Below are 72,089 nucleotides of genomic sequence, written 5' to 3' on the forward strand. Positions count from 1 at the left end.
TCAATGTTTTTAAAAATATTTTTCCACATATACATTGCAACTATTTGTTTAGAATTTTCTATAAGTATGTTATATTTGTTGCTTTTGCAAAGAGAGACTTTAAAGAAGCAAAAAAGTACTTCCTAATTGGTAGTCTTTTGAATATAAGAATGCTATTAAATGTTTATATTGACTCAATTCATGTAAATGTGGGGATTATATTATTAATTCTAAGAAATTTTCAATAAATAATGTCATATTTTTCAGGAATAGTGATGGTTTTGTTTCTTGGCTTCCAAATATTTTTACTTTTGGTTTTATTGTCTTGGAAGTCTTGTGCAAAGATGAATTTTTTAAAAAATATTATTTTATCTAAAGATAATACTTTAATATTTCTGTATAAGAAAGCTACAGATTTTCTCATTTTAAGTGTTATTCATCTGTTCATATTTTCCTGATAGGCTTTTATTAGATACATGCTCTTAGATTAAGGGATTGTTTTTCTCTGTGTTTTTCTTTTTTATTATGAACAAATTCTGAATACTATTGAATGTCTTCCAAACTTCTTAAAATATCACAATTTTCCCTTTAATCTCTTATTTTGAGGAATGCTATCATAACTATTTTTATTATTAAACTATAGCCGTGTTCCCAGAATAAATACTAGCTGGTTAAAAAATATTAGTAATGTTTCATATATGGCTGGAATTGCTTTGCTAACATGTTATTTAGAATGTTTACATCAATGTTCCTGAAAAATCAGCCTGTACTTTTCTAATTGCTCCTACTTCTCTAGTTTCATATCAGTTTTGTACTAGATCTGTAAAAGAATTGGAGCTTACTTCTTTTTTCATTTTATGGAAGCATTTATGTAAAATTGAGTTTATCAATTTCTTAAACTTTTGTAAGACATTTGTCTAAAATCACTTGGGTCTGTTAATTATTTTTGCAGTAGATATGACAAAAATAATTAATTTAATGTTTATTGATCCATTTGGCTTTTCATTTCTTTATATATTAATCTTGTTAATTCACTTTTTCTAGAATTCATCTATGTTATGTATTATATTCTCTTATGTTTTTTTAAAATTTATGTTTATCTCTATTTATTATACCTTTTTATCTCTAATATTGTCTTCGTGCTAATTCTATTTTTTCATACTCAATCTTGCTGAACGTCTGCTATCTGACCAGTCTTTTTTAAAGGACCAGCTTTTTTTTTAAGTGATCTGTTCAATTTTTTCTTTTGTTACCATCTCATTAAGTTTTTTCTTTTTAATCTTTATTATTTGCTCTCTTCTATTTTCTAAGTGGTTCAGTATTTTTCTGACTTCTCAAGTTGAATGCTTAGTTTGTACTTTTTTCCTTTCTTTTTATATATATTTCATAAATTATGTTTGTATATGTATATACTATCTCTGTGTGTTTTTATTTCCAACTCTGTGGAAATGTGTGGCAGTCTTTATGTTATTAGGTTTCTAATATTATCACGCAGTAGTCAGAGAATGAAGTCTCTCCCTGTATATTTTTGAACCTTTGTGATGTGTCTCATGTCTCCACATGGACAAGTGAAGTCCAGAAACGTAAACATCATGAATGTTTGTAGTGTTAGTTAACCTTACGATTCAAACTTCAGTTAAATTTAAGTTTGAATTACAATTCAAACCCATACAATTTAAGTCTCTCCTTGCTTCGGAGATGTAAGGTGGTACAGTGGTTAATAATTCAGATTCCAGAGCAAGACAGATTGCCTTCAAATCCTGGTGCAGCCACCTACTAACTGTGTGACTTTGGGTACATCAGTTAAGCTCTATTTTCTTTTGTTTCCTTACCTGTGAAATGGGGATATTGATAGTGATTACTTTATAGGGCTGTTATGAGGGTTAAAATAACTACTTATAGATACAAAATCCCTCATAACAATCAAAATCCTTAAAATAAACCTGACATACAATAATAAATATTATCTATTATGGTTGTATTTGACATCTAGAGAATCCTTTTATTTTTTTAATGCAGTTCATCATGTACTAAAATATTTATTCAGCATTCTGTGTGTATGTAATGGAAGTGGTACATCTCCTTACTTAGTAGCTCAGAGGACCATGTTGTCAAAATTCTTCTACCAAGATTCACCCTTCCAGAAATTTTAACATTCTCCTCTTCCATTGCTGACACCCCTCGCTGTTTGCTGTTCTATATCTAATAATATTTGTCTTTCCATACAAACATACTCGGTTACACATTCTTGAATCAAAAGCCCAATTTATTTTAGACAATAACCAAATGTTTACTAAATAATAAAATTTTCCTGAATCTTGGAAATATGCAGAAATCTGAAAAGAAAATTATCAACAAGAAAGCAAATTAACTTATAGATGGGAAGAAAGATACATAGGTGTAATTTGCTAAAATCATAACTTAGTGAGAAAAAAATGAACTCAAGCTATGATGTTGGTTAAATAATATATTAGGAAACTTCTTCTGCACAATTCTAGGCCTGGGGTTTGATGAGTGTATAAAGGAGGAGCTGACCAATTTACATCCCTTGTCTCCAGATGCGCACCATCTCCTTTCACCCTATTGCTGAGAGCAAGTCATGACCAGTTCCCTTCACTCAATGAAGTGCAGATATTATATTCAATAAAACTAGAAAACCCAGTTTGCTTCTTTCACTTCATTTCCATCCATCCACCATTTTAACTGAAATTCTATTCTCTATTAGAAGACCCCCCCAAAAAACAGTTCATTTGTTTTCATTTTCACTGAAAGCCAAAAGGTTAAACATGTGTTCTGTACTGGTAAAAGTGCTTCTTGAAGTTGAAACAGCTGAACTTCCTGTGATTTTCTGAAGAAGAGAAAAAGAAGAGAAGGTTAAGATAGTAATCACTGGAAGCCTTCAATCCAACCCCTACTGTGATTCTTCTTTGATTTTCTTCCATACGCTTTTGCCATTTTCCTTGGCTTCTATCTGTGACCTTTGTAGTATATTCATCGAGAAGTACTCAGAGTGATCTTTGCAAAATCTAAGTTGGATTATATCATTTCTCTGTTCAAAACTCTTGAAGGGTTTCCTATCTCACTTAGTATAAAAGATTTTAAGCATTTACCATGTGATCATCAAGGCCCATGTGATCAAACTTCTCACCATTTTTCTGAATTTTACTCTGCAATTTTTCCCACTCTTATTCTCTAGCCAGCTGCCTTCTTGCAGTACTTTACACATCTTAAGAACACATCTGCCTCAGGGCATCCATACTTCCTATTTCTGGTATTGGGATGCATTTCCCACTAGAACCATAAGGTTCACTCCCTTACTCTATCCATTCTTTGTTCTGATTTCAAATCATTTAATTACTTCAAAGCAGTCTTTTCTGAGTAATCTATTTATAACAGTACAGTATCCATCTTTTTGTGTCTCTTTAGCCCTTTTTATTTTTTCTTCTTAGCTCTTATCACTCTCAAACATATATTTACTTGCTTGTGTATTTAGACTCTGTCTCCACTCACTAGAGAATTAGCTTTCTGAGAACAAGGACTCCATTTATTTTGTTCACTGGTACATTCCAAGCATCTAGAACAGAACTTGGAACAGAGTAAGTGCTTGATAAATATTAGTCAAATAAATAATTTAATCCACAAATATGGTTCTATTGGACTAATTAGGCAATAAAAGCTATTCTGTTGAAGTATCTATGCATTTATGTAACCAGAGTGTCAGAAACCAGGGGTAGAAGATGGTGGGCAAATATTTCAAGAATTGCGATAAAACTTCCTGTAAAATATAATCTTAATTATGTTTCTGAGAGGGAGATTAATAATATGTTTATAATATAGTGTGATATAAAGCTATTATGAGTGAGTAAATATTTGTTGGGTCTAAACTCAATAAACCCATTCTAAAATAATTTGACCAAAATATTTTTGTTTAAGTGTTAATATGGGTGATTGAAGGGGTTTCTGAGCAGTAATTAAGAATCTGAGAACTGACTCTGAATGTTCTGTGATCTACATTGTGAGAACAGTCAGCGAAGCAGAGTCTTCATTGACACAAACTTTTCCAGGGTGCATTTTATACTGTATGGTAATGGTAGTTCAGTATCAGTAATATGACATCTGCACACAGAGGACCACAGTCCTGCTTTCTCTACGGTCAACTCTTTCTTCTGTTTTCTTTTTCTTTTTTTTTTTTTTAATCTGAGGCAATATTTGGTAACTAATAATGTGTGTGTGTGTGTGTGTGTGTGTGTGTGTGTGTGTCAGAGAGAGAGAGACAGAGAGAGAGAAAGAAAGAGAGAGAGAGAGATGAATATAAGTAATAATGGAAGCATGAGTACATGTCTATGCTAATAATTGTTACCCTGTATCCTTCACTGTTTATTACTTTCTGTCTTGATTTGGCTTACCTTCTTGGTTGATTGATTTATTGATTGATGATTGTAGAGATGGAGGGGTAGATCCAGATGTATATAAATAAAGTAAAATTAGCAACTAATCAACAAACTACATCAACAAGGAATACTAATTTACTAATTTGACCACTAAAGCAACAGGCTGCCATTGGTCATTGGACCTCACTACTAATATCACTGTCCCACTTATTTTGCCTGCCAGCAAAATCTCTTGATACTTACTACTTTCAATTTCCAGGAAAGAGGTAGAAATATCTTGTCATGGAGAGTCGTTCAATGGTGGGCATCTGGGCTTTAACACTTGGTTTTTCAAATGATTTTTGTACCTAAAAACAAAAAGAGTTTCTGGCTGATACATACCTCTTATGCATTCTCAAAAAATGTTTTGCACAATGAGCCAAAAAATTCTTGGAATGAAGGGTGCTCCTATGATTGATGGAACAAAGCCCTTGGACATTCTAATTCCCTGTCACTGCTACCCTACCTCTTAGAAATGACATTTAATGTCAGAATATGCTCTTTATCTCAAACTACACACCTCATACCTAATTCAAGTCTTTACAAACTGCATTTTTTTTTCTAGTTTCCACTTCTGATCTACAGATCTGATGATTAATTATCCCTTGGTGTTCAGTCATGAGAAGTGGGCCTCAGAGATCCTCTATCTTCAAACTCTAACAAGGTTAACTCCTCAATTCAATAAGGTTAAAATCCCAGGATTTTGTCCTTAAAGCTGAATGATGAGCAATATTCACATTCACCATCAAGATGAGCTCTGAAGTCTTTTTCTGTAGACTGATCAATGAGATCTTACTGACCTAGATCCACTATTTCTAAACTCTTCTGAGGAATTCCCTTGAAAGTATAATGTCTAAATCCTATTCATCCAATAGGACTTAACTTCCTAAGTTCCTATTCACAGAGACTGTGACTCAGGTTACAATGCAATCTTCTCCAATTCACTAAAGGTATATCCTTCTTTTCCCATGGGAGTGCTACTGTTCTCTATGGTTTATTTGAAAAATAACCACACTTTCCCATGTTCTTAATACCAATACTTTTCTCCCTAAAAAGGGAGGGGCATTTATTCACTCATTCATACTTTTATTTATTCAATGAATATTAATTCCTCCCTTCCACCATGTTGAGTGTTGAACAAATCCTTGTCTTCATGAGCTTGCATTCAAGTGAGTAAATACAGATAATAAACAAACAAAATATATATAGGATGGGTGGTAGTAAGAGCTATTGGAGGAAAATAAATTAGGAAGGAAGGGGCAAATAAGGAATGTCCTGATTTCGGGAAGAAGTATCAAGTCTTCCCTTCTGGGCCACTCTATTCAAAGAATTTTTCTCCTACATTCTCTTTCCTGTGTCCTAGGATTTTCTCTTTTGGATCCTATCACAACCTGTATCACACATTTTTTATTGTTGTTGTTGGACTACTTATTCAGTACCCATCTCTCACACAAGAATGTTAGTCCTATGTCACATATGTCTCATTTACCCCTGTGTCATGAAGATATAACCCATTACCAAATAGACCACCCAATATATATTTATTTAATAACTGAAGCAGTGAAAATTAATCCAAAATACTTTCCATTCTTTAATTTTAAGACCTTATAGCCCATAACAAACAAGCTCACATATTATAATATTTTGTTCTATTTTGATCTTCTGCTGTGGTGCATTAACATAGTCTTTTTGTAAATCAGATTTTAAACACATGGATTACAGAAACCAGTACCACTCTACTTTTGTTTGCCTGACAAAATCTGTCATTGTCACTTGAAAGGCAAATAATAGTAAAGATTTCCTGAACAAATACATGATAAGAAAAGGAGAGAGGAGCTTACCTTCCTAAATACTTCCTCTAGATGACAGCGCCAAGAATATTTTTGGAAGCATGTGATGAGTTGAGTAATGAAGAGAGAACCTTTTGTGATGTCTCTCCAGGACACATTATCTATGACAATAAGGAGTGGTAAGCCTTGGGCTGTGGCCTTCACCATTTTTTTTTTTTTCTTTACATTTTTTGTCTTTTAAAACATAGCTTGCAATTATCTTGACATGTTTAGGGGAAGAACTTACAACCTTTCATTAACTCATTTTCCATAAAGAAGTTGAACTAAAGAAGCAGCTCATCAAAACTGCAGGTCATTGAATAGTGATTACCTTGTATTTTGGGGATTGACTTTCTACTATGTGACTTATGCTTATTCATTTGGCTTTTAAAGGAGGCTTGAGAGATAATTGTAATTATCCCATTTTACAGAGGAAAAATAGAAGCTCAGAAGGATTAAAGAATTTCCCCATGTTCACATAGGTGATTGTTTACAGATTATATACCATGATGTCTTTCATAATATAGTGAGCAAAATAAATGAAAAGATCTAATGAAACTTTTGGAGGGAAGGGAAATGTTTTTGGTATTGATAGTGGTAATAATTTCACAGGTATATACTTATCTCCAAACTCATTAAACTGTATACATTAAACATGTGCAGCTTTTTGTATGGTAATTATACCTCCATAAAGTGGTAAAGTGCTTAAAATATGTAAATTAGAAACCCTCAGATATAAGGCTTCTCAAGATGATTACCTAGAGTTCAAGGACTAGATACTGTTCCCCTAATAGTAGGCCTAATAAGTCCTATTGTATCATTTTCTTCTTCCTTTAAAAGGGCATCCACCTTCTTGCTGGGATACCACTCTAATTAGTACCAGATGGGAAATATGGAGAAAATGGCTTGGAGTTGATAGTTTTTGAGAAATGGTCATCAGTCCCTAGATCCATAAATCTCTACTCAAAATGCTAAATGTATTTAACAGAAAACTGAATCAATCATTTGTTTTTAACTAGTGTGATGGTAAAGGGATTTTCTTGTATTAGGTTGTTTTAATGGTTACTATACTTTTGTCTGTAATTGCAACATATAATAAAAGTCAATTTTTAAAAGTGAAGAATAAGTAAAATATATTGGGAACATTCAAAATTTGCATCAAATCATTGCTGCTCAGAGCTTATCTTGATTTTTTAGAATCATTCAGAGGTAGCCTCAGACCCACAAATCCATGTCTGCAACTGAAAGACACATACGTGGGGTTGAGGAGCAGAAAGCAATGAAGTCCTTCTCCACATGGGTCTTGTAAATGGCATCCTCCTCCAGGTTCTCAGGTGACTGTGAAGAGCTGTCTGCCAAGGCTGCTGGAGAATCACTGACCCACAATTCCCCACGATTTGCTGTAGAGACATCAATTTCCTGCACACTGTGTGTCTCCCTCAGTATGACTATTACAATTGCCCACCTCATTCTTTTACAATGTTTACTCTAACCAATTTCACACAGACATGTGCACAGACACATACACACATACAGGTGCATCTCCACCCCACATACAACAGTTTGCCTCTTTCTTGTGCTGTTGGGCAACATGCCAATTAATAGTGACAACATGGTAGAACTGGAAGAACCCGCTTGCTGAGAATAACAAAGAAGTTAAAGCCTTATCTGCATAATTTCAGAGCATAGTTATCATTTTATAGCTAAATTATTTTGGCTTTTCATCTTCAAACACTGTTCCAAAAAACTAAAAGGGAACTGGGAGTCAGGAAAAAAAAGCAAAGAAAAATGTCACTGCAATCCCAGTTTCCCTCATCTCCTTATTCATTTCCCTTTCAATAATGCATGAGAAAAAGAAAGATGCTGCTATTACATAATAGCCTGACTTTCAAATGAAATTATTCTCAAGCCAGAGAATGTCAAAATGTCTGTAAAACATTTACAAGTAAAGTTGTTAGTAAAATGATTTCATTCCAAGGTTGGAATATTTTTGTTTAACTTTTATTTGAGAATTCTGGTGATCTCCTTCACCACTTACCTTGAATCAAATTGAACAGAAATTTTTCAGCTAACAAAACAAAGTCTCATGATACCAGCCCCCTAAATGGAATTTCCTAATAATTCAATTTAGTTTATTTGCACTGGATGGGGTTTAAGATTGTTTCCCCTAGAAACAAAACATACTACAATCCTCTGCAAACACCTTTATGACTTTTGGATTTTTCATCTCAGAACTCACCACCTCTGCAGGCCTGGACAATGATGACCTTAGGTTTGTCCTTTAGACTGAGGCAATTGCGGTTGTTGAATATCCTGAAGATGGTGTCATAAGGTAGCACATCTGGTTTTTCATCACTATGCATAGTCCCACAGATCCCATCCAGGATGCCATGAGACATAAACACCAAGAATGTGCTGTCTGAAGATTTGTGCTCTTCACGGGCAGCAAATCCGCACAGCACTGATTCCATATCCTGAAAAAGACTGCAAAGTATTACTTTAACAGGACAAGCATTAAAATTAAACTGACATCCTATTTATCATGATCAATATAAGAAACATCTCTAACGTTCCAGTCAAGGTGGCTTTGCATAGTGGTTGCATGATGATAGTTTTATTTTTATTTCTGTAATGGATCAATGGGTTCAACTTTCTGTTCCTCCTGACATTATATACCCTACCCTGTCCTTTTAATACATTTTACATTTGCTTATGTCTCTATATACTTTCATTTGTATCCCTGTATTTTCTCTCATTACTTAATAAAAACCTTGAATAATAAATGTATCATACCACTTCCCTTCTAAGGCACTCCCCACCATACTTAGAATAAAATAAAACTTCTGACATAAGTATACTTCTCCCTTCTGACATTCTTCCTCCTCCTCTAGGCTCTAGTCACACTGGTCTTTCTGTACTTTTCAAGTCCCAATTTCATATTAAGTTCAGACTTTTCACTTGTAGTCATGTCTTCTTGGAATATATTTCATTCACATCTTTCCAGAGTTATCTTGTCTCTGATAGTCATGTGTCAGATCCCATATTACCTCCTCAAAATGTCTCTCTTGGCCATCCCATCAAACATTATTACTCCCCACTCACCAATTTGTTCTTATGTTTCCTTTTTACTTTTCATTTCCTTTTCACTTCTTTTCAATCTTAGAGACACACAGATACATCAAATCTCTGAAATTTTCTGTTTTGCTTACAGTTTCATCACCCCCCACCAAGTGAACCTAGATCAATATGAGCTGGGAACCTTCTGTCTCATTTACAGACCCATCCCCAATGCCAAAATAGCCCCTGGGACAGTCAGGATTCAGTATTTATATGTTGAACACTCTCCTGCTAACATTCATTACTCCAGAATTTTCTGGGAAATATTGGGGCTGAATCTCAATCATCCCACTTCAGAATTAAGAATTGTGTGGGTACATATGCCAATCACTTTTTGTACAGTTTTATGGAACTGGGGATATTTGAAGCTCTAAAGAGACATAGATTTCACCTGTCTTAATATTTTTATTTTATAACACACATTCACACACTTAGCTACACACACACACACACACAACACACATATATGAGACCTATGGTTGTTAAAGTTATTTGCTTAATATTATAAAGTTCACCTGTTAGTAGGAAGATATGTGCTGAATATGTATGTGTTTGGGGCGGGTGAGGAGTCTTTACCCTGGCTGTGAGTTTCTCTTCCACATCCACACTGTAGCCAAGGCCCTCAAGCAGCCCCTTCATTCCCATGATGTCATGGGCAGCCCCATTCCTGAGAGGGAGATGATCAAACTCTGTATTGCATATGATGAGAGCCAGACGAGTGCGGGCCTTTATCTCCTTTATTGGATAGATCTGCAGGAAATTGATATGCAGTGAGTTTGATTTACCTAAATCTCTCTTAAACCCTCATACACCAATCACTGTTGCTTTTAAGGGCTTGCATAGCTGTCCTCTCTCTTATCCTGTACCAGAAGACACTGTCCTCCTCTCTTTTAGTAATGGATTGAATTGACAATAGAAAGAAGTACAAATTGGAAGGGACAGGTGTTAATAATTTTTAACTGGAATGCAAACAATTACTACTCAGCCATGTTATCTTATAAATATTTTGATTCTATGACTACAGTTAAAATTCTAATAAATCCCAAGAGTATAGGACAACAAATAAATGAAAAAAGTGAGAGACTTGTATTTTATCATAGGGTTGAAAGAGAATTGGAATCTGTGTGAAGCCAGGTGATTTCCTCCTGTTCAAAGCATCTAGGAAAAAGGAATCCACTGTCTCCACCCTGCCACTCTGTAACTAATGCTTTAAGAAATTGTGTAATTAGTGAAAGCAAACTGTTTTTCTCTCTATCTGTCTTCCATGTACAGAGCACAGTACCTCTTCAGCCCTTTCTTTATACAGTTTAAGAAATTCTTCAGGAGGGCAAAGCTTGAGGGTATCTGTAGTTTCTCCTGGCTCATCTGGTCCAGTCACAATTTCCTCAGGAGCTGCAGGATACATCGCATAATATAAATTGTGATATCTGACTCTGTGACCCAGTTATCACTTAAGAAAACTGTCAGAAAAGGAAAAAGATATTAAACATGTTGGGTTATACTTGTATCTAAACTGTGTGTGAGGAGACAGATGTATTATGACTGGGAAAGAAGGGAGAAATCCTTTGTAGTAAAAGCAGATCCACTCAAAAATGCAATAATAGATTTTGATATTATGAAGAAGACACCTTAATGATTTAGGGTCAAAGTTACCCTTCCCTTACTCATGAAAACTGTTTGATTTTTCCAGTGGTTTTACTCTAGGGTATTACTAATCTGTGTGGAGTTTCTATTGTATCTGAGCAAGAGTACATTTAGTAAATATTTATCAGAGTGCTATCTACTAGAAATAGAATCGAGTCACACTCACATTGAGTCACTTTTTTTTTTTTTTTTTGAGAGTATGCAGCACTTATTACAAAGCCAGGAGATACAAATGTCCCAGAGCAGGAGGAGGATACATCCACAGCACCTCAGACACAGGACAAGGTACAAACACAGACAAACCTGTTGGGGGACACCTGACCCCAAACACATAGGTTGTGATAGAGTCTTGCCTCCTTCCTTTATCCCGATCTGATCTATGCATATTGGAGAAAAAAATTGGTGGGCGGGGGTCTGTTGGGGTCTGTCCCTCAGAGGGTGGAACACTTGACTTCTTGGGAATATAGCTGAGGTCAGATCTCACAGGTTCTGCCTTCTTGTGCTTTTAGATGTCTGTTACTCTTTCCTGACTTGGCCTCAGCTGCGGGTGGGGAGGGCACTGTAATTTAAAATTTTCTAATGTCCGCATTAAATAAAAATAGACAGAATCAATTAATTTAATAATATATTTTGTTTAACATAATATATCCAATATAGTATCATTTTAACCTGTTACTAGCCACAATTTATGCACTTAAAATCCACGTGTGCCCAGTAGCAATCATATTGGGTAATGTTACATCCCATGTCCACTCCTAATTCACACAGCAAACACAGACACATACACACTCAAACACTTAATAGAATCCTAAATCCTGTACCATACAGGTATTATTTGTTCAGCAACCTCAAAGTGAATTCTTAACCTTTCCAGAGGAGATAGGCTTCAATGATTCACCAAGTTGTGAAGTCAGCTGTTTAAAGGAGAAATGCTATGCATTAATCATAGTATTGCATCCAGGGTCAAAGGGACAATTTTTTTTGTCAGAGATTCAACATTATTCTGAATGTCCTTGCCTCCAAAGTGCTGAATAACCAGCTCTAAATTTTCAACCCATGTTTTAAAATGTGGGGAAATAACTTCTCCTTATTGGAAATGAGAAATGTAATATTTTCTGAAACAGTTTGGCCTCATTTGACTAAGATTGTGCAAGAGACTGGGAAAGTCCAGAGTCCTCCCTTGGAGAGGGAAGGAAGAGATTACTCATAAACAAAAATCAGAAGAGGTTTATCAAGACCTAACATAACAAGGTTTTTGTCTATGAAAGGAATAAATCTTTATTTTCATTTACATGAATGAATCAAGACAGTCTCTTATTTTATTTTAATTAGAAAGGCAATATTATCTTCTGTATTTTTTTCAGTTTTTAAAACATAAATTTTTCCATTTCATTTATTTGTTTCCATTAGTTTTTAAACAATATGTTTTTTATAAATGTCTTTCTAAAAGACATCTAAAAATTATGCTAAAAATGTAAGCTCTGGAGATGCAGCAAATGGTATGTCTTTAAGGCTACCAAACTGTCTTAACATTTATTTCTGTAGATAAAGTACTGACACATACTCTCCTTTCCTACTCCAGAAGATTCTGCCAATGTGAAGAAGTCCAGGGTCTTGGGATAGTCCCTGGTCAGAGGGTATGTTTTATCATTGAAAGTCTCCTGTTTCCAGGTCATTTACAGGTTTGGTGTACTCTTGAATTTAATAAATGTCATCTCCTAATGACCATTATATGTCTATATATAGATACAATATTTACAGATAAAACTGAAAATTAGACTATCTTATGTCTAATAGTAAAATTAGCATGAAAATGAATCATTTCATTGCAATGTAATAAATATAGTGTAGCCTGCTGTTCAAAAGGGGTACCCATGGGCCTGACAGCACAGCAAAAAGAAATAAGAAAATTAGCAGTTTAGATAAAAACTTTAATATCTGAATTTTATCCATTACCTAATGAAATGCTCAAGAAATCCCTTAAACTGAAACAAAATGAAAGATACTGATATTAGATAAGACAAGTCCTTCTCCCTTGGCAAGTAGGAATTTGAGTAATTATCTTTCTGACTAAATAACTGTGCTTGGCACATAGTATGTACATATACTGCTAAATAATTGAAACAAATAGCTTAGATTCTTCCTATCCCCCACTCCATTTCCTCAGTATCTCATTAAGAACCCTCTGAATTATATCCATGCCCAAGAGCCCTGGCTAGGGCTTTTACATATTCTAATAGCCCCACTCACCAAGCTTCCTGGTCTCCTGGGCCAGTATACTCTAGGTGTCCTGAGATTCCTCTGGAGGTTCCATGTACAGTAGAACTCAGGGGGCTACTGGATACTTCATGAAATGGTCTATACCTGCCTCCTGCCTGCCACAGACTCTGCTGATGGGATAGGTTATTTCTGTTTAAGGTTCATTCTGGTTCCTGGGGTTGCTAAAATCATTTTGAAGTTCCCCTTATTTCAATTCTGATTCCCATTTGTTGAATTATCTCTGATCTTGTTTTAATTTATTCTGTTCTATTCTATTCTATTCTATTCTATTCTATTCTATTCTATTCTATTCTATTCTATTCTATTCTATTCTTTTATGGCTTATTTTAGGATATTGAATATAGTTCCCTGTGCTATACCATAGGACTTTGTTGTGTATCCATTATGTATGTAATAGTTTGCATCTGCTAACCCCAAACTCCCAAACTATCCCTCCCCCACACCCCTCCTCCTTGGCAACCACAAATTTGTTCTCTGATTTTGTTTTTAAATCCAAATTGTTTTTATCCCATCCCAGGTTTAAGAGAAAATAATAAACCTGCACAAGGACCAACTTAAATGTTAATGATAACATAGCCTAGGCTGCAATCTTGTACATCTATTAGACTAATGTGTACTTCCTGCTGGAGGAAGTGTCCCTTCTCCATAGAGAAGGGATTATTGAAAAAGCTTATTTGCTATAGTGAGCTCTCTACAGTTATGTTGCATTTTGTTTATTATTGCTTATTATTATTAATAAACTTTAGTATTCAGGCAGGAATTTTAGGTTAAACTCTATACCAAATTGAGTCCATCACTGGTGAACTTGGATCTGAGGATATTTAGACTCTAGTAATATTCATAATTCAATTAAAGTGAAGTTTTGAAAGATGTTAATATATTGGACAGTTTATATTGAATAAGTATTCTCCTGATCATATTTTGTAACTCACAGAAATGAGTAAGCACAGTAAACATTTAAATATTATAAGCTAAAGAATAATTCTGATAACTAATATTTATCACATGCATGTTCTTCATTTGCCCATTCATCCTATATTCATTACATGCCTGCTATGTCTCTGGCACTCTGCTAAGAGCTATTATTCATTGGTGAAGAAAACAGTTGTGATCTGAATTAAGAAACTCAGTGGATTATAGTCCTGTCTAATGAGATAGACAGGAGATAGAAGTGTAATAGATTTGATGCAGAGAATAAAGTGTTTCATTTTATATATCTAAGCTTTGTGAAGCCAGTGGAACATTCAAGTGGAAATGTTGAATATGCAGCTAGAGCTAAATATATCTGGAGTTCAGGGGAGAGTTCCAGATGGGAGCTAAAATATTAGGAATTGTCAGTCTGTGCCTGCCATTATGTTCCTAGCCTGTGATGAAGTGATTGAAATTGTCCCCATTTCACAGATGCTCATACTGATGCCTAGGGAGGTTAAGAAACTTGAATGAAGTCACATAGTATCCAAAGTGACAGAAACATGAGTTCAGATCCAGGTATCCCTTACTACAAAGTCTCTGCAATTAGATATCTCTATGATCAACCTAAACACAAGGACTCAACTTCTAAGCTAATTGGAAATTAGATGCCCTCCCACAAATGACAAGGTGACCTCTAAAAGGACAATGATAGGTTTAGTGAAAATTATACTTTAGTAATAGGAGGATGGGGGACTTAGAGGACAGTGGAGCAGCCTTGGAGCCAAGTAGTTCTGAAAAATTTAAGATATCCCTTGAAAAGAATTCCAGTCTTACCTTTTATACTGGTGGAATTTTTGTCTATGTTTAGGAAGGTTTGAACAAAGATTTGACCTGCCTCATGGCGTTTCTGTCGCATAGAGTCCACCAAGACCCACGCCTTGTCTTCAAGCTTGGCATCATAAATTTTTTTCTTCTCCTCTTCCTCCAACTTCAGGACATTTTTTCCCACCAAGTCATCCAAAATGCCAGTAATGAGTTCTTTGCCCACAGATTCCAAAATCTTAAGTGGTTTTTTGTTGCGTGTGTCTTCTGTCAGAAATACAAAGCTTCCTTTGACTTGATCTTGTCTCAATAAAAAATTCAGAATTGAAAATAATCTGATGACTCATCTTTCAATATGGTAGATCAATGACACCAGGTTAATATATTACTGTCTGGGATAATTAAAATTTTTGTGGGTGATTAAGGAAGTCAAATTAATATGTATTTTATTGTAATACCATAGGTATTATTTGAATGGATAGTGCATGGAAAGGCAGGGTATCTCATCAATACTTAATTAAATCTACAAAGACAGTTATAAAGTTCATCTAGATATAAAGATAGTCTTGACACCAAATGACATATTCTAAAAAAAATGCACCAAGACATTGAACAAGAATTTTGCCCCAGAAGCACCAACCTCATTGTTCATGTTATCGTGAAGTATTCTTTCAATAAATGTTTACTGGGCAAATATTATGAGAAAGAAACAAGGACATTACAAAGCATGAATAAAGTTACCCAATATCAGTTCATTTAATAACAGCTAACAACTATTGTGCATTTAGGATTAAAAAAAAATACATTTAAAGCAATATACAATATTATTATTATTTACAAGTCTCTGTACTACATACTTTATAAATATTAATATGATGGACCCTCACAATAATCCAATGAGATGGTTAATATTTTCCCTATTTTACAGATCATTTCAATAAAATGCCCAGATCACACAAATTAGGATTCAAATTCTGTTCTTACACCATATTCTATAAAGTTAAATATAGCACAGCTTCAGTAATAATAGTTGATATTTATTGAGGTCTCATTGGTCTCAAGTGCTTCATATGAATCTTATAAGTTAAAGTTAATAAAAATTCCATGTAACATATATATTAATATTTCTATTATATAGTAAAGGAAACAGACACAGAGAAGTTAGTTAAATATTTGATCCAAGTTTTGTGAATAGTACACCATGTTTAGTAAGAGGGTAGGAAGGGATTCAGACTCAGGGGCTCAGAATTGAGTCCCCACTCAAATCATCAAACTACTTTACATGATACTTGGTAAAGAGTTACTTAAGAGAATAGAAAGTGATTCAGGGACTCAGAAAAGACGGGGTAAATTTCTGCAGATGAGGTCACAAAATGCTTCTTCTTAGAAAAAGTGGCAGAAACACTGGTCTTACACTAGAGTATACACATGTCAGAACAGAGAGATTGAAGAATGATGAACAACATGCAGGTTAATCTGAGAAATATTTACTCTGGCTGAATTCTGGATTTCTATTTTATTTATTTCTGCCTTCAGCAAAGTTGAGTGTTTACTGAATTAGTGGTACTGGGAGAAATATGGTAACAATAAAACCAAAGAGTTTTTACTTTACATCCTCTTATTATCTATACATTCTCATGGCTTCAATTATTAGCTTTAAGTAATAAATAAATTATCCCTGAATTTATAGATTCAGCCCAAAGGTGGATCCCCAAATTGAGGTTCATATATTCATCTCTTCTCTGTATCCCACTAACTCATTACACTCAACTTTTAAAAGCTGAACTGCTCATTTTTCATCACCTGCTTCATTCCCTATATGTACTAGTTAATGATATCTTGCAGTCAAGTGCACCAAATCAGTAAAAGCTGGTGATACTGAACCTCTTCTGCTTTCTTTATATCTTATTTTCCATCTCACTTCAAACTGTATTGATTTTATCTGCTAAATATTTGCAGAATCTGACTACTTCTCCCTTTCTAACTGTTTGATACTCTAGTTCAGACCAACATCCTTACTTGTTTAATTCCTCTGAGAGTGATAAAATCTACTTTTGTCCCCTTCTAATCTGTTCTTCTCAATGAAGCAAGGTCAGTGTTTTGAAAATCTAGGTCTCATTCAGCCTCATCCTCTGCTACTATACCCATCTTGCTCGTTACACTTTAAACACTTTGCCTTTCTTTCAGGTTCTACAAAGCCTTTACTTAGGGATCCTTATGTGTACAGTTTCTCACAACCAACATTCCTATCTATTTCTCAACTTCTTCCTGTTTATCTTCAGGTCTCAGATGACATGTCATTTTTTTTTAGGAAATTCTTCCTGATGCTTAAGACTAGACTGTCAGAGCAATAAGCTCCCAGAGAAACCTGTTTCTCACTAAGCTAGCATTTTTTTCCTTATAGTTGTTAATTAGTTAACAATGTCAACCAAACTCATTAGTTTATGTTTATTGAGTCACTTTACTTGTTTTGTCTACTGCTTTTCAGTTTATCGTATCTATTATCTAATGATGTCCTGATTCCAATTCAATAACAAGTAAGGTCATCCTGCCTAGATAAAGAGTCAGCCATGAGTGTAAATTTAACAACTACTACTCCCCAGTCAAATGCTGTATGAGCATCAAGAAGAAGATAAGAAAACAGTCAGTCCTTACATTTTAGGAGCTTAAATTAAATGTGTGAGATAAGACAGAAACCCTGGAAAGAATTACACTACAGGGAAAATGAAAGAAATAAATACAATAGCAAGAAAGTATGAGTGGGGGGAAGACAAGTAAATGTTTGTTAATGAAGCTGAAATCATGCTTTAAAGAGATTAATGGTAAAGTGAATAAATATATTTTGAAAGGTAGGAAAACCTGTCTGACAAGTTCAGAAACTTTTTAAAAGGCAATACAGAGTCAATGTATGTTCCTGAGTAAGAAATTGCATTTGTAAATACCTAGAAGGTAGGAACTGAAAGATAAGGATCTGATCATCTTTCCTAACAATGCTAATCTGCAGACAAACCTAGTCCAGCTACATAAGAATCATTTGTAGATCTTTAAAAGATTATAAATGCTTATGGTCTATCCATGGTTGAGTAATTTGGGGTTATGAAGGGGGAAGTAATCTAAATTTGTTAATGTCTACAGATTATTTAGATTTGTTGTAAGGTTTAGAAACCACTGATCCAGTTGAACCTCTTCCTTTTCAAATGAGGAAAATGAAGCCAGAGAAGTGATATATATACTAATATGTATAAAATGAATAATTAATAAGAACCTACTATATTAAAAAATAAATTAAATAAAATTCTAAATTCAAAAAGAATTGATATGATATACCTGAATACTAGCTGCATAAATAGCCAATGATTCCAGCTCTTATGCTTTCCAGTTTCCGTGTGTAAGATATGTGACCTGAAAGCAGTATGCAGTATGGATAGGAGGGTTAAATCCTGGAGAGACGGAAACCAGTTAAAAACTGTGATAGCAATCCAAGAAATACTGTGCTAGTGTAGTTAGCACCACAGCTAGAAAGGGGGAAAATGTAGTTACTTTATAAAGACAAAGAGCATAATTCAATATAGGATATAGTAAGGTGGGGGTGGGAATTCAAAGACTCACTTATCTGATTATGGGGATAATTTTATGGAATCAAGAGGAAGCTGAGAAGATTTCAGAGTGCATTTAGGAATTTTCAGAGTTTTCTCACACATAAATAGCTTATTCTGTCTTTATCCACCCTTTACTTTGATTACCAGGAGCTGCAAAAAAGGAAATAACTTCTTCCTGGTTCTGAGAAAATCTGGACACCATACTCTCCTTCAGCGTCTCTGAGGCAGTGTCCCCCATTTCAAGTTACACAGAGCTAATAAGGAGAATTTAGCTTGTACAGGAATGGCTCACTTCTCTTTTGTATATTTCTTCCTGTCACAAAACAATTAATAAGTGTTTTCTAAGACCCAAGTTCCTAACCCTCAGCTAGGAAAGGACCCTTACTCACCAGCCATATGTAACAACCGTAGTCCCTTCCTGATGCCTTGAGAAGAGCACAGGCTTGAAAATGAAAGTTACTGGACACTTCCTCCATTCAGGGGGCGGGGACTCCTAATCATAAATTGGGAAACTGCTGCTCAGAACTTCTGCGTTCACTGTCAGGAAGTCCCCTGTAGTCAACAAATGGATTTCCTAATCCTTTGGGAATAATTATTTCTTCCTTTTGGAAGAAAAAAATTGAATTGACAAAATATTTTCCAACCTATGTTGGAAACTCTGTTTTTTCCCTCCTTTTCTTTTTCTTTCCTCATTGTTCCACACCTCGTTCTCTCTGTTCTTCTGCTTCTGATCTCTCAGTATTTCTCCTTTGCTCAGCTACAAGTGCATATCATGAAGAAGTTAAAACTAACAGGTTCCCTTTCCTTTCCAGGTAAGGATTACCCAAATTACTTTACTTTCCTGTTTTAACTGTGCTGATCATGGCGGTATTATCCCCTCTCCATCTCCCTATCTTCTTACATTTTTATTGGAAATAAGTTCTGAACCCTTGTCTCCATTCCTTTCATGATTTTCTTTAACTGCCTAAGCTTCCCTTAACATTTAATTTTTACTGAGGGTGACTATTCACCTTCCCTTTTTGTTATATTCTGAACAAAGACTGACCATAGAAGCAGTCTCAGGCAGTAGTAGAATGATTGTGTGATAGTACAAAAGATATATATCCAGAAGAACTGTTAGTGAAAGAAAAAAAAAAAAAAAGACTATGAAATGCTCAACTTGAAGGTTTGAAAAGGTCAGAAATTCTAGGTCCATCCGTGTTGCTGCAAATCATACTAAGTGAAGTAAGTCAGACAAGAAAGAAATATCATATGGTATCACTTATATGTGAAATTGAAAAAAATGGTACAAATAAACTTATTTACAAAACAGAAAGAGTCACAGAAGTAGTAAACAAACTTATGGTTACCAAAGGTGAAGGGGGGTGGGAGGGATAAATTAGGAGATTGAGATTAACATATACACACTACTATATATAAAATAGATAACTAATAAGGACCTACTGTATAGCACAAGGAAATCTAGTCAATATTCTGTAATAACCTATATGGGAAATAAATCTAAAAAAGAGTGGATATATGTATATGTACACCGGATTCACTTTGCTGTACACCTGACACTAACACAACATCGTAAATCAACTATGGTCCTATATATATATATATATATATATATATATATATATATATATATATATTCTCCAATTAAAAAAAATATATATATAGGTGTATTTTTGACAAGTCCAAAAAAATAAAAAAAAAGGACGGAAATTCACCTTCACTTTTAATGGTTAAGATTAGAAAAGCCTCATATTTACAAGTAAAAGAGTAGTTTTTTCCAGTTCTTCCTAAGTCTAACCTTGCTAAGTGAAAATTTCACCCCAAACTCATTATCTGTGCACCACACAGGGACATTGTTTTGCATACAAGTCACCCTAGCTTTTATTCATAGGGTTTCATGTACTGTCTGCTGATTGTTTTATGTTTGTTGACTGTCCCATCAATGAGACTGTAAACTACTATGTACCTAGAGTTGAATCAAATTACTATGTATATTGAAGAATCCTTGTATCCCTGGGATAAATCTCACTTGATCATGGTGTATGATCCTTTTCATGTGTTGTTAGATTCTGTTTGCTAGTATTTTGTTAAGGACTTTTGCATCTATGTTCATCAGTGATATTGTCCTGTAATTTTCTTTTTAGTGTGATATCTTTGTCTGGTTTTGGTATCAGGGTGATGGTGGCCTTGTAGAATGAGTTTGGGAGTATTCCTTCTTCTGCAAATTTTTGGAAGAGTTTGAGAAGGATGGGTGTTAGCTCTTCTTCAAATGTTTGATAGAATTCACCTGTGAATCCATCTGGTCCTGGACTTTTGTTTCTTGGAAGGTTTTTTTTTTTTTTTTTTTTTTTTTTTTTTTTTTTTTTTTTCAGTATGCGGTCCTCTCACTGTTGTGGCCTCTCCCATTTTGGTGCACAGCCTCCGGACGCACAGGCTCAGCGGCCATGGCTCACAGGCCTAGCTGCTCCGCGGCATGTGGGATCTTCCCAGACCGGGGCATGAACCCGTGTCCCCTGCATCGGTAGGTGGACTCTCAACCACTGTGCCACCAGGGAAGCCCTCTTGGAAGGTTTTTAATTGCAGTTTCAATTTCATTACTTGTAATCAGTCTCTTTATATTTTCTGTTTCTTCCTGGTTTAGCCTCAAAAGGTTGTACCTTTCTAAGAATTTGTCCATTTCTTCCAGGTTGTCCATTTTATTGGCTTATGGTTGCTTGTAGTGGTCTCTTATGATCCATTGTATTTCTGATGTGTCAGTTGTAATTTCTCCTCTTTCATTTCTAATTTTATTGATTTGAACGCTATCCTTTTTTTTTTCTTGATGAGTCTAGCTAAAGGTTTATCAATTTTTTTTCTTTTCAAAGAACGAGCTTTTAGTTTCATTGATATTTTCTATTGTGTTCTTCATTTCTATCTTATTTATTTCTGCTCTGATCTTTATGATTTCTTTCCTTCTACTAACTTTGGGTTTTATTTGTTCTTCTTCTAGTTGCTTCAGATGTAAAGTTAGGTTGTTTATTTGTGATTTTTCTTGTTCTCTGAGGTAAGATTGTATTGCTATAAACTTCCCTGTTAGAAATGCTTTTGCCACACCCAATAGGTTTTGGGTGGGTGTGCTTTCATTTTCATTTGTCTCTAGGTATTTTTTTATTTGATTTCCTCGTTGATTTCTTCAGTGATCCTTTGGTTGCTTAATAGCATATTGTTTACCCTCCCTGTATTTTGTTTCTTAGTTTTTTTCTTGTACTGGAGTCCTAAGTTCCTTGTGTTTTGGTCATAAAATATGCTTGCTACATTTTTAATTTTCTTAAATATACTGAGGCTCACTTTGCGGCCCAGCATGTGATGAGTCCTGGAGAATGTTCCATGTGCATTTCAGAAGAATGTGTATTCTGTTGTTTTTGGATGGAATGTCTTATAAATATCAATTATGCCTATCTGCTCTACTGTATCATTTAAAGTTTTTGTTTCCTTATTTATTTTCTGTCTGCCTGATCTATCCATTGGTGTAAGTCAGGTGTTAGAGACCCCCACTAGTATTGTGTTACTGTAGATATCTCCTTTTATGGTTCTTAGCATTTGCCTTATGTATTGAGGTGCTCCTATTTTGGGTGCATAAATATTTTTAATTGTTATGTCTTCTTCTTTGATTGATACTTTGATCATTGTGTAGTGTCCTTCCTTGTCTCTTACAACAGTCTTTATTTTAAAGTCTAGTTTATCTGATATGAGTATTGCTACTCCAGGTTTATTTTCATTTCGATATTCATGGAATATCTTTTTCCATCCCCTCAGTTTCAGACTGTATGTGTCTCTGGGTCCAAAGTGGGATTCTTGTACACAGCATGTATATGGGTCTTATTTTGGTATCCATTCATCCACTCTGTGTCTTTTGGTTGGAGCATTAATCCATTTACATTTCAGGAATTATGGATATGTATGTTCTTATTACCATTTGTTTTTTTATTTGGGGTTTTTGTTTTCGTAGGTTTTCTTCTTCTCATGTGTTTCCACCCTGGAGAAGTTTCTTTAGCATTTGTTTTAAAGCTGGTTTGGGGGTGCTGAATTTTCTTAGCTTTTGGTTGTCTTTAAAGCTTTTGATTTCTCTGTCAAATCTGAGTGACAGTCTTGCTGGGTAGAGTATTCATGGTTGTAGGTTTTTCTCTTTCATCACTTTAAGTATATCCTGCCACTTCCTTCTGTACTGCAGAGTTTCTGCTAAAAAATCAGCTGATAACCTTATGGGATTCCTTTACATGTTATTTTTTGTTTTTCCCTTGTTACATTTAATATTTTTTTCTTTGAATTTTTTTAACATCTTTTTTGGAGTATAATTTCTTTACAATGATGTGTTAATTTCCGCTTTACAACAAAGTGAATCAGTTATACATATACATATGTTCCCATATCTCTTCCCTCATGTCTCCCTCCCTCGCACCCTCCTTATCCCACCCCTCTAGGTGGTCACAAACCACCTAGCTGATCTCCCTGTGCCATGCGGCTATTTCCCACTAGCTATCCACCCTATGTTTGGTAGTGTATATATGTCCATGCCACTCTCTCACTTTGTCACAGCTTACCCTTCCCCCTCCCCATATCCTCAAGTCCATGCTTTATTAGGTCTGTGTTTTATTCCCATACTATCCCTAGTCTCTTCATGACATTTTTTTCTTAGATTCCATATATATGTGCTAGCATATGGTATTTGTTTTTCTCCTTCTGACTTACTTCACTTTGTATGACAGACTCCATGTCCATCCACCTCACTACAAATAACTCATTTTCATTTCCTTTTATGGCTGAGTAATATTTCATTGTATATATGTGCCACATCTTCTTTATCCATTCATCTGTTGATGGACACTTAGGTTGCTTCCATGTCCTGGCTATTGTAAATAGAGCTGCAATGAACATTTTGGTACATGACTCTTTGAATTATGGTTTTCTCAGGGTATATGCCCAGTAGTGGGATTGCTGGTTCGTATGGTAGTTATATTAGTAGTTTTTTAAGGAACTTCCATACTGTTCTCCATAGTGGCTGTATCAATTTACATTCCCACCAGCAGTGCAAGAGTGTTCCTTTTTCTCCACATCTAGACTTTTTGATAATGGCCATTCTGACCGGTGTGAGATGATATCTCATTGTAGTTTTGATTTGCATTTCTCTAATGATTAATGATGTTGAGCATTCTTTCATGTGTTTGTTGGCAATCTGTATATCTTCTTTGGAGAAATGTCTATTTAGTTCTTCTGCCCATTTTTGGATTGGGTTTTTTCCTTTTATGATATTGAGCTAAATGAGCTGCTTATAAATTTTGGAGATTAATCCTTTGTCAGTTGCTTCATTTGCAAATATTTTCTCCCATTCTGAGGGTTGTCTTTTGGTATTGTTTATGGTATCCTTTGCTGTCCAAAAGCTTTTAAGTTTCATTAGGTCCCATTTGTAAATTTTTGTTTTTATTTCCATTTCTCTAGGAGGTGGGTCAAAGAGGATCTTGCTGTGATTTATGTCATAGAGTGTTCTGCCTATGTTTTCATCTAAGAGTTTGATAGTGTCTGACTTTACATTTGGGTCTTTAACCCATTTTCAATTTATTTTTGTGTATGGTGTTAGGGAGTATTCTAATTTCATACTTTTACATGTACCTGTCCAGTTTTCCCAGCACCACTTATTGAAGAGGGTGTCTTTTCTTGTATATTTTTGCCATCTTTATCAAAGATAAGATGACCATATGTGTGTGGGATTATCTCTGGGCTTTCTATCCTGTTTAATTAATCTATATTTCTGTTTTTGTGCCAGTACCATACTGCCGTGACTACAGTAGCTTTGTACTATAGTCTGAAGTCAGGGAGCCTGGTTCCTCCATTTTTCACTCTCAAGATTGCTTTGGCTATTCGGGGTCTTCTGTGTTTCCATACAAATTGTGAATTGTTTTGTTCTAGTTCTGTAAAAAATGCCAGTGGTAGTTTGATAGGGATTGCATTGAATCTGTAGATTGCTTTGGGTAGTAGAGTTATTTTCACAATGCTAATTCTTCCGATCCAAGAACATGGTATATCTCTCCATTTGTATCATCTTTAATTTCTTTCAATAGAGTTTTATAATTTTCTGCATACAGGTCTTTTGTCTCCTTATGTAGGTTTATACCAAGATATTTTATTCTTTTTGTTGCAATAGTAAATGGGAGTGTTTTCTTAAATTCACTCTCAGATTTTTCATCATTAGTGTATAAGAATGCCAGAGATTTCTGTGCATTTATTTTGTATCCTTCTACTTTACCAAATTCATTGATTAGGTGTAGTAGTTTTCTAGTAGCATCTTTAGGATTCTCTATGTGCAGTATCATGTCATCTGCAAACAGTAACAGCTTTACTTCTTCTTTTCCTATTTGGATTCCTTTTATTTCTTTTTCTTCTCTGATTGCTTTGGCTAGAACTTCCAAAACTATGTTGAATAAGAGTGGTGAGAGTGGGCAACCTTGTCTTGTTCCTGATCTTAGTGGAAATGGTTTCAGTTTTTCAGCATTGAGGATGATGTCAGCTGTGGGTTTGTCATATATGGCCTTTATTATGTTCAGGAAAGTTCCCTCTATGCCTACTTTCTGCAGGGTTTTTATCATAAATGAGTGTTGAATTTTGTCAAAAGCTTTCTCTGCCTCTATTGAGATGATCATATGGTTTTTCTCCTTCAGTTTGTTGATATGGTGTATCACGTTGATTGATTTGTGTATATTGAAGAATCCTTGCATTCCTGGAATAAATCCCATGTAATCACGCTGTTGGATTCTGTTTGCTAGTATTTTGTTGAAGATTTTTGCATCTATGTTCATCAGTGATATTCGCCTTTATTTTTCTTTCTTTTTGACGTCTTTGTCTTGTTTTGGTGTCAGGGGTATGCTGGAATCATAGAATGAATTTGGAAGTGTTCCTATCTCTGCTATCTTTTGGAAGAGTTTGAGAAGGATAGGTGTTAGCTCTTCTCTAAATGGTTGATAGAATTCACCTGTGAACTCATCTGTTCCTGGGCTTTTGTTTGTTGGAAGATTTTTAATCACAGTTTCAATTTCAGTGCTTGTGATTGGTCTGTTCATATTTTCTATTTCTTCCTGGTTCAGTCTCGGCAGCTTGTGCATTTCTAAGAATTTGTCCATTTCTTCTAGGTTGTCCATTTTATTGGCATACAGATGCTTGCAGTAATCTCTAATAATCTTTTGTATTTCTGCAGTGCCTGTTGTTACTTCCCCTTTTTCACTGCTAATTCTATTGATTTGAGTCTTTTCCCTTTTTTTCTTGATGAGTCTGGCTAATGGTTTATCAATTTTGTTTATCTTCTCAAAGAATCAGCTTTTAGTTTGATTGATCTTTGCTATTGTTTCCTTCATTTCTTTTTCATTTATTTCTGATCTGATCTTTATGATTTCTTTCCTTCTGCTAAATTTTGTTGTTGTTGTTGTTCTTCTTCTTTCTCTAATTGCTTTAGGTGCAAGTTTAGGTTGTTTATTCGAGATGTTTCCTGTTTGTTTCTTAAGGTAGGATTGTATCTCTATAAACTTCCCTCTTAGAACTGCTTTTGTTGCATCCCATACATTTTTTGTCATCGTGTCTCTATTGTCATTTTTTTCTAGGTAATTTTTGATTTCCTCTTTGATTTCCTCAGTGATCACTTCATTATTAAGTAGTGTATTGTTTAGCCTCTGTGTGTTTGTATTTTTTACTGGTCTTTTCCTGTAATTGATATCTACTCTCATAGCATTGTGGTTGGAAAAGACACTTGATATGATTTCTATTTTCTTAAATTTACCAAGGCTAGATTTGTGACTCAAGATATGATCTATCCTGGAGAATGTTCCATGAGCATTTGAGAAAAATGTGTATTCTGTTGTTTTTGGATGCAATGTCCTATAAATAACAATTAAGTCCATCTTGTGTAATGTATCATTTAAAGCTTGTGTTTCCTTATTTATTTTCATTTTGGAGGATCTGTCCATTGGTGAAAGTGGGGTGTTAAAGTCCCCTACTATGATTGTGTTACTGTTGATTTCCCCTTTTATGGCTGTTAGTATTTGCCTTATGTATTGAGGTGCTCCTATGTTGGGGGCATAAATATTTACAATTGTTATATCTTCTTCATGGATCAATCCTTTGATCATTATGTACTGTTCTTCTTTGTCTCTTGTAATAGTTTTTATTTTAAAGTCTATTTTGTCTGATATGAGAATTGCTACTCCAGCTTTCTTCTGATTTCCATTTGCATGGAGTATCTTTTTCCATCCCCTCACTTTCAGTCTGTAAGTGTCCCTAGGTCTCAAGTGGGTCTCTTGTAGACAGCATATATATGGGTCTTGTTTTTGTATCCATTCAGCCAGTCTGTGTCTTTTGGTGAGAGCACTTAATCCATTTACATTTCAGGTAATTATTGATATGTATGTTCCTATTACCATTTACTTAATTGTTTTGAGTTTGTTCTTGTACATCTTTTCCTTCTCTTGTGTTTCTTGCCTAAAGAAGTTCCTTTAGCATTTGTTGTAGAGCTGGTTTGGTGGTGCTGAACTCTCTCAGCTTTTGCTTTTTTGTAAAGGTTTTAATTTCTCCATCAAATCTGAATGAGATCCTTGCTTTGTAGAGTAACCTTGGTTGTAGGTTTTTCCCTTTCATCCTTTAAATATGTCCTACCACTCCCTTCCGGCTTGCAGTTTCTGCTGAAATATTATATGTTAACCTTATTGGGTTTCCCTTGTGTGTTATTTGTAGTTTTTCCCTTCTTGCTTTTATTATCTTTTCTTTGTATTTAATTTTTGACAGTTTGTTTAATATGTGTATTAGCATGTTTCTTCTTGGATTTATCCTGTATGTGACTCTCTTTGCTTCCTGGACTTGATTAACTATTTCCTTTCCCATATTAAGGAGTTTTTCAACTATAATCTCTTCAAATGTTTTCTCAGTCCCTTTCTTTTTCTCTTTTCTTCTGAGACCCCTATAATTCGAATGTGGGTGCATTTAGTGTTGTCCCAGAGGTCTCTGAGACTGTCCTCTGTTCTTTTCTTTCTTTTCTCTTTATTCTGCTCTACAGTAGTTATTTCCACTATTTTATCTTCCAGGTCACTTATCCGTTCTTCTGCCTCAGTTATTCTTCTATTGATCCCGTCTACAGTATTTTTAATTTCATTTATTGTGTTGCTTGCTTCCTCTTTATTTCTTCTAGGTCCTTGTTAAATGTTTCTTGAATTTGGTCTATTCTATTTCCAAGACTTTGGATCATCTTTACTATCATTACTCTGAATTCTTTTTCAGGTAGACTGCCTATTTCCTCTTCATTTGTTAGGTCTTGTGGGTTTTTACCTTGTTCCTTCATTTTTCTGTCTTTTCATTTTGCTTATCTTACTGTGTTTGGGTTCTCCTTTTTGCAAGCTGCAGATTTGTTGTTCATGTTGTTTTTGGTGTCTGTCTCCAGTGGCTAAGGTAGGTTCAGTGGTTTTTGTAGGTTTCCTGGTGGAGGGAACTAGTGCCTGTGTTCTGGTGGATGAGGCTGGATCTTTTCTTTCTGGTGGGTAGGTCCACGTCTGGTGGTGTGTTTTGGGGTGTCTGTAGCCTTATTATGATTTTAGTCAGCCTCTCTACTAATGGATGGGCCTGTAGTCCTGTCTTGCTTGTTGGGCATAAGGTGTCCAACACTGTAGCTTGCTGGTAGTTGTGTGAAGGTCTTTCTTGGTGTTAAGATGGAGATCTCTGGGAGATTTTCACGGTTTTATATTATGTGGAGCTGGGAGGTCTCTCGTGGACCAATGCCCTGAAGTTGGTTCTCCCACCTCAGAGACACAGCCCTGAGGGCTGGCTGGAGCACCAAAAGCCTTTAGTCCACAAGACTCAGAATAAAAGGGAGAAAAAATAGAAAGGAAGGAAGGAAGGAAAGAAGGAAGGAAGAAAGGAAGAAATGTAGAAAGGAAAGAAGGAAGGAAGGTAGAAAGGAAGGAAAGAAGGAAGAAAGGAAGGTAGGAAGGAAGGTGGGAGGAAGAAAGGAAGGAAGATAGAAAGGAAGAAAGAAGGAATGAAAGAAAGAAAGATAAAATAAAGAAGGATAAAATAAAGTTATTAAAATAGAAAATAATTATTAAGAAGCAAAATTTTAAAAAGTAAAAAAAGAAAAAAAAAAAAAAAAAACTCAGACAGTCAGACCCCTAGGAGAAATTGTGAAAGCAATGCTGTACAGTCAAAAGCTCACAAAGTAACACACACATATACACTCACAAAAAGAAAAAGGGGAAATTAATAATATAACTTCCTCCTCAAATCCACCTCCTCAACTTGGGATGATTCGCTGTCTATTCAGGTATTCTACAGATGTAGGGTCCTTCAAGTTGATTGTGGAGATTTAATCTGCTGCTTCTGAGGCTGCTGGGAGAGACCTCCCCCTCTCCTCTTTGTTTGCACAGTACCTGAGGTTCAGCTTTGGACTTGGCCCCACCTCTGAGCGTAGGTCACCTGAGGGCATCTGCTTTTTGCTCAGACAGGACAGTGTTAAAGGAGCAGCTGATTTGGGGGCTCTGGTTCACTCAGGCCGGGGGGAGGGAGGGGTACAGATGTGGGGCGTGCCTGCGGCTGCAGAGGCCAGCATGACTGTGGCGCGCATTGCTCTCTGAGGAATGCGCCATTAAGACCCTCATAAGCCTCAGGGCTCGATTGTACTCTCCTTGGTATGCATCCTGGACTTTATGGTATGAATGTAAAAAAGGAGATGGCCTTTGGCCAGATCGCTCCAGAGACCTGCTCAGTTACTGGGAGTCCCTGGTTGTTCCCTACAGCTAGGAAAAGCAACCCTGGAGGGGAAGTCTGTGCCTTTGTGGAACAAGCAATAAACCCGCTGATGCAGATATGATGGCGACTAGCCGAGACAGAAGCCCAGTTCTATAGAAAAATGTCTATGCAAAGTCCCTGCTTCAAAATGTCTATGCAAAGTCCCTGCTTTACAATGTCTATACAAAGTCCCTGCTTTACAATGTCTATGCAAAGTCCCTGCTTCACAATGACTATGCAAAGTCCCTGCGTTAGGGGTATATATATGGCTATGCTTTGCTATTAAATTTGCCTTGCAACCATCAGTTGTTTGTGCCCTTCTGATCCCATACCTTGGTGCTTTCCTTTCCCTACCCCCTCTCATTGATTTTTGCTGCACTTTGAGGACCCGCCGCGGCTGGCAGCAATCTTCTTCTTAGCTGAGGATTACCCAAGGAACAAACCTCTGAGAAACTGTATTTCTCCTTGTTAAAGGAAGACATAGGGAAATTGAAAGTTTGAGGAACATAGATGTGTCCTTCTCTCTAGAGAATGTGTTGGCACACTTTTTCTTTGATGAGCCAGAGAGTAAATATTTCAAGCTTTTTGGACCATATGGTTTCTGTAATAATTACTCAAGTCTGCTGTTGTAGTATAGAATCAGTGAAATAAAGTAAGTACAAAATAAGTATGGATGTGTTCTAATAAAACTTTATTTACAAAAACATGTTTCAGGCTGAACTTGGACATTGGGCCATAGTTTGCTGACCCCTAGTTCAGAGTAAAATTATACATGAGTATATCCCCAATTCTTGGAACACCCTCTGGGACTATTTTGTTATTGTTGAAAGACTAACTTTTGTACAACAATGTATTTTTCTTCCTCATAATGAAAAATGCAATTTCAGAAAACCTTGATTAATGAATTTGAACATTCCTTGAATTACAGAAGAGGAAGATAATGAGCTCTTCTTTGTTTCAGAGAAAATCTGCCTCCTCTCTCACTTGGCACAAAGCTACAGTTTTCTAAAACAAACCTGGAGATTAGAGAATGGGGAAAATCTCCATGCTTCACAGAGTAGTCAGTCCCATGCTGAGCATAGTCATTTCCTAGTCAGTGCAAGGGAAAAAGTTTAAAGTGTATAGGTTCTATAAACTTAATTCTGTTAACAAATTTTATTTTAATATTATTTCAGTATCTCATCCGGAAACTGAAAATGATGAATCTAAGAGCACTGAGTCATCTTCTTTGACAGGTAACTGCCTCCAAATCTCACATCCCAAGTGAAAACTCTTAGACCTCTAGTGCTGTTAGAAGGTATTTCCTTCAAAACCTAGAAATTCTATGTTCTCAGTCAGTTTTCATCTTTGGAAATAAACTTCAGAATAGAACATTGATCCATAATTTTTTTTTTTCATTCCACCTCAGAATCTGAAAATGAAAGTGAAAAAAGTAGAGATGAGGAAAAAGTTGAATCAGCCCAGGCATTGGCTCTCCCTCCAACAGGTAACTGCCCCCAAACCCAGTGGCTCATGGGAACCCTCATTCATTACTTGGGGTAAGGCAGCTGTAGAATGTCCCTACATTATAGTGGAAAGACCACTGAACTGAGGCTCAGAAAATCTGTCTTATTTCTCTCCTCTGCACCTAACAAAGTTCCTTAAAAGTAAGGTTAGAATTTACACCCCTGTTATTCAATTCTCCTAAGAATGTAGAAGTTGAAAATGAAGATTATGAAACTGAGAAGAATGCTAGATTGTCCCAGGTATCTGTTCTAACTATGATAGATAATATCATGGGCACATAATGGCATTATTAGAGCAAAGACAGATAAAGAAACTCCTTATGGTGTAGTGGAAAGAGAACTGAAGTAAAACCCAAGAAAACTGTAATGCTGAGCCCATCACGGTCACTGATTAACCATATTTGCTGGTATAACCAACATTTCTAAGACTCACATTTTTAAATGGAGTTGATAACATCTTTGAAAGGAATCATAAAACATCAAAGATATAGGCAACTACCAACTGCACAAAACAGAATAAGGATGTGATTAAGAAAAACACATTTAAAAAAACAGCATGGGCCACACATACTATGTGGTCACCAAAGAATTTGTTGAATTATTGGGCCACATTAAAGAACCATAGCATCCAGAAAAAGGGTAATGATAGTATTGTCTTCTGAGTACTATATTTTAAAAAGTTACAGAAAAACTTACAAAATGAATAAAAACTGTCATCTTTATTCCTTGTTATATCCATTCATACATTATATATTCATATACTAATTGAAAATCTACAGTATGCTATTTTAATTACTGTGTTTATAGCAGTGAGCAAGGTAAAGTTACTGCTTTCATACAGTGTAGTGAGGGCAGATATATAGTAAACTCTCAAAAAATAAACAGCATAATTTAAGGGGATGTACATAAGAAAGAGGATTAAACCATAGAAAGCGATATTGTTGTTGAGGGGAGGGGTACACATGAGTCAGGGTGAACAGTTATGAGAACTCTTTTGAGATTATATTTCAGTATATACCTGAACAATAGGGAGGGAATTGTGCCAAACTTTAAGGCAAAAACATTCCATGGAAAGAGGAAACAAGAACAAGGGCTGTGAGTCAGGAATGGTCTTGTCATGTAAAAGGGAGATAGAGAAGACTGATCTGGTGGGGAGTAGGAAAAGAGGGGGATATGGGTGCAGGAGCTGTCAGACAGACTGGGATGGCCATAGCATGTGGGGTCTCTGAGAGAATGCAAAACAATTTGGATTTTATTTGCAATACAAAGCCTTTGGAAGTTTTTGAGTAGAGGAGTGATAAACATAAAATAGAAAATCTACTTGTAAGCTATTTAAGTGTTTCAGTTAAGAGACAATAGCTTTTAGGCTGGAGTTGCAGTAATACAGATGATAACAAGTGGTTATATTTGGGATCTACGTTGGAGATAGAGTCAACAGAAACTGCAGATTGATTGGATATGGGCTAATGAAAGAGATGAAGAATTTGTAGAGACATGAATAGACCTAGAGGCTGTCATACAGAGTGAAGTAAGTCAGAAAGAGAAAAGCAAATATGGTATATTAACACATATATGTGGAATCTAGAAAAATGGTACAGATGAATCTGTTTGCAAAGCAGAAATAGAGACACAGATGTAGAGAAAAAATGTATGGACACCGAAGTGGAAAGAGGGAGGTGGGATGAATTGGGAAATTGGGATTGACATTTATACACTAACCTGTATGTATTTTATACTAATATGTATAAAATAGATAACTAATGAAAACCTGCTGTATAGCATAGGGAACTCTACTCAGTGCTCTGTGGTGACCTAAATGGGAAGGAAATCCAAAAAGAGGGGATATATGTATGTATATAGCTGATTCACTTCACTGTACAGCAGAAACCAACACAACATTGTAAAGCAACTACACCCCAACAACAAAAAAATAGAAAAAAAATGATTCTAAGTTTTGTGCTCAGCAACTGGGTGAAATATGTCAATTCCTGAGAGAGAGAAAACTTGTGGTTTAGAGAAAACGGGAGAAACCTATTTGTAGAAGAAGACAGTATCAGAAGTCCTTCTTTGTAAGTTTAGTTTAAAACACATTACATCCAAGAGAAAATGTTGAATAAACAGGTGATGTACAATTGAGGAATTCACAGAGAGATGTTGGTACCACCTAGAAGAGGCCATCTAGGGAGAGATGTTGATAGAGAATAACAGAGACTCTAATATAGAATAATCCAACTTTTGGAAGTTTGGCAGAAGAGGAAAAGTTAGCAATGAACACGGACAGATTTAGAAAGAGTAGCTGGAAAATGCAGGATCACAGAAGCTTAGAGAACATTTTTCAAAAAAGATGTGTTCAACCATGCTAAATGCTAAGAAAACAACAAATAGTCAGTGGTAACCTTGGTAAAAGGTATTTTGCTTAAGTTGTGAGGATAATAGCCATTTTATGCATACAAGAAAAAAAAAATCAGAGTTCAAAACATGAAAATAGTGAAAATAGACAATGCCTTTAATGACTGTGCTGAGAAGTGGAGCAGAGAAATGGGACAATAGATGGAGGGGAAACAGAGTCAAGGAAATGTGTTTTTAAAAATAAATTAAGATTCTAATATGCCAACGGGGATAGCATAGAAGGGAGAGAGGTAGAAATTGATGCTATAGAAGATAAGCCTGAATAAATGCTTGAGTAAAGTTCTTCTGTGTGAGAGGGAAAGGGACTCATAAGGAGTGGTATCATGCTTAGATCAGAGGAAGAACATCTTTCTTTTTCGTAGGAGGGAAAGAACAGAAGGTGGGTAGAGATACACGTAATTTGATGAATTTGTTGATTAAAAGGATGAAATTGTTCCTTTTTTTTTTTGATGCAATAATGTTATTTATTTATTTTAAAATATATAACTATTCTTTTTCAAATTATTTTCTTATTTACGTTGTTAAATAATACTAAGCAGGTCTTCTCTGGTGGCACAGTGGTTGAGAGTCTGCCTGCCAATGCAGGGGACATGGGTTCGTGCCCTGGTCCTGGAAGATCCCACATGCCGTGGAGCAGCTAGGCCCATGGGCCATGGCTGCTGGGCCTGCGCATCCGGAGCTTGTGCTCTGCAACAGGAGAGGCCACAACAGTGAGAGGCCCACGTACCGTAAAACAAAAAAACCAATACTGAGCAGAGTTCCCTGTGCTATACAGTAGGTCCTTGTTGGTTATCCATTTTAAATATAGCAGTGTGTACATGTCAGTCCCAAACTCCTTAACTCTCCCTCTCCCCCACACTTCCCCCATTAACCAAAATATTGTTCTATAATATATGTATATATATTTATTTATTTATTCTTACTTTTCTTATTGGAGTATAGTTGATTTTAAAAGTTGTGTTAGTTTTACTGTCAGAAACTAACAAAGTGAGTCAGTTATACATACACATATACTCACTCTTTTTTAGTTTCTATTCCCATACAAGTCATTACAGACTATTTTGTTTTGTTTTGTTTTGTTTTTTTGCCTTTTTTTTTTTTTCATTACAGACTATTGAGTACAGTTCCCTGTGCTATAGAGTAGGTTCTTATTAATTATTTAGTCTATATATAGTAGTGTGTACATATCAATCCCAAACTCTCAATTTATCACTCCCCATCTCTCAATTTATCACTCTCCATCACTCAATTTATCACTCCCCACTCCTTTCTACCCTGGTAACTATAAGTTTGTTTTCTACATCTGTGACTCAAGTTCTGCTTTGTAAATAGGTTCATTTGTACCATTTCTTTAGATTCCACATATAAGCAATATCATATGATATTTGTTTTTCTCTGTCTGACTTATTTAACTCAGTATAACAATCTCTAGGTCCATCCATGTTGCTCAAAATGGCATTAATTCATTCTTTTTTATGTGTGAGTAATATTCCATTATATATATGTACCACATCTTCTTTATCCATTCCTCCATCCATGGACATTTAGGTTGCTTCCATGTACTGGTTATTGTAAACAGTGCAGCAATGAACATTGGGGTGCATGTATCCTTTCCAGTTATGGTTTTCTCCAGATATATGCCCAGGAGTGAGATTATTGGATCATATGGTAACTCTCTTTTTAATTTTTTAAGGAATCTCCAGACTGTTCTCCATAGTGGCTGTACCAATTTACATTCCTGCCAAGAGTGTAGGAGGGTTCCTTTTTCTCCACAATCTCTCCACTATTTATTGTTTGTAGATTATTTAATGATGGCCATTCTAACTGGTGTGAGGTGATACCTCATTATAGTTTTGGTTTGCATTTCTCTAATAATTAGTTAGAGACATCTAACACATCTTTTAATGTGTCTTTTGGCCATCTGTATGTCTTCTTTGGAGAAATGTCTATTTAGATCTTCTGCCCATTTTTTTATTGTGTTTTTTTCTTTTTTGATATTGAGCTGCATGATCTGTTTGTATATTTTGGAGATAATCCCTTGTCAGTTGCTTCATTTGCAAATATTTTCTCCCATTCTGTGGGTGTTCTTTTCCTTCTGTTGATGGTTTCCTTTGCTATGCAAAATATTTTAAATTTTATTAGATCTAATTTGTTTATTTTTGTTTTTATTTTCATTACTCTAGGAGGTGGATCAAAAAACATCTTGCTGCAATTTATGTCAGAAATTCTTCTGCCTAAGTTTTCCTCTAAGAGTTCTATGGTGTCTGGTGTTACATTTAGGTCTTTAATCCATTTCGAGTGTATTTTTGTGTACGGTGTTAGAAAATGTTCTAATTTCTTTCTTTTACATATAGCTGTCCAGTTTTCCCAGCACCACTTATTGAAGAGACTGTCTTTTCTCTATTGTATATTCTTGCCTCCTTTGTCATAGATTAGGTGACCATAGGTGCCTGGGTTTATCTCTGGACTTTCTATACTCCTCCATTGATCTATATTTCTGTTTTTGTGCCAGTAACATACTGTTTTGTTGACTGTAGCTTTGTAGTATTATCTGAAGTCAGGCGCCTGATTCCTCCTGCTTTTTTTTTTTTTTTTTTTTTTTTTTTTTTTTTTTTTTTTTTTCTCAAGATTGCCTTGGCTCTTTGGGATCTTTCATGTTTCCCTACCAACTGTAAAATTTTTTGTTCTAATTCTGTGAAAAATGCTATTGGTAGTTTGATAGAGATTCCATTGAATCTGTGGATTACTTTGGATAGTACAGTCATTTTCACAATAGTGATTCTTCCAATCCAAGAACATGGTATATCTCTCCATCTGTTTGTGTCATCTTTGATTTGTTTCATCAGTATCTTATAGTTTTCTGAGTGCAGTTCTCTTGCTTCCTTAGGTATGTTTATTCTTAGGTATTTTATTATTTTTGATTCGATGGTAAATGGGATTGTTTCCTTAATTTCCTTTTCTGATCTTTTGTTGTCAGTGTATAGGAATGCAAGTGATTTCTGTGTATTAAGTTTGTATCCTGAAACTTTACCAAATTCATTGATAAGCTCTAGTAGTTTTCTGGTAGCATCTTTAGGATTTTCTATGTATAGTATCATGTCATTTGCAAACAGTGACAGTTTTACTTCCTCTTTTCCAATTTGGATTCCTTTTATTCCTTTTTCTTTTCTGATTGCTGTGGCTAGAACTTCCAAAAATATGTTGAAGAGTAGTGGCAAGTGTGGACATCCTTGTCTTGTTCTTGATCTTAGAGGAAATTCTTTTGGTTTTTCACCATTGGGAATGATGTTTGTTGTGGGTTTCTGGTATATGGTCTTTATTATGTTGAGGTAGTTTCCCTCTATGCCCACTTTCTGGGGAGTTTTAATCATAAATCGGTGTTGAATATTGTCAAAAGCTTTTCCTGCATCTATTGAGATTATCTTATGATTTTTATTCTTCGTTTTGTTAATGTGGTGTATCACATTGATTGATTTACATATGTTGAAGAATCCTTGCATCCCTCAGATAAATCCCACTTGAACATGGTGTATGATTCTTTTAATGTGTTGTTGGATTCAGTTTGCTAGTGTTTCATTGGGGATTTTTGCATCTATGTTCATGAATGATATTGACCTATAATTTTCTTTTCTTGTGATGTTTGGCTGGTTTTGGAATTATGATGATGGTGGCCTTGGAGAATGAGCTTGGGAATGTTCCTTCCTCTGTGATTGTTTTTTGAATAGTTTAAAGAGGATAGGTGTTAATTCTTCTCTAAATATTTGATACAATTCACCTGTGAAGCCATCTAGTTCTGGTCATTTGTTTGTTGGAAGTTCTTTAATCACAGTTTCAATTTCAGTCCTTGTGATTGGTCTGTTCATATTTTCTATTTTTTCTGGTTCAGTCTGGTTCAGTCTTGTATCTTTTTAAGAATTTGCCCATTTCTTCAAGGCTATCCATTTATTGGTATAAGGTTGCTTTTAGTAGTCTCATATGATCCTTTGTATTTCTCTGGTGTCCATTGTAATGTCTCCTTTTCCATTTCTACTTTTATTGATTTGAGTCCTCTCCATTTTTTTTCTTGATGATCAGGCTAAAAGTCTATCAATTCTGTTAAAAATTGAACCAGATTTTAGTTTCATTGATCTTTGCTTCTGTTTTCTTCATCTCTAATTTATTTATTTCTGCTCTGATATTTATGATTTATTTCCTACTACCTTTAGGTTTTGTTTGTTCTTCTTTCTCTTGTTGCTTTTGGTGTATGGTTAAGTTGTTACGATTTTTCTTGTTTCCACAGGTAAGATTGCATTGCTATAATTTTCCCTCTTAGAACTGCTTTTCTGTGTCCAATAGGTTTTGGATCATCATTTTTTGTTGTTGTTGTCATTTGTCTCTAGGTATTTTTTAAATTTCCTCTTTGATTTCTTCAGTGATTCATTGGTTGTTTAGTAACATACTGTTTAGGCTCCATGTGTTTGGGTTTTTTACAGTTTTTTTCATGTAATTGATCTCTGTTGTGTTTGGAAAAGATGCTTTATATGATTTCAATTTTCTTAAATTTACTGAGGCTTGATTTGTGTCCCAGCATGTGATCTATTGTGGAGAATGTTTCATGTGCACTTGAGACAAAAGTGTATTCTGTTGTTTTCAGATGGAATTACCTATAGATATCAGTTAAGTTTATCTGGCCTAATGTGTCATTTAAGTCTGTGTTTCCTTACTAGTTTTCTGTCTGGAAGATCTGTCCTTTGGTGTAATTGGGGTATTAAAGTCACCCACTATTATTGTATTACTGTCATTTTCCCCTTTCATGGCTGTTAGCATTTACCTTACATACTGAGGTGATCCTCTGTTGGGTGCATATACATTTACAATTGTTATAATTTCTTCATAGATTGATCCCTTGATCATTATGTAGTGTCCTCTTTGTCTTTTGTAAGAGTCTATTTTAAAGTCTATTCTATCTGATATACATATTGCTACCCCAACTTTCTTTTTATTTCCATTTGTGTGGAATGCCTTTTTCCATACCCTCACTTTCAATCTGTATGTGTCCCTAGGTGTGAAGTGGGGTCTCTTGTAGACAGTGTATATATATATATATATATGGGTCTTGTTTTTATATTCATTCAGCCATCTATATCTTTCAGATGGAACATTTAATCCATTTACATTTAAGGTAATTATTGATATGTATGTTCCTATTGCCATTTTCTTAATTGTTTTGGGTTTGTAGATTTTTTTTTTCCCTTCCTCTCATGTTCTCTTCTTTTGTGATTTGATGACCATCTTTAGGGTTGTGTTTGTGTTGATTTTTCTTTTTTATGTGTATATCTATTGTAGTTTTGGGGTTTGTTGTTCCCTTGAGGTTTTGATTTAGTACTCTATATATGTACAAGATTGTTTTAAGTTGCTGGTCTCTTTCTTGCCTATAGAAGTTCCTTTAGCATTTGTTGTAAAGCTTGCTTCATAGTGCTGGATTCGTTTAGCTTTTGCTTGTCTGTAAAGCTTTTGATTTCTCCAACGAATCTGAATGAGAGACCTACTGCTTAGAATATTCTTGGTTGTAGGTTTTTCCCTTTCATTGCATGAAATATATCATGCCACTCCTTTCTGGCCTGCAGAGTTTCTGCTGAAAAATCAGCTGATAACCTTATGGGGATTCCCTTGTATATTATTTGTTGCTTTTCCCTTGTTGCTTTTAATATTTTTTGTTTGTCTTTAATTTTTATCAGTTTGATTAATATGTGTCTTGCTGTGTTCCTCCTTGGGTTTATCCTGTATGGGATTCTCTGCACTTCCTGGACTTCAGTGAGTGCTTCCTTTCTCATGTTAGGGAAGTTTTTTCTACAATCTCTTCAAATACTTTCTCAGGCCCTTTCTCTTTTTCTTCTCCTTTGAGACCCCTATAATGCAAATGTTGGTGCATTTAATATTGTCCCAGAGGTCTCCGAGACTGTCCTCATTTCTTTTCATTCTGTTTTCTTTATTCTGTTCTTGGCAGTGATTTCCACAATTCTGTCTTCCAGCTCATTTATTCATTCTTCTACCTAAGTTATTCTGCTCTTTATTCCATCTAGTGTATTTTTCATTTCATGTATTGTATTGTTCATCTCTCTTTTTTAAATCTACTAGTTCCTTGTTAAATATTTCATGTATCTTCTCAATCCATGCCTCAACTCTTTTTCTGAGATTTTATATCATCTTTACTATCATTACTCTGAATTATTTTTCAGGTAGATTGCCTATCTTCTCTTCATTTAGTTGTTCTTGTGGGGTTTTATCTTGTTTCTTTATCTGGGACATACTTCTCTGTCATCTCATTTTGTGTAACTTTCTGTGTTTACAGTCTCCTTTCCACAGGCTGAAGGATCTAGTTCCTCTTGTTTCTGGGGTCTGCTCCCTAGTGTGTGAGGTTGGTCCAGGGGCTTGTGTAGGTCTCCTTGTGGAAGGGGCTGGTGCCTACCATCTCACAGATGGACCTGTGTCTTGTCCCTCTGATGGGCAGCACCATGTCTAGAGGTGTGTTTTGAGGTAGTTGTGAGCTCAGTACAACTTTAGGCAGCATGTCTTCTGATGGGTGGGGCTATTTTCCTACCTTGGTTGTTGTTTGGCATAAGACTTTCCAGCTCTGGGGCCTAAAGTTTGTTGGATGGGGCCAAGTTTTGCTGCTGAAATGTGGATGTCTGGGAGATCTCACTCCATTCAATATTCCCTGGGGTTTCTGCTACCAGTTTCCTTGCCCTCACAGTGAGTGATAGTTAACATCTGCCTTCTCAGGAGACCCTTTAAGACCCCTAGGTAGTTGTAACCTGGGTTCCTATGGAGGTACTGCTTTGTACTATGTCCCACCAAGAGTGGAGTCTCTTTTTCCCCCCAGTGCTGTGGAGCTCTTGCACTCACGCCTGCTGGCTTTCAAGACTAAAATGCTCTGGGGCTTCTTCCACCCAATGCAAGACCCTCAGTCTCTATTGGAGGGCTATTTTATGTGGAACCTCTATGTGTAGCCTGCATGGGTTTAATATTTTTTGGTGCAAGGGTTGTTTTTAATATAGATGTCTGCCACCTCCTTCCTCACTGTATGATGGCTGTTATTCTCTTTATAGGAGGTGTGACTGATGTTGTAGTGTCCAGAGCCTGCACTGGAAATTGAGCAGGGCCTCCCCTTTGACCTGTGGTTGCTACTTCCTTGCCAGAGGTGGGGTCTTCTCCCTAGTTGTTGGAAGAGAGGTCCCCACATCTGTTTCTTAGCTGTGCTTCTGATTTGTAGTTTGAGGTAGGCAGGATTGCAGTACTCCTACTGGGAAGGAGACCACTGAGTATTCCTCCTCTGGAGCTGTTCACCTATGGGTGTACTCTGCTGTGTCACTTTTCACCCATTGTGAGAGCTCTCAGATTACACTGTTGTTGGCACTGCTTTCAGCTCCACCTTAACTGTGGGGATGCCAGCCACTGGCCCTGGTATCTCTCAGATGTTTTTTCACCAGACCTCCAGCATAGATCCACTGAATTCAGGTCCCAGGATTGCAAGTAGTCATGGATCTGGACCTACTGTGGGTGCTATGGGGGCAGCTCTGAATCAGCCTGGCCCAAACCTTATGTATATGTTCCCACAAAGTCTACAGATGCTAAAGCTAGGTCTGTCTTGGCTGTGGGAGCACATGTTGCCCATTCAGACATTTTGTAGGTACTGAGATTACAAGGCTGGTCACGGGGGTGTCAGTTGAATCATCACACAGCTGTGAGGGGAGATTTGAGTTTTTCCTCCTTAGTTGCATGTTCCCTGTGGCTCAGCTGTGGTTTCAGTCCCACCACTGCATGTGGGCCACCCACAGAGGTCTGCTCCTGAGTCTTCTCTGGAGCACACGAGTCTGCCCTGGTGGGGAGGGAGCTTGGATGCAGCACTGAGGCCAGGGTCACAAGAGCCCTGGTGGGGATGGGCATGCAGTAAGCCAGTGGTCCTAAGCATGAGGGAGCTGGCCTGGGGAGGCTGCAGATAACATATGGGGAGAAAGGCTGCAATGGCATCTCCACCCCTTGTCACTTAGCCTTGGCACTTTGCTTCTACAGCAGTCCAGGTTTCCTCCACAAGAATTCCTGGTTGTGGATTTCCTCACTCCTGTCCCCTCAAGCTGTCTCCTTGCAGCCAACAACAGTCCTTTCCCTGAGTTTGCCCTCCAAACACCATGTTCCAACACCCAGGCCCTGTGCACACAAGTGGACACACATCTCAGGCTGGGGCATGCAGGCCTGTGGCACAGACTGTCTGTGTAGGTCTCACTCTGTCCTGCCTGCCACAGACCAGTTGCGGCACTCTCTTCTGACAGCCTCAGAAGCTCCCCTTTTGTCCCAGCTGATCTTCCCACAGGTGAGGGTGATTCCCTGGATGCAGGAACCTCTCCTCTCCTTCAGCTCCCCAACCCAGGCATGCCATTCCCATTCTGCTTCCTCTCCTCTTCTTTTTCCCTTCTCCTTTCCTTCATCTGACCCAGTTATGCGGGGATCTTTCTTGTTCTTTTAGGTGCCTGAGGTCCTCTGCTAGTGTTCAGCCAGTGTTCTGTGAGAATTTTTCCATTTGTAGATGTATTCTTGATGTATTTGTGGGGAGAGGTGAGCTCCATCCACATCCTCCTACTTCTCTGCCATCTTGATCTCCATCAATGATATTCTTATGCAAAAATATTAGAAGGAATAGAAGGTTTGTTACCTAAGGGAAAATGTGAACCAGGGGATACTTGGTAGCTATTTTCAAGTATGAGGAGATAACTATTCATTAACAAGCAGTCATAAACTTTTAATCTGTGCCAGGTATCATTCTAGATACTGGGAATACAAAGATTAAAGACATCTTCCCTGTCTTAATTATGCTTATAGTACAGTAAACACAATTAAGATAAAAATAATTATTTATATGGGGCATTTACATAAAATAGTAGAAACATAGGGAAAGATATATTGAAGTCATGGGAGAATTCATGGGCTTACAGGAAGAGGAATTAGATGTTTTTTCTGTATGTTCCCAATGAGGAAAATATATACCGGTGCTTAGAAAGTTCACACTTTATGATTCTCAGAACTGTTCAAGAATGCCTTACAATGTTGTAAGTACACAGTTAGTGGAGTTATTTCAGAGAGTGGTAATAATAAAGTAGGCATATAGTCAGCAGAGTTAAAATATCTGAACAATGACCTTATTAGGCAAGATGAACATTAGGCTTCCTTCCCAATCTTAGATATCATGCTTATGTGAGTCTAGTGTGTTGGGTCTGAGAAAGCAATCAAAGTTTTGACTACTAACAAAAACAGAAATTTATGGTGGGTTCAGTTAAAAGCAGAAAGCAGAAAGCAAAAGAATTCAAGATTTGTGTTTTAGTCTTTTTAAATATGAAATGATTTTCTTATTATATTAAACTTTGTGGTGGGCTGGCAGTAAGCATTTCTGGAGAATGAAAGCCCAGTCAAAAGATCTGCATGACTTCATGGCAGTGCATGCTACTGTTTAATGAGCTATTTTTTCTCTTTTAGCTCCTCAGGAAACACAGGTTTCCCAGCCCGGGAAGTTAAAACTTTGTCCTGATCCTTTCCATACACTGAAGACAACAAAAGCAGATCAGGTGATATGCTTCGGAAGATCTTCCATTTAAACAAGATACTGGGACTTACTTAGTTTTAGTTCTTGTTACAAACGTCCTAAGATCAGACCAAAGGCACAGGATGTTATTTAATCATGTTATCTACTTAACTGTTTCTTACATTTGATTTCCTGTCTCTTCCATCACATTCTGAACTCCTATCCACCACCCAACCAAAGCCAAGTTCCTAGAGTGTATACTCAGACCTAGTATATATTTTCAATTTCAGGTATTGTCTCTTTCCTCAAGAGACTACATTTCCATTCCCAAGCTCTCCGGCCATCCACTGTTTAATTGTAAGGGCCTGTTTTGTATGGACTCTGGAGACAAAATTAGGAGGTTGGAGCAACTCATTTTGTGTCTGTTAATTGCAGATATATCCAGTGATGGAGAATGAAGGCCGGACATGCCTGGCCCTCATCATTTGCAACAAATAATTTGACTATCTTTCTAATTGATATGGTTCTGAGGTTGACCTTTTGGGAATGCAAGATTTGCTTGAAAACCTTGGATACTCAGTGTGGTTGTAAAAGAGGATCTCACAAGTTCTGGTAATGGACCAGGAGAGTGGGACAAGCTTTCTTCCCTCCTAAACAGTTTTGAACTTCTTCCTTAGCAGCTGTAAGAATAAAATGCATGTTATAGAAATTATATTTGCTCCAGAATAGATTCCCTTAATTTCAGCCTCCTCCTGTGCACAATCTCATAGAAAATATTTAGAGCAGCTCTATGTAGCAATATTTCCCCCAAAATGTTGGAGCTTTCTAAAGTTCTCAATCTGGGAGGCATCTATTACTTGATAGCCTGGGTGAGACATAAGCTCTGGGCCCTGAAAGTTACTGATATCTACAGAAAAAGCTTATGAGACTTTTACAATTTCAATATCATGTGTGTAAATGTAAAACAACGTGTGTAGAAAAAAATTGCACATACACACATAAAGAAAATGTTGTGATTCTGGCCGTGCCAAAAATAATCCCAGAGGGCGTTAAACAAACCATTTTAAAATTTATTTATTTATTTTTGGCTGTGTTGAGTCTTCGTTGCTGCACGAGGGCTTTTTCCAGTTGCGGCGAGCGGGGGCCACTCTTCATCACGGTGCGCGGGCCTTTCACTATCACGGCCTCTCTCGTTGAGGAGAACGGGCTCCGGACGCGCAGGCTCAGTAGCTGTTGCTCACGGGCTTAGTCGCTCCGCGGCATGTGGTATCCTCCCGGACCAGGGCCCGAACCCGTGTCCCCTGCATCGGCAGGCAGACTCCCAACCACCGCGCCATCAGGGAAGCCCGACAAACCATTTTAAACCTAACTTTCTGCTGTTCCAAGATGAAGGAATTTGTTGTGTTTCTAATTTTTGTCAATAGAAAGTTCTCTCTATCTCTGTCTCTGCCTCTGTCTATATCTCTCTGTTTTTTAATAAAAACTTACAGGAACTCCAACATGTAAAACAGATGAAAGCAAAGTTCTCATATTGGAGACATATCATCTCACTTGACCCTCATTATACTCCATCTCCCAGTATCTTCTTAAGTGTAAGGTTCTACTGAAAACCATTGGGCTAGATGTTAAGTAAAATCTCTACTAACTTTAATACTTTACACATCTAATTTCCTGGTTTTATGTCAGAATATAATTTCTCTTACAATTCCATTCAGTCCAAATCACCTGATTCTTTACTGCCTGCTCCTTTTTGTGAACTCCACCTAGTATTTGAGTATAAACTATATAAGAAAAATTCCTCAATAGTAATTCTGGAGTATTTTTCAGGAAATGGAAACAGCGTTAAGACAGTTTGCTGCCCGCCAAGAGCACCAATCCTCAGACAGTACATTCCTTGTATTTATGTCACATGGCATCCTGGATGGAACCTGTGGGGCAGACCCAGATATTCATCATGATGATACCCTCTTCCAAATTTTCAACAGCCGTAACTGCCAGAGTCTAAGAGACAAACCCAAGGTCATCATTATGCAGGCCTGCTGAGGCAGTGAGTCTGAGTTCAGGAAACCCAGGGAGTGACTATGTACTTCTTTCTATTAGTCTAGTGTCTAGCCTTCATTTCCCCAGGGATGGGGAGAGAAACAATATTTCGGTAGGTCCAGTGCAGAAAGAAATTGTAATAATACTGTACTATTTTTCTTTTTTTTAAGAAATGATAAGTAGCCTAGAATAATGAGGAATATCCTGATTATTTGGGACTAGGTTGTCAGCATGGTCATTCTAAACGTAAGTGGGCTTTATGTGGTTCCCAGTCAGTGAGGCAGTTTTTCTAGTAGCAAGACATTTGCATTTTTAATAAATGCCATATTGAAAGGAATAATTGTAAAAGAGACTTTCTGGGTGTATGTGTGTGTGTTAATATAACATCTTTTATAAGACATGGATATCTCAGAAGGTGCTGGAGTTGTTTAGGTGACTGGCATGGGAGAAGCCTCTGCATATAGGTATGACCAGTTCTTTCGGTGTTCGATCAGGACTGATGCCATTACAAAGAGCCATGTGGAGAAAGACTTCATTGCTTTCAAATCTTCGACTCCATGTAAGTGACTTCAGGGAGAACAATTCTAGCTCTCCTATTAGTTTCTTGATCACAGGCTTAGTTATGATCATATCTTTTCACTAATATAAGAAAATTTCTTCCATAACTAGTGAGATATTTAGGTTGGAAGATATTTAATTATTGAGATTTTCATGACTGGAAACCTGTATGTATTGATACTAGAGGAAATTTTCAAAATAAACAGGACTTTGATGAAGACTCAGATTTAAAATAGTCTAAAATAGCTTATACATAAATCAAGAGGTTTTTTAGATGTAGCAATGGCACAGAAATGTATCATCTTCTCAGATTTGGTCCACCTGATGATCTACTATGAACTAAATCAGTCAACTAGTGAAACTGTAAAGCTTGCTCAACACATGCTTGCTCAACACCTGTCAGCCAGTTATTTGGATCTAGACTTAGGTTATTAGTTAACATTCAAATGCCTGACTTCATGAGAGTGCAGTCAGTGACTGAAAATCCTTCTTTGGCAGGAAAGTCTCAGTAGAAAGTAGAATTAAAATATATTCTTTATTGCTCATGGTCATACCTGTAGAAAATCTATTTAACAGTCATTTGTGATATTGTTTTATCAATGATTTAGATAACAAGGGCAGTTTTTAAAACCTAATTTATACAAGTTCTAAGTTGTTTAATGTAGTAATTTCAAATTTTAATGTGCATGGGAATCATTGAGAACCTCATTAAAACATAGATTTCTCATTCAGTATGTCTGGGGCTGGGCCTGAGATTCTTCATTTTTTAAAAGCTCCATGGTGGTGCAGTGCTGTTGGTTCATGGTTGCTTGTGACTAGGAAGGGATTAAAGGACCCTCTGAGTCTACCTGGGAAAGTAGGAAAAAGACCATGCAGGAAACACCCATTCCACAACTGGAATAGTTCTACTTCTCTTTGTTTTACATATTGGAGTTTTAATAATATTTTATTTGAAAGAAGAGTTCTGTGCTTTTAGATATTAAAGGAAGTTTAAAATATATATATATATATGTGTTTTTCTTAGATTCCATATATATGGAATCTAAGAAAAAAAATGTCATGAAGAGATTAGTGGTAGGACGGGAATAAAACACAGACCTACTAGAGCATGGACTTGAGGATATAGGGAGGGAGTAGGGTAAGCGGTGACGATGTGAGAGAGTGTCATGGACATATACACACTACCAAATGCAAATTAGATAGCTATTGGGAAGCTGCCGCATAGCACAGGGAGTTCACCTCTGTGCTTTGTGACCACCTAGAGGGGTGGGCTAGGGAGGGTGGGAGGGAGGGTGACTCAAGACGGAAGAGATATGGGAACATATGTATATGTATAACTGATTCACTTTGTTGTAAAGGAGAAACTAACACACTATTGCAAAACAGTTATACTCAAATAAAGATGTTAAAAAAATAAAAATAAAAATAAAAAATAAAAAATATAAAAAGTATATGCAGTCTGATACATACTCTAAGAGACTGTTTAATTTAATTGAGGAAATAAAGTCTAATATGAGAAATTCTTGCATTAATATTTTTATATACATAACTATGTGCAGATAATGTACTAGGTGCAGGGCATGTGATACACAGCTAAAGCAGGCATGGTCACTAAACATTACAGAATGTATGGTCAGGCGAGGGAGACAAATTAATTGGGGGACAATATCTGTTATGTTTAACAGAAATAAATAATGATTGTCAAATATGATGTGTTTTAAAGAAAAAAATTGTGTTCACATTTGAAAGATGAAGGAGTTAACCATATCAAGGGCATGAAAGAGAAACTCAAACAGACTACTTATGTCACATGGTTTTAAAATGGAGCTGAGAGGCCATTAACCAAGTGAGATTTATGCGCATCCTCACTGAAACATGAACTTTTGAGCTGGACCAAACTACAAATATGCCAAATATTCCAATAACTCTGAAAGAATACCTGCTAGTTGTTCCAGTGATGGGTTTTTGCTGAGTGATAGCCTTGGCAACCAATCATGTTCAGTCAAGTCTAGCTTTCTGCCTTGCAACACCAATCAAAATTCTTTTTTGTCTTTAACAACCTCTGATTTTGATCCTTAGTGGGACACTATTTGGATTGCTACCCAAATCTGTGTGCCCTGAATAACAATTATTTGATCCCAAATAAATGCTTTTGTTTGGTTACTGCCTCTTAACATTTTTAGGCTGACAAGGGTAAGAGAGGAATATTCCAGGCAGAAAAAATAAATAAATAAATAAATAAACACAAAAAAACACACAGTGTATGAGGAGGGCGTGAGAAAGAAAGAAAGGAGCTTAGGAAAGAGAATCAGAGAACCAGTGTGGATAAAACACAGAGCCAGGGGACAGTAACCAGAAGGAATTTGGAGAAGTACACAAGAGCCACATAATTTGAGGCCTCATGTGTTAAGGAAGGATTTGGTCTTTTGTACTAATATATTTTAATACTAATTTTACTTTATACTACTACTAATTTTACTTTATACTATTTCATTGCTTAGGTGACCTTTAAGCAATGAAATGATAAGATTTTCTTGCTTTTTTTCTCTTTAAAAATATTATTGAAATACAGTTGATTTACAATGTTATGTTAGTTTCAGATGTACAGGAAAGTGATTCTTTTTTAATTTCTCTTTCATTATAGTTATTACAAGATATTGAGTATAGTTTCCTGTGCTATGCAGTAGGTGCTTGTTGGTTATCTATTTTATATATCATAGTGTGTATATTTTAATCCCAAACTCCTAATTTATCTATCCCCCCTTTCCTCTTTTGAAGCCATAAGTTTGTTTTCTATGTCCCTGATTCTATTTCCATTTTATGAATAAGTTCATTTTTATCAGTTTTTTAGAGTCCACATATAGGTGATAGCATATATTTGTCTTTGTCTGGCTTACATCACATAGTATGATAATCTCTAGGTCCATCCACATTGTTGCAAATGTCATTATTTCATTCTTTTTAATGGCTGAATAGAATTCCATTGTGAGATATATATATATATATATATATATATATATATATATATATATATATATCACACTTTCTTTATCCATTCATCTGTCGATAGACACTTAGGTTTCTTCCATGTCTTGGCTATTGTAAATAGTGCTGCTATGAACATTGCGGTACATGCATCTTTTTGAATTATGGTTTTCTCCAGATATATGTCCAGGAGTGGGATTGCAGGATCATATGGTAGCTCTATTTTTAGTTTCTTAAGGAAACTCCATACAGTTTTCCATAGTGGCTACACCAATTTACATTCCCACCAATAATTTAGGAGGGTTCCTTTTTCTTCACACCCTCTCCAGCATTTATTATTTGTAGACATTTTGATGTAGACCATTCTGATCAGTGTGAAGTGATACCTCACTGTAGTTTTGATTTGCATTTCTCTAATAATTTGTGATGTTGAGCATCTTTTCATGTCACTTTTGGCCATCTGTGTATCTCTTTTAAGATGATCACTGTGAGGATTCTGTGGATAATGAATTACAGTACAACAATATTAGATGTAGGGAGATAGGTTAAAATGTTATAGCAGTATTACAAGACATAGGTGATAATGATATTCTTGAGATGAGGTAAATATTTGGATCCAGGAAATAATTAGTATATAAAATTTATATGGCCTAGTAGTTTAGTGAGTATTTCTGATGAACATGAAGACATGATTGAGGTGACTCAAGTTTGCAAGTGGAGAACCATGGTTCATTCATTAAAATGGGAATCCTGCCAGAAAATTTGAGATGCTTTTGGCATATTTCAAGATGAGATGAAGAGTGGAGAGTTACATAGCTGTATACTCCAGAGGAGAAAGTGTTTGAATTTTGGGAGATGCTTGCTTAAGAATGATATCTAATAATCTAAAAATGGATCAATTTATCTAGCAACAGAGAATGGAAGGAGAATGCATCCTAAAGCTAAGGTTTGATGAACTCTGGAGTTCAGAATCTGGGACAGAAATATTAGTCAGCAAATTATGCTAAGAAAGCATGGTCAGGGAATAAGAAAACTGGGAGGATGTGTTGTCAGAGTTATGAAGAAAGAATCTTTTGGAGTTACCAATATTTTCTGATGTGAATGGGAGACCAGGTAAATGTGAGGCCTAAGTCTAATTCATTAGACTTAATGAATTAGAGGTCATGGATGACCTTGGGGAAAGTCACTTGGTAAACTTGTTGTGGGAAAGAGAAGACAGAAGTGAGCAGGCTAGGAGGAAATGAAGATGTTGAGTGTAGATAAATTGGAGAAATTTAACTATAAAAAGGAAGGAGAAATAGGAAGATAGCTGCAGATAAAGTGACAAGACAATATTAGCTTTTTCTGATAAGAGAAATTTGATCACATTGCAATGGTAAAGAGAGGTAGTAATTCAAAAGATGTTAACCTAGAGTCTGTCATACAGAGTGAAATAAGTCAGATAGAGAAAAACAAATACTGTATGCTAACATATATATATATATATATATGGAATCTAAGAAAAACAAAAGGTCATGAAGAACTAAGACAGGAATAAAGACACAGACCTACTAGAGCATGGACTTGAGGATATGGAGAGGGGGAAGGGTAAGCTGTGACAAAGTGTGAGAGTGGCATGGACATATATACACTACCAAAAGTAAAATAGATAGCTAGTGGGAAGTAGCCGCATAGCACAGGGAGATCAGCTAGGTGGTTTGTGACCACATAGAGGGGTGGGATAGGGAGGGTGGGAGGGAGGGAGAAACAAGAGGGAAGAGATGTGGGAACATATGTATATGTATAACTGATTAACTTTGTTATAAAGCAGAAACTAACACACCATTGTAAAGCAATTATACTCCAATAAAGATGTTAAAAAAAAAGTTGTTCACTCAAAACAGTGAGTGCAAAACATTATAGTATTTAAACTGTATGGATGGAGAGGAGGCCCAGAGTCAAGGACTGTCAAGACCTGTCTTCTTTTATTCTATTATGTAGTAAATGCTCAAAGGATTTATGTTCTTTTCTACTACTTGCAGTCCTAGAGGCCGTAATGTTGGCCCTGCCTACTAAGAAAGTCAAAGGAATTTATAATTGAGGGTCTATGGTGGCTTCTCTGGGCCTGTTATGGAAGCATCTCAGCATTATACAGATCTGACCTCCCTCCTTCTTATGAAGCACCAAAATCAAACTGTTCGAAAGCTATGGCTCTAAGAGTCTTGTACACTTACATGGTGGCTTAATTCCCCCATTATTTTAAAAGTTTATTTTCAGGTAAAGTTTCTTGGATACTTGACACAAATGGCTCTCTCTTAATTTCCCAACTTATCTACTACTTCAATGAATATTCTTGGTGTTATCATTTGGAGGAGATTTTTCTAAAGGTAGGAATCTCCATGTCTTTTCAATTTATGTCCCAGAGAACTTTGTAGAACTGTTTGCAAACCTTTTCTGTGAATCCTGAAGCTCTTAAGTCATCTTGATGCTCCTTCCTGTACTCCAAGTTTATTTAAAGAGGAAGTTTTTGGAAGCACACTACGTAGAACCAGAGTGAGTTTTTCTGATTCTGATAGCCTTGCTTATTTAATGAGTGCTTTTGAGAGTACTATTTCATTTGTGTAGGTACTATATCCAAGGAAAAGCTAAAAAGTTCTTCTGTTTATATTGTACTATCTGACCACAGCCTTAATACAAACTATATACTATATATTCACTTCTGAGAAGAAGTCCAGAATTCCCTTTTAATTTTTTTAAAAAAGATTTATTTACTATTTTAGGTTCAACATACATTTGAGACCCCTAATATCTGACCCAGATGCCCACGATTGAAAGACTATCCATGACACGATATTTCTACCTCTTCCTTGGGAATTAAAATCAGCAAAGCATCCAGGTAAATGTATCCAAGAAGTGGATTTGGGTGGTCCCTGCTCAGAGTCTATACAAAAATTCTGGACAGAATGGAGAAAAATGACAGAGTGCTGCAGCACCGTAGTCACTGAGGCTCGTCTTATCTGCCTTTTCTTACTGGCTGCTGGTGAAGCCGTAGTTTTATTTGACTTTGGCCATTGTATAATGACTGCACATGAAATGTTAAGTCCAATGATAGCTTGCTAGAAAACATTTCAGTCCTCATTTCTCTCAAGGATCTACTCATGGAATATAAAATATTTAGTTTGATGCATGCACAAAACCAAATAATCGGACATGCTATGTAGAGCAGGTGTTTAGCTTCCTGAATTCCGAGAAGTCAGTTTTGCTGAGTCACATCCCTTCTCTGTTTGTCATGAGGGCTGCCTGGACCACAATGTCAACTGTTATTGCTGGATCGATGCTGAGACAATGAGCCCCTAGTGTAGATCTTCCCATTTGGGGATAACAGGTCCATAGCCCTTTTGTGAAGATACATCTCACAGGAGAGATGAGTTCTGTTTTTATCTTATCCCTAGGATCCCACTTACTCATGTTCTCTTCTCTTTATTTTTTCCAGGAAAATTAAGGTATTATGGTTCCTATGAATCTACTATTTTAAAAGGTCAACTTAATTAAGAATATTTTTATATAAACTTCCCAACTGCCCATTCTCCAAAAATAACAGGGTAAAATCACTCCTATACTACTGCTGTATTAATGCTTCATAAATTCTTTTAAAATTATGCTTGCTTTCTCATTTTACCATAAATATGTCATGCTCATTACAAAACAAATTTTAAGTATAGAAAAACAAAAATTTTAATGAAAAAATAATACTTGCTAACCTTTTTGGTATTTCTAGATGCAAGTCTAAATACTTCTACATTTTTTAATTGTCATATTTGTTATATGCATACAAGAAATAATGCTGATAATGATTGGCAGAGAAATGAAGATAAATGTCTCTTATTAATACTGTTACTAATTTAATAGATAAAAATAGTCAATTTCATTGGAACATATTTTTAATGTTTTTATTAGCTAGATCTTAACATGAATTATTAATTCATATTATTTTCCTATTTTGTTTCAAGTTTTTCGTGTTTTTCTTATCAACTTGTGTAAATCTTCCCTGTATTAGAAGGAAGGATTAGACCATGTTCTTATGTTATTAAATCATCGTCATACGTTAGCAAGTATTTCTTAGTTTGATGTTATATTCCGTGTATGATATTATGATATTATGTGACATGTAGAACATTGACATTTTCAGTAATGACATCCATTTATATTTTTTCTGCATTTACTTCATTTTTAAATGAAATATTGCACTATTTCATCAATTTTTTTTAGAATTGCTTTTATGATTTTTTTATCTTTCTCTAAATTATATATGTTGTTTCCTATGAATTGTGGGATACGATTATTAAGGATATTATTGATATTTTTTCAATGAATTACAAATTGTGAAAGAAATACTTGTTGATTCATGCTTCATTTTCTTACTAATTGTCTTTAATATTAATTTTGAATGTGCTCTGGGCTACTTGTTTTTGGAGAATATATAATAAAGATACTAGACATTGGTTTTTACATTAGGGAATCTTTGACTACAAGGGATTGGAATCCATTCAAACTAGCTTAAAAAAAAACAAAATAACTAAATAACAGTCTTAAAGTAAGCATACAACAGGTAATCTAATATTCCTACAAGTGGAAAACAAAAAAATAGCCATGTCTCTGGAAATCTGGTCTAGAAAATTGAAAGTCAGGAAATCATTCTCTCTGATTAGCCCCTGCAATGTAGCATGAGTCTTTCTTTTAAATCTTGCATCTATAAAAATCTATAATTTTTAATAAATTAGCTAACTTCTCTGACACAATTTTCCAAGTATGAAGTGGGTACACTAACACTTGACTCATATAGAGTAGGTACAATATTATGTGTATGAAGTGCTTCCCTGTTACACTGCTTGTCACATAGTAGGCAATTTTGATAGTAGAAGTCATTACTGTTACATGTGCTGATTTATCTTTCAGGGCTATGCCACATCACACTGTTAATTACTGTTGTTTTATAGTCTTCTTTAGTTCTCCTTGTTCACAATCTTCTTATTCTTGTATTGTACATGTTTTCAGATGAATTTTAGAAAGATATTATAAGTTTTCTGACAACTAAAAGGGTTTTTTTTTTTTTTTTTTTTTGCGGGCCTCTCACTGTTGTGGCCTCTCCCGTTGCGGGGCACAGGCTCCGGACGCACAGGCCTAGCGGCCATGGCTCACGGGCTTAGCCGCTCCGCGGCATGTGGGATCTTCCCGGGCCAGGGCACGAACCCGTGTCTCCTGCATCGGCAGGCGGACTCTCAACCACTGCGCCACCAGGGAAGCCCCCTAAAAGGGGGTTTTAATGGAATTTAAATAAGTACATCCTTAGGACTATGTTTTATGTAATCATTAAGCCACATATTATATTTTTATCTTTAAGCAAAAGTTTAGATTTTCCTTCACATAACTTCCTCAAATTTTTGGATAAAGATATTCCTGAACAGATTGTATTTTCTTACTGTTTTGAATGAAAATACTTTCCTCTATAGTTTCCAAATGGTTATTGCTGTGAGTGTTAAGAAAAGAAAATGACAGGCACTGTTCATTCTTAATTATATATAAATTTAATTCAGCAGCCATATTGAACATTCATTGTTGTAGAGAATCTTTCACTTAGTTTTTCTTTTGAAAATTCTACATATAAAATTTTGTTATCTGCAAATCATAAACTTGTCTTTCCCTTGCCACTATTCACAGCTTTTATTTCATATTCATGAGATTTTATATTTATCACATACCTCTAGATAAAATAAACATTAAAATAGTGATAGTGAGTATTCTTAATTATTATTTTAGTGGAAATGCCTCCAGTGTTTCATCAGTAAGGATAGTTTTACTTCTGTTGATTTAAGCAAGATTTTTTGATAATAAAGTGTATATTTACATTGTTATTTTCATACGGTTTTTCTCCCTCTAAGAGATGAATGTTATTTGGGCCCTTATGTAGACTAGAGCAAAGACAAAGAAAATATGATCTTTCTATTTGAACTACTGATAGAGTATATTAATAGGTGTTCTGATATCAATCAATGATTATATTACTGAGATAAAATTTTTGTCAAGAAAAAAGAAGAGATGAAAAAGCACATGCCCAATCCCTTTCAGAGGAGCTTTTCTTCCAATAAGCAATTAACCATAACTTAGTCAAAAAGCAAATCATAGCTCCAATGGAAGCTGAGAAATTGTTCATTGCATGTTGCTACATGCCTAACCAAAAAAATTGGAGTTTCTACTAGGAAAGGAAAAAGAAAAATATATTTGGTCTCAGCAGTGTCTCTAACATACATTGTTTCCATAGTCAATGGCTACCTAATATCCCATTTAATGGATATATTAGAATGTATATTACTTATTTAGGTAATCTCTAAATTTATTATCTTAAGCAATTTTAAAATTTAAAAGATCCTTATAAATATGTCTCTAAGTTTATCTCTGATAATATTATTAGCATAAACTCTCAAAACCAAAATGACAGGGTCAAAAGCATTAAAATTTTAAAATACTATATAAGGTATTATTCAAAAAATTGTCCACATGTGCCCTCTCCATGAGCCAAAAGTGATATAGTCTCTTTTTCTATATTTTCATCAACACCATGCATGATCAATCTCCTTAATTTTTCAGGTTAAAAACAAAATCACTTTAAGTTTTATGTATTTGATTTATAAATTGATTAAGCATCCTTTCCCACACTTACTGGTTACTGTATACTATTTAAATGTTAGCTGGTGCCTCCTCTTGCCCACAAGTTCTATATAGGGTTGTCTTAAACTTATAGGAACTGGCACCTAGGCTACCTCAGTGGCTTCAACCCTTCCAGGGCTTGTCCTTCTAACTAAAACCACATTCTTACTTCAGAATTTGCTAAAACCCCTGGCTGGAACAATAACCCCTCCCTTCCCCATATCTATAAGACTTGCTACAGCCCTTCTTTGGATGTCTGCTACGTTACCTAACTTTATCAGTGAAGCTTTCCTTCACCACTCTAAATAACACAGTATGCCCTTTCCTGCTTCTGATACTCCCTACATCCTTACCCTGCTTCATTATTTGTTTCACAGTACTTATTACCTTATGACACACCATATAATTATGTTTTGACTATTTATATGTCCATCTCATTTCATGCGACTATAAGCTCCATGAGGTCAGTGACTTTGTTATTGTATTCACAGAGTGTAAAATAGTGTCTGGCACAGAGAAGACACCAATTTTTGACTAGGTGAATGAGTACATCTAGAAAACATTTTGCCATTTAACTAGAGAGATAAAATATGTAATACAATTTGCAAATAGCTTTGCAATACAGACTTTTTTTCAATGCAAAACTTAGGCTTTGTTTTAGTTGAGGATTTTTATTTCTTATTTTATTAAAACTAAGCTATTTTTTCTAGATTCTTCTTGAGAACATCTACTATTTATGTGCTAGAAATTCATAATACATTCTTTTCTTCACAACCAAATATTTTTCATTCTATAAATACTGTTTATGTGATTGTTCTCTGCATAATTCTATAGTGACCATTGGAGATACAACAATGAAAAAGGTAGACAGTTTTGCTACTTATATAGAGTTTATTTAACATAAATTTCTAAAACACACTGTTATCAAATGAATGTTTGTGTCCCCCCCAAAAAAATTCATATGTTGAAATCCTAATGCTCAATGTGATAGTATTAGAAAGTGAGGGCTTTGGGAGATACTTAGGTCATGAAGGTGGAACCCTCGTGAATGAGATTAGTGCCCATATAAAAGTGGCTCCAGAGAGATTCCTAGCTCCTTTCCTCTTGTGAACATATGAGGGGAAATCTATGACTAGAAGAGGGACTTCACCTGACCTTGCTGGCACCCTGATCTCAGACTTGGAGCCTCCGGAACTGTATGCAGTACATTTCTTCTGTTTATAGGTCACTAGTCTGTGGTATTTTGTTACAGCAGCCCAAATGTTAAAATGAATATCATGTTCTGAAAACTGAACTAAGAATCTCAGTCCAATTCTGTTCTTTCCAAAATTGTTATGTTGATGGCTGGCATTTCCATCCCCAAACTTGCCCTTTCCAGAATCCTAGCTTTGTAAGTTAGCTCCTTCTTTTTCCTCATTTGACATAAAATCAATCACCAAACCTGCCAGCTTTACTTTGGCATTTCCAAATCTGCTTTGTTCTCCCCATAATCACTCTCACCTGTCAGGTCAAACCCCCTTTATTTCTCATCTGAAGTAGTACATAGACTCATCACTTGTCAACATACATTCACATTTGTCTTCCTCTAATACACTAGACTATCATTGGTTAGATTGCTCTGAAATGAATGTCATTCATCATTCACCAATTTATTAGTTCCCTATTTTTTCAGAGTAAGATACAAACATATTCTCATAACTCACAAACTGTTGTGTCCTTACTTCCTCCAACATTTCCTCTTCTATTTTGAATCCCAGCTATGCTGAAATACTTGCAAGTCTCCATGTTTTATGTGCCTCTGCATGCTCTATATGCCTTTCTGTGTACTAATCTTGCTTCCCTGGAACAACCACATACTCCAGTCCTAGAACCTTTTATCTGCTAATCTCTGATTATTCCTCATGATAGTAGTAACAGTAATAACAACAAAAATAGTGACAAAAACAGTGACAACATGAGTAAACATGAGAAAAGTATTCATTTTAAATGTTTTTATTTATACTACTAGCTTCACAAAACACTTTATAAATATTTTCTTATTGAAGGTTCAGTTCCTCAGTTCTTTGATATTTTTCTCCTAGCTCTTGGGTACTCCTCCAACATGTTTTCACATGTTCTTGAGGGGCACTATTTATCAGGCACAGTCCACACAGGACAACAAAAGATACTACTGTATAGAGATAAAGAGGTGAAACTTAATACACGGATATATTAATTTGGTATTCAAACACTGAAAAAGGAAAAAAAAAAGGAATATTGAGGAAACACTAAGGTGATATCTGCCGGAAGCATTTACCAATCAATCCTAGGGTAGAGGGAATTCAAAAGAAGTAATTGGGGTTATCAAAACCTAAGTTATTGAGAGGGCAGGACCTTCAAAATTAGTACTCAGACCTCTGAGGAAGGGCACAATGGAGTAGCTTTGGTTTTTTAAATGCTGATCATGGAAATTCCATGAAGTAGACTCTAGACCTCTGAGGAAAAGGCTCTACCCACTTTTGATTTGAGTTCTCTCAAGGGGATGGGATGAAGCTGCTTCTAGGAGTGTTGCAATAAGCCCAGATCTGAAACTAATTACCACTTCAGGAGTAAAGGGTCATTGCTTTGTCAATGTTGACAGGAATAGATAAACAAATTATTTCTTCTTTTATCCTTATGCTTTCTTATCTCTGTCTTTACCCCTTATTGGTAGAGCCTAACTGGACGCTAGCTGATCAACGAAAAATTGTTTGCAGAATTACAGCCACAACATCATGAAGGAGAATATGGAAGGGTGAATTTGAAATTAATAAAGAATAGTTTAATGACTGGTATAGTGCCAGGCATTGTGTTCTGTAGGTTGTCAAGGTCATTCTGCTCTTCTTTTCTTAGTGCTATATTAGTATTACCACAAAATTCAGGTTGTTCATAACTGTATCATTCAGGATTCAGTCAGAGAAGCAGAACTACCTGGAAGCTGGTAAAATGGTCTGCGTAAAGCTGATGCCTGTGTCTATGACTGGGGCCTAACGTTCACTGGGAAACAAAGAGGTGAGCGAAGGTGGACTTGAAGTGAAGGAAGCAACTCAGCTGAAACCTACGAGGATTACATAGAAACCAAGATAAAAGTCATCAGTCTCTCACTGTCTCCAAGCCTCCAACTTCAGAGATGGCTGTGTCCTTCAGGACTCACATCTGTATTTAAACATTGATCAGACCCAAGAGATGAGAAAGCTGAAGGAGGAAATCAGACTGGACCTGGAAGAGTTGTGGGCCTGGCTGTTTTTCCAAGCTAAGCATGTAGGTGGTAATGCTGCAAATTGTCTCATGTCCTTCACTGACCTTCCATATTTAAAGAAAACATGGTGCTGTTTCACTGACATTCCCAATCTCATGAAAGTATCTCTTGTGGCTGAATCTAACTGAACTGCAGGGAAGAAAATTATGAGAAACCTAGTTCCAGCTTAATAAGTTGACATAATACAAAACTAAAAAGTAATCTGCATTTGGTACCCTATAAACATGTATGTATATATGCTCATAATATTGATTCACTGATTCTCTCTTCCCTTCTACATTCTCTTCCTAAATGATATTTTTCAATTTAATGGTATTTAACATTATCTATCAATATATTTTAAAATATTCTCACTGTATATAATTGATAATTTTGTCTTCTAAATTTCACATTAGTATTTAACTAATTACAAACTAGATATCTCCCTTGGAGCATAATTCCAAAATTGAATTTGTGTTAATTACTCACCTGTACAGTCCCCAACTTACTTCTTTTCCACTCTTCTCACACTTTTTTATCTAGTGATACATGTATAGATACAGAAACTTGGGAGTTTCTTTGATATCATTCTCTTCTGAAAACCCCACTTAAATTTGGTCACCTAGATATACAGATTCCCTCTCTGTTTCATCAATTTCTCAACATCCTATACTTTCAGTCCAGGCTGAGACACCATCATCTCTCACCTGAACTACTGCAAGTGTGCCTTAATGTCATTAAAACACGCAAATTCTCCTTTTTTTGTTGGGGATATATTGGGGAATAGGAAGAAAAGATTTTGTGATTATGATAGTCATCAAATTAAATGGCTCAGCCAATGGCATTCTGTAATGAGCATTTTCTGTACTGTTGAGAATATTCAATTCTACTCTGGAAAAAAAGAAAACAACAAGGTGGATGGAACTCATAAGAAATGTTAAGCATAAATAGTAATATGCTACAAAGTAAGCATATGAGATATAAGTAAAACTCATAGGATTGGTTTATGTATAATGAATAAACAGTAACTCTTGGAATGCAGGCAGAATTCATATGATTTAGTAAGTATAGATAGTAAGTAAGACTGACAAAGACAGAATAAATATAAAATATAATGAAACAAAAATATGCTGTTTAAAGATACAAAGGGATGAAAGACCAACTTTGTGATCATGCAACCTCTAGACTAGGACTTGATCATATATGAATTTAACACCATTTGTTGACAATCCAATAGAGTCCCATTCTGGTCATACAAGTGTTCTACCCAAGGAAAGCAAATAAGACCAAGGGCTGTTAAACAAGCTAATTGGCAGGTACTCTTGCATCAAGTACAATTCCCCTGCAACTCTGACAGAACAGGTATGTGTCATTGGCTCAAGATATCTCCCTCTGTTACTCTTCCTTGATCTAACCTCAACTCTAGTCCTCATCACCAAAACTTCAGCTGCAAAGGTTGATATTGCAAGAGAGAAGAAGGATTTATGAACATTGGGAACATCTGGACTCAGGGAGAGTGGTCCTTTTAACCAGCTTGCATCTATCTAACTGTGTTAATTTATCCTATTTCATTCTCCTTCCTTCTTGCTCAGTGTTTTAATTGACTTGATAAGCCACGTTTTCATTTTTACTTAGTCTGAAAGACTTTCTGTTTCAAATTATGGGACAGCTTCTCGATTAGTATATTGAAGACTACCACTTCATTAACATAATTTCCTACATAATACTTCTCAGCTAATGCTGTGGGCTTTTGTGTTGAAAGAAGACTTGCAAAGGAGGCAAATGCTTCTGAGAACAATAATGCCAAAACTATTACTTTTCAATTCAGATCAAAATCAAGGTAATAGGATAAATTTACATTCTTTAGTGAGACTAAACCATGTACTCTTTAGAGGATATTTAATATGCTTAAAACTCTGTGTTTTCCTTTGAGTAATTTGGGAAAAATTTATCATTAACATTTACTGGTGGAGAGAATGATGAAGATTATCTATCTCAAGGGAATGGAGCCCTTGGCTTTTATCAGAGTTAGCCAACCTTAGGCTGAAGAAGCCTCCATTAGCATCAGTCCAATATATGAGGCGCCAGACTTTGAAAGATCCAAAAAAGAAAAGGGAGTCTAGGATCCTTTGAGAGTTTAAGGAAGACAAATAGGAGAAATGTTTTCATTAAAGTTGGTCTTTAAAATAAGATATGGATTTTGAAGATAAGGAGAAATTATATATGTGAAACTTACATAGAATACACATAGTTTCCCTAAACTAGTGTGCACATACATACATACACACACACTCTGAGATATATGAGAAGGAAGACACAACTCTCTCACCTCCCACTCTGTCTTGCTTTGGCATGCTTCCATAGTCCTTCAGTCTCAGAAATGTTAAATCCTCTACTGGATTTGAGTGTATCTTTGGTCTGACATGACAATTCTCAGGAAGAAACACTCACATTTTCTAAAAAGTTTAGAACTGGAAAAGGAGAGTGTTGACTTTCTTCCTTATCTAAATAATACTATATAGAGAGAAGATGGTGAGGTGATACCTTATTGTAGTTTTGATCTGCATTTCTCTAGTATTTAGTGATGTTGAGCATCTTTTCATGTGCTTTTTGGCCATCTGTATTTCTTCTTTGGAGAAACATATATTTAGGTCTTCCACCCATTTTTTGATTGGGTTGTTTTTTTTTTTTTTGATATTGAGCTGTATGAGCTGTTTGTATATTTTGGAGATTAATCCCTTGTCGGTTGCAAAAAATATTTGCAAATATTTTCTCCCATTCTGTGGGCTGTCTTTTTGTTTTGTTTATGGTTTCCTTCTCTGTGCAAACACTTTTAAGTTTAAATTAGATCTCATTTGTTTATTTTTTGTTTTTATTTTCAGTACTCTAGAAGGTAGGTCAAAAAATATCTTGCTGTGATTTATGTCAAAGAGTGTTCTGCCTATGTTTTCCTCTAAGAGTTTTTATAGTATCCCACCTTACATTTAGATCTTTAATCCATTTTGAGTTTATTTTTGTGTATGGTGTTAAGGAGTGTTCTAATTTTATTCTTGTACATGTAGCTGTCCAGTTTTCCCAGCACCACTTATTGAGGAGACTGTCTTTTCTCCATTCTCTGAACCACAATTAACCAATAAATTTCTCACCTTAGTTACTCCACAAACTCTGTTTACTTGCTGTTTACTGGCATAAAAATTATTGTTTTTTTCTCCTTCAGTGCATTTATCACAATTTTTAATTATATATTTTCCAGTGTGTGTGTGTGTGTTTGTGGTTTTTTTGTTTGTTTGTTTGTTTTTTTGTTTGTTTTTTTTTAATGTTTCTCTTCCCTTAGTACTAAAAACTCCATTAGGACTAGGAACATTCCTATTTTATTCCTGTATGCACAGCACCTACCAGAGCATATGAAACAGAATTAGTCCTCAGAAATATTTATGATATGGGAAAACTTCCCAACTAAGATATATGTTCCCCCAAAGTATGAATTCGCCAATGCTGGATATACTGAAGGTTACGCTAGATGGAAAGGAAATAAAATCACTTATAGATAAGAATTTAAATACCATTTATGACTCAAATTCAAAGTGTTTTATCTTCATTCCAAGATGCTAGAAGTCCATTGACCTATGGGCTTCTAGCCTCTTGGCATGAAGATAAAATATGATCCATGGCATCCATGATGCTTTTAAGAGTGTTAGATATTGATAAGGACTCAGAATAATAAAAGGGTTGCAATTTAAGAGATTTATTCCTCTTTACTTCAATTCTATTTGACCACAAGAAAATCTTCACAATGATATATGTACCCTCCAAAATGGATTTCCAAAAAGAAAACTTGAAACCTTCACTTCCATTCAAATCACTAGATCAACATTTTGTCATGTTCTTTAGATTCAACATGTAAGTGATATCATATGATATTTGTCTTTCTCTGACGTACTTCACTTAGTATGATAATCTCCAAGTCCACCCATGTTTCCCCAAATGGTATTATTTGATTCTTTTTAATGGCTGAGTAATATTCCATTGAATAAATGTACCACATCTTCTTTATCTATTCATCTGTTGATGGACATTTAGATTTCTTCTCTGTCTTGGCTATTGTAAACAGTGCTGCAATGAACATGAACTTATTTACAAAACAGAAACAAACTCACAGTCTTAAGAATGAACTTATGGTTACCAGGGGGAAAGGGTGGGATAGACTGGGAGTTTGGGATTGACATGTACACGCTGCCATATTTAAAATAGATAAACAACAAGGACCTACAGTATAACACAGGGGACTCTGCTCAATAGTCTGTAATAACCTAAATGGGAACATAATTTGAAAAAGAATAGATACATGTATATGTATAAGTGAATCACTTTGCTGTACACCTGACATGAACACAACATTGTTAATCAACTATATTCCAAAATAAAATAAACTATATTGGAGTAAAAGTTGATGTAGTGATTTTAATGGAAGTTAGAGATACAAAGAGAGATGAAATATGGTCCTTGACTTTAAGGCACAGACAGTTTGATGGGGAGTCTTTCACAAACGGCTGTTTAATGTTCAAGGTAAGCATCTGGGACAAAGGGTACACAGAGAACAGAAAGGAGGAACGAATAACCTAGAGATACACTAGAAAGAAAGGGTCTAATATTTGAGTCTTAAACATTGGGTAAATGATAGATAAGAAAAGGCAGAGAAGATAATTTCAGACAAAAAAATCCCAACATAAGTATAATATAAGCATCGATGAATGATGACAAGTTTCATTAATGAGATTATATCTTTTTTAAGGTACTGGTTCTTAAAAAGCAAGCTGTAATCATTTGTTTGTCTGGGACTGACTCAGTAAATTCCCTGGAAAGGAAGGATAGTTTTTATGACTAGGGTCCTATGCCATATGCCATATACAGACTCTTGCTGAGATTTGCTCTTTTATTTAAACATACTTTATGCTTGGATCTGTTGCTCTTTGCCTCCCTCTACCACCCTCATACCCACTCTCAATCTATTAGCTGGTGCTTGTGCTGCTAAAATTCCTCACTCTGTTGATCTCTTTTCTGCAGGGCAGTGTCCACTCCTCCTCTACTTTGATTTATCTAGTCTCAAGGTACTCAAGTCCCTTCCTGAGTTGTCATATTGTTTCTACCTGACAATTCTACCTTTATTAATCTCCATTAACTTAAACTCTAACATGTTTACATGCCAATCTTCTGGTCAAGACCCTTCCTTCACTCTCAGCTTTTGACTATCCACACTACTAAGAATGAAAGTGTTAAGCAACTTTAGGAAACGCTGGATTCCAACTTAAATGTATAACCTAATCAGAATATTGTTTCAGGAAATGTAAAAGAAAATGTTCACCAGACCAGAAAAATAGGCAAAAAACAATTTATTGCAATAGGGGAGAAAGTTTGAAGTCAACTCCATTGAGAAAAATAGAGGAAGAATTTTTAAGCAGTGGGGTGAGCTAGTGGAAAAGTACTGAGAGACATTAGTGGAGAGATTGATCAATGCATTAGACCATATTTGTTTGCTGATTGGTGTTTATGGAATTTAGGCTCCTGCCTTCTCACCAAGACTGGAAGATAGGGGCACTATATTTCTTGAGAAAGACATTCTCAGGTAGTAATACTGGCAAGAGACCAGAAGAAGATTTACATCTCAAGGAACAGAGAGAAAATCTACAACTGTAAATTTTCTAAAGCAAATGCTCTAAGAAAAGGGAGGTCAGAGTCCTATAGTGAGGTAACAGCCTGTCTAAAATTTAATCATGCCAAGGAAAGTGTTAAGCTGTCTTGGTCAGAAAGCAAGGTCATTAAATGCAGTCCCCAGCCCACAGTTCTAAGCATTATAAGCCTATTTCTTTATTCTACATCAAAAAGTTCATGGTAGGATCAGAATAATATTCACTATTGCCTCTACAGTTTGGAAAATAAGACAAGCTTCTAAAACAGAGCTCCCCAATAGACTAATTAACGACTGTTGAATCTTAAAGTCTTACCATGTAATCAGTCTTCAAACAAGTTTACTAATCCAATTCCATCTCCTTACATCATGATTACACTCATCCAGGAGGGTAAGAAGCCTCCTTTAAATGTTGCCATCTTCCCCAACTCAGAATTTTTTTTTTTTTTTTTTCACTATGTTCCTATTTACAGATGATCTATGTAGACTTCAGGCTTTGGAGCGCAGCCTATCCCAAACAAGAGCCTTGTTAATAACTTCCATGGATGATGGTTTATTGATAACTTCCATGGATGACAATATATTGTTTCTGTATCATGATCTTTGAAGTCATAACACTATCTAATTGAAGAAACATTTAAAGAATTCCTCTAATCAAAAAAAGTACAAAATCCCAGTAGTTGTTAGATTACCCACCATTTACCCTAGAGAGTTGCACTAATTGCCAACTCTTCAATTAGATTTTGATTTTCAGGAAACTTTGGCAATGCTTGTCCTACATATATCTTTAAACTTGATGTGGTAGGATATAATAGTTACTACATTTTCTGTGAAATATTTACCACCTATATATCAATGGCCACCACGCAAACATTTCTTATTTTAAGTTTAACTTCAATTGTTGGTGATAATGACAGAGAAGGCAGGGCTTTGTAATCACTGACTCAGTAAATTCTCCCAGAAAATATACAGAAAAATAAAAATAACGTCTCATATTCAAAGTTGGCTCATTTCACTTGTTTTCAGTAAAAAATTTACCTCTTCTCAGAATCTTGCACTGACTACTCTATCTAAAGTATATTCCTGCCCTACTCACCCTCCATTGCATCTCAGCTTATTTCTTTCACAGCATTTATCATGATCTGCATTAATTTTAAGATTTATTTATTTACTTTATTGCCTGTCTTCCTACTAAAATACTATTTTTTCATTCAACTAAACATTTTCTTTAATATTCTATTAGTTTTCAAATGCATAGAATAAAGTCTATCAAAAACTGGACATTCTTGGACATTTTTCCCAGAGAAATTAATATTTATGTTTACACAAAAACTTGTTTATGAGTGATTATAGAAACTTTATTCATAATAGCCCCAAATGGGAAATAAGGCAAGTATTCTTCTATGAACAAATGATTAAATAAAAAGTAGTACCTCTACACAATCAAATACTATGCAGCAGTATAAAGGTATGGACCATTAATGCAGCAACTTGGGTGGATCTCAAGAAAATTGTTCTGAGTAAAAAAGTCAATCTCAAAGGTTATGTACTGTTTGATTCCATAGTTAAAACACCCTTGAAATAAGAAGAAAATATAGAGATGAAGAGCAGACCAGTTTTGTCATAGGGTAGAGATGTGGAAATGGGAGTTTGATGTGGCTGAAAAAGTATATAAGTTCATGAACATAACAGTGGTGGTGGTTACAGAAATCATATATATTAAAACTGTGTGTATTTTAGAGATTAATCCTTTGTCAGTTGCTTCTTTTGCAAATATTTTCTCCTATCCTGAGGGCTGTTTTATTATCTTCTTTATGGTTTCCTTTGCTGTGCAAAAGCTTTTAAGTTTCATTAGGTCCCATTTGTTTATCTTTGTTTTTATCTTCTTTACTCTAGGAGGTGAGTCAAAAAAGATCCTGCTGCACTTTATGCCAAAGTGTGTTCTGCCTATGCTTTCCTCTAAGAGATTTATTGTGTCTGGCCTTACATTCAACTCTTTAATCTGTTTTGAGTTTATTTTTGTGTGTGGTGTTAAGGAGTGTTCTAATGTCATTATTTTACATGTAGTTGTCCAGTTTTCCCATCATCACTTATTGAGGAAGCTGTCTTTTCTCCATTGTATATTCTTGCCTTCTTTGTCATAGATAATGTGACCATATGTGCATAGGTTTATCTTTGCACTTTCTATCCTGTTCCATTGGTTTATATTTCTGTTTTTGTACCAGTACCATACTGTCTTGATTACTGTAGCCTTGTAGTATAGACTGAAGTCAGGGAGCCTGATTCCTCCAGCTCCATTTTTCTTTCTCAAGATTGCTTTGGCTATTCAGGGTAATTTGTGTTTCCATACAAAGTATAAATTTTTATGTTCTCATTCTGTGAAAAATGCCACTGGTAATTTCATAGGGACTTCACTGAACCTGTAGATTGCTTTGAGTAGTATAGTCATTTTCACAATATTGATTCTTCCAATCCAAGAACATGTTATATCTCCTCATCTGTCTGTGTCATCTTTGATTTCTTTAATCAGCATCTTATAATTTTCTACATATAGGTCTTTTGCCTCTTTAGGTAGGTTTATTCCTAGGTATTTTTTTGTTTTTGTTGCAATGGTAAATGACATTGTTTTCTTAATTTCTCTTTCTGATCTTTTGTTGCTGTTGTATAGGAATGCAAGAGCTTTCTGTACATTAATTTTGTATCCTATATCTTTACTAAATTATTTGATTAGCTCTAGTAGTTTTCTCTTGGCATCTTTAGGATTTTCTATGTATAGCATCATGTCATATGCAAACAGTGACAGCTTTACTTCTTCTTTTCCAATTTGGTTTCCTTTTATTTCTTTTTTTTCCCCTCTGACTGCTATGTCTAGGACTTCCAAAACAATGTTGAATAATAGTGGTGAGAGTGGACACCCTGGTCTTGTTCCTGATCTTAGAGGAAATGCTTTTGTTTTTTCACCATTGAGAATAATATTTGCTGTGGGTTTGTCATATATGGCAGCTCAATATCAAAAAACCAAACAATCTGATCAAACAATGGGTAGAAAACCTAAATAGACATGTCTCCAAAGAAGATATACAGATATCCAACAAACACACAAAGAGGTGTTTAACATCACTAGTTATTAGAGAAATGCAGATCAAAACTATAATGAGTTATCACCTCACATCGGTCAGAGTGATCATCATCAATAAATCTGCTAACAGTAAATTCTGGAGAGGGTGTGAAGAAAAGGGAACCATTTTACACTGTTGGTGGGAATGTAAATTGATATAGCCACTATTGAGAACAGTATGGAGGTTCCTTAAAAAACTAAAAATATAACTATCATATGACCCAGTAATCCCATTACTGGGCATATACTCAGAGAAAACCATAATTCAAAAAGACATATGCATGCAATGTTCATTGCAGCACTATTTACAAGAGCCTGGACATGGAAGCAACCTAAATGTCCATCAACAGAAGAATGGATAAAGATGTGGTACATATGTACAATGGTATATTACTCAGCCATAAAAAGGAATGAAATTGCGTTATTTGTAGAGATGTGGATGGATATAGAGACTGCCATACAGAGTGAAGTAAGTCAGAAAGAGGAAAACAAATTTCGTATATTAATGCATATATGTGGAATCTAGAAAAATGGTATAAGTGATCTTATTTGCAAAACAGAAATAGAGACACAGACATAGAGAACAAACATGTGGACACCAAGAGAGGAAGCGGGTATGTGGGATGAATTGGAGATTCAGATTGACATGTATACCCTATTGATACTATGTATAAAATAAATAACTAATGGGAACCTACTGTATAGCTCAGGGAAATTTACTCACCTCTCTGTGGTGACTTAAATGTGAAGGAACTCCAAGAAAGAGGGGTTATATGTATATGCATAGCTGATTCACTTTGCTATACAGTAGAAATTGACAGAACATTGTAAGGCAACTATACGACAATAAAAATTAAGAATAAATAAATAAATAAAATTGTGTAGAACTATAGACATAAAATGAGTGCATGTAAGGTTAGTGAAATCTGAATAAGATCAATGGATTTTATCAATGTTAATTTTCTCACTTTGATATTGTACTACAGTTACACAAGATCTTACCACTGGGGGAAACTGGATAAAGTGTACACAGTATCTCTTTGTACATTTTCCCCTCCTATTTTATATTCCTTTATTCAGTGAATATTTTTTCAGATCTTGATGTGAGAACTCAGTGTCAAATAGCTTGGATGAGATTCTGTATCATGGATAAAAGCAGAAATGAAATAACCACATTAATCAATGCTGAACTGTTCACTGTAATAAAAGCAAAAAGGACAATTTATGGGGAAGGGCTTTGCATATTGACACACACTTAGGGGAAGATCTATGGTACTGGTATCCCAGTGTCCCTACCACCCTGGAATACAACAGGGAGGTCAGAGCTGAACAACCTGTACTTCTACCCATGGCCCAGAGCCACTTTTGTGTGTATGGGTGAACATGTGTATGAGATAAAATTCACATTAAAAAATCTATTCTTTTAACCATTTTAAAGTGTACAATTCAGTGGCTTTTAGTATATTCACAGAATTGGGCAACCATAACCACTCTCTAATTTCAGAATACTTTTATCACCCTAAAGGAAATTCCTTGCCCATTAAGCAGTTATTCCTCAGTTCCCCTTCCCCAGCCTATGGCAACTAATCTTTCCAGTTGCCAATTGTATACACTTCATATAAGTGGAATCATACCATATATGGACTATCATGTCTGGATTTTTTCACTCAAGAAAAGATTTTCAAGGTTCATCCATGTTATGGCATGCATCATTCCTTTTTATGACCAAATAATATTTCATTATATGGATATATCACTTTTTAAATGTATTTGTCACATGATGGATAGGTTGTTGCCACTTTCCTGGTTATTATTAATAATGCTACTATAAATATTCATGTACAAGTGTTTGTTTCATTTAACATATGTTTTCAAATATTTTGGAAATACCAAGGAGTGGAAATGCTGGGTAATTCTTTTTTCAAATTTTTGATTAGTCTATTACCTTTTCCAACTGTTATCCCTTACTCCAAGCAGCAGCAACTATTACATTTGCCTTTAAATACTTTTTTTTAAAAAAAACATACTATGCTTCTGTGCCTCTTGACTTCTTTCTTCTCCACTTTTTATTTTTATTTTATTTTTATTTTTTTGCGGTATGCGGGCCTCTCACTGTTGTGGCCTCTCCCGTTGCGGAGCACAGGCTGTGGACGCGCAGGCTCAGTGGCCATGGCTCATGGGCCCAGCCGTTCCGCGGCATGTGGGATCTTCCCAGACTGGGGCACGAACCCGTGTCCCCTGCATCAGCAGGCGGATTCTCAACCACTGCGCCACCAGGGAAGCCCTGCCTTTAAATACTTTTGACAAATGCTACTGGGTAGCCTTCTCAGACCTAGAAGAGTTCTGAGTTAGGCAAAATAGAGACAAGCCATTTGGGCTATGCCCTCAGGGAGCTATCAGACAGGTCAAAATGAGCAACCACAATTCTTGGTGAGTTAGGTCCGCTCTACTCTCTCTAGTATTAGACACTTGTACTGGGAGTGCAGGTCAGTATTTTCAAGACCACTGCCAAGTTGGGGATCAGGGAATGCGATCTTGGTAACCTAAAATGATACCAAGCTCTCCTGAGATTCAGCTGTTTTTTTTCTTATTTAAACATTCCTCAGTTTACTGTAAGCTTTTGAGTAGTATCCAAAATTCCAAAAAAGTCCATTCTGACAGTTTTTGCCAGTAGTTTATTATCCATTGCTTTTATTGGTGAGATGTAATTTTGGAGTTCCCTAATATGCCATTTTCACTGATGTCTACACTGTGTTCATATTTTTATAACTTCCTATGAATCTATAATTATTTTAAAAGAAAAAGAAAAAAACCAAAAAGCTGTATCTTCCATATATATTTGATGAATTCTTGAATGAACAAAGTGTAATAAGAAATAAAATACTAATAGCTGAGAAATAAAGTACTATTTAAAATGTATCTGTTTTTGCATCCTTACAACCGACAAAATGTTAAACTACAAATATTTTGTCTTTTTTCCTAAAAATTTTGATACAGAATATGGTAGCACAAATACATTAATTATGTTACAAGCTATTGTTAATGTGGATTTATTCTACTCTTTCCCAATATAAGACTTTAAGTATACATTACTATCATGAAGGTATGTGAGCATGCCTTCAATCTAAAATGCAATACACACACACACACACACACACACACACACACATATATATATATATATGTGTGTGTGTGTATATATATATATATTTTTTTTTCCCCCATCTCTGGAGCTGGGAATAAGAAAGTAGGGCATATTTTTTTAATGAAAAAATGGACAATATAACTTGAACACAGCAATTACTTCAGCTGTCTATCATTATGTTTTTATGTTATTTTCTATTGAGACAGTGTTGTTTTCTATATTTTTATTTTTTGCAGTTTCCTTAAAGAGGCATTTATTTAAAGTGTATAGTAAGTGCTATACTTGCTATACAGAATCTGCAATCATTGTTAATTGGCAAATTTCCAACTTGTTTTCTGTGTTGAGAGCCTCATTATTTTGTTATTATTCCTTTTTCTTTGTAGTTCAAATTTGTGTAACAAAAATATCCTAAACTAAAATTACACTTTCAAATACATAATACTGTAACTAAACTACTTTCTATGCTTTACAGATGGTGTAAACTCAACAGTGACAGGTTTTGCATATCAATGACTCCTTTATGCCAGTTAGTCCGAATCATGTAAAAGTTATTTGTGGTGCTGGATTTCACTTTACTAAAATAATTTTTAAAATTACTTTTCATTTTACATATGAACTTACAACATAGATTTGAAAATAAAATCACAATACATTTTTATTCATTTATTTTTAAAAAATTGTATGTATTTAAGGTATACAACATGATATTTTAATATACATATAAATAGTGAGATAATTACTACATTCAAACCAATTAACATATCCATCTTGTCACAGATTTACAATTTTTTGTGTGTATGGTGAGAGCACTTGAAATCTACTCTTAACAATTTTCAATATGCGATACAGTATTATTAACTACAGTCATGCTGTGCATTAGATCTCTAGACTTCTACATAACTGCAATTTTGTACTCTTTGACCAACATCTCCCCATTTCCCCACCCTTGGTAACCACTGTTCTACTCTCTGCTTCTACACATTCAACATTTTTAAGATTCCATGTATAAATGAAATCATGCAGTATTTCTCTTTGTGTATTGCTTATTTCACTCAGCCTAAAGTTCTCCAGTTTCATCCATGTTGTTGCAAATATAAAGATCTTCTATTTTAAGGGTGAATTAATTCAATAATTTCTTTATTTATCCATCTGTGGACACTTAGTTTGTTGTTTCCATGGCCTAGCTATTGTGAATTAGGCTGAAATGAACAAGAAAGTGCAGATACGTCTTCCAGGTACTGATTTAATTTCTTTTGGGTATATACCCAGAAGAGGAATTGTTAGATCACATAACAGTTCTATTTAATTTTTTGAAGAACCTCTACAATATGTTCCATAATGGTTGTACTAATTTTCATTCCCACCAACACTGTACAAGCATTCTTTTTTCTCCACACCCTCAAAAACATGTTATCTTTAATCTTTTTCGATAATAGCTATACTGATATGTATGAGGTGATATCTCCTTATTGTTGTGATTTGCATTTCCCTGAAAATAAGTAATATTGAATACCTTTTAAAACATCTGTTGGTCTTTTGTATCTTCTTTGGAAAAACATCTATTCAATTCATCTGCCCATTTTTTTATTAGATTGTCTTTGTTATTGAGTTACATGAGAACAACACATTTTTATTAGTGAGAAGATATTTACTTTAGGTAGTACTTTCATTTTTATTTTCAGAGATCCAATTACCTTTACATTGTTGTTTTCTGTTAAAATAACTTTGAAAGGAAATGGTAGTAATT

The 72,089-nt window shown here is 35.5% G+C and overlaps 1 protein-coding gene and 1 pseudogene across 3 annotated transcripts; one reads left to right on the forward strand and one right to left on the reverse strand.

The window, feature by feature from the left end:
- Nucleotides 1–2,428: 2,428 nt before the first annotated feature.
- On the reverse strand, nucleotides 2,429–19,085 carry LOC131759475 (caspase-13). 3 transcript variants are annotated; one of them, XM_059068632.2, is made up of 9 exons: nucleotides 19,002–19,085; nucleotides 15,026–15,280; nucleotides 10,638–10,747; nucleotides 9,932–10,105; nucleotides 8,478–8,712; nucleotides 7,495–7,638; nucleotides 6,251–6,360; nucleotides 4,614–4,717; nucleotides 2,429–2,827 (listed from the first exon to the last, which is right to left on the reverse strand). In XM_059068632.2, exons 1-8 carry the CDS (start codon nucleotides 19,006–19,008, stop codon nucleotides 4,619–4,621), a joined length of 1,134 nt encoding a protein of 377 aa, XP_058924615.1. In that variant the 5' UTR covers nucleotides 19,009–19,085; the 3' UTR covers nucleotides 2,429–2,827; nucleotides 4,614–4,618. The 3 variants fall into 3 exon arrangements, with proteins under 3 accessions (XP_058924615.1, XP_058924616.1, XP_066894664.1); XM_059068633.2 differs by having other exon boundaries at nucleotides 15,026–15,277; nucleotides 19,002–19,082; XM_067038563.1 differs by having other exon boundaries at nucleotides 15,026–15,313; nucleotides 19,002–19,066.
- Nucleotides 19,086–19,384: 299 nt separating this feature from the next.
- On the forward strand, nucleotides 19,385–58,174 carry LOC131760315 (caspase-12-like; annotated as a pseudogene).
- Nucleotides 58,175–72,089: the final 13,915 nt, after the last annotated feature.

Source organism: Kogia breviceps, chromosome 7, assembly GCF_026419965.1.
Source record: "Kogia breviceps isolate mKogBre1 chromosome 7, mKogBre1 haplotype 1, whole genome shotgun sequence".
NCBI lineage: Eukaryota > Metazoa > Chordata > Mammalia > Artiodactyla > Physeteridae > Kogia > Kogia breviceps.

What these genes read in the sequence shown, in the direction of transcription:
- LOC131759475 (XM_067038563.1), bottom strand. An exon ending in AAATTCCACCAGTATAAAAG is followed by an intron (nt 10,748 to 15,025) that starts GTAAGACTGGAA and finishes TGTATCCTGCAG; the next exon opens with CTCCTGAGGAAATTGTGACT. An exon ending in TTTCTGCTCCTCAACCCCAC is followed by an intron (nt 6,361 to 7,494) that starts GTATGTGTCTTT and finishes TTATTGTCATAG; the next exon opens with ATAATGTGTCCTGGAGAGAC.